A 71,651-nucleotide genomic window follows, 5' to 3' on the forward strand; every position below is an offset into this window, starting at 1 on the left:
TTTTAATTTTTGAAGGGAGAAAAGGGGCCGGATATTGGTAGCCTCAGGCAGTAAACTCTCATATGAACTTGGACTTGGCATTAGGTACTGAAACACAGACGTGCTCCATGCAGGGCATAATGTACTTGCTGGAAAAGTCACTAAATATCTTACCAGATTATTTCCTCTGAGACTCAACTATAAAACTTGGCCCTTTTTAATGATGCTTAAAATATATTTCGTCCATACTGTTCTTTTTCCATCTCTCTCTCTCTTTCTTTCCTAAAACAGCTCAGCTTCCTGAGGTAGCGTGATGTCTCTATGGCAATAAGGTGAAAATGTCTAGCTTATTTTGTTGTAGTTACACCAATCCAGACATTCAAGACCTCTGTCTCTGTCCCAATCCGTCATTTTACTTGACTGTTCCAAAAATATGGCTTCTAGGAAAAAAGTTAACATTGTAAAGGGGTCTACCTGAATGACATAAAGAGTCCTAGTTAACTTCTGGCTGTCAGGTAAAACCTGCTCTTCAGGATGGCAGAATATATAACACATGAAACCTATGTTCACCCAATGAGTATTTTAACTAGCTAAAAAAAATTTAAATGTCCGTTTTAGTGTCAAATACAGGAACTCTGAAAGAATGGGTATTATATCTCTGCCCTCCCTTCCCCACCCCCTTCTACTGATATGGGAGGTTTCTAATTTCTGGAAATCCTGAAAAATTCTAAGACTCATTGGTATCGGATCTTCACAGCCTGATCCCGCACTTTCCCTGGGAGAAGCTGGTCTCCTCCTGCTTCATCAGATGTATGATCTCATTGTACATACGGTGAGGAGCATCCAAGCCCCAGATGAAATCCACATGTGCCCACTCAGGAATGTTCTTATGGTAGATGAGATTGGTCACCTCAGAGAGCAGTGTCTTCACGTCCTCTGGATTTGAAAGCCAGTCCTGACCCCCAGTCCACACTGCGGTGGGGACCATCATATCTCCGACTTTGTACCTTATGGGAGTTGGCTAGAAAAAAGGAATCGTTTTTAACTGTCGGTAACATATGGATTTCCAAACTCACGATTTATATTTCAAGTCAACAGAGTCAAAATATGTCATGTGTTGCGAAGAAAGGTGCACGGGCACCGCAGCCAAACAGGACCCCATCCAGAGTTGTCTGTTCAGCCCCTACTTGAAGGTATAGTCGGTTAGCTTCAGTTTCTTCATCTAGGAAATGGGGATGACGCTTGTAAAAACTTACAAGGTTAAGTGACAAACCATGTAAGTGGCTTTCCACCTTAAGCATGAATTTTCAATTATTTTCTCCTTATTTATAAATATTTAACACATACGTTGCCTTTGGAAGATAATGTTCCTGTCCTTTTAAAGGCTGATTTCACAAATTTCATGAGGCCAGAGGGAGAGAGATTCTCGAGAGAAAGGCAAGAGATTGGAGTCCCCTGAGAAGGTAGCTGGGTCTTCACAGAGACTTTCTGGGAGAACAGAAAGGCCTTGAGGCAGTCCAAGCTCAAAACCTGGGGAAGTCAGAGGCCCCAGAACTCGGGTCATTTGAGCGGGGGGGGGGGGGGGGGGGGGGGGGCGGGGAGGGGTAATGATTAGACCCCTGCTCCAGTCCCCCATCACCTGAAGAAAGTCATCTAGGATTCCGAACTGACGATCTCCCTTATTCATGCAATGCTTCTAGATCAGACTGGCTGGCTGAGCCCTGAGGTTAATCAAGCACCCAGAACTTTCCACAGTAATGTTGAGCCCCGATTCTTCTCAGAAAATCCACCATGGAGCCAAGGCTTCAACCCAGGAGTCTTGGTTGATTCTGTGGCTTTCTAAGAATTTAGAGTTCTAGCCTGAGACTGTGATTTACAATAACGAGTATATATTTGGTCTTCTGGCACAGACCTCCTCTTTACCCTTGGAATTTACTCAATGACCAGAGCCAATAAAGTGTCTTTTGTTAAGTTAAAGAGGTGACTTTTGGACTTGACTTAAGGATGGGGGCTGGTTGAAATAAGTCAATCAGAGAAAGACATGTATCATATGACCTCATTGATATGAGGAATTCTTAATCTCAGGAAACAAACTGAGGGTTGCTGGAGCGGGGGTGGCGTGGGAGGGATGGGGAGGCTGGGTGATAGACACTGGGGAGGGTATGTGCTATGGTGAGCACTGTGAATTGTGCAAGACTGTTGAATCACAGATCTGTACCTCTGAAACAAATAATGAAATATATGTTAAGAAAAAAAAAAGAAGAAGATAGCAGGAGGGGAAGAATGAAGGGGTGGAAATCGGAGGGGGGACGAACCATGAGAGATGATGGACTCTGAAAAACAAACTGAGGGTTCTAGAGGGGAGGGGGGTGGGAGGATGGGTTAGCCTGGTGATGGGTATTAAAGAGGGCACATTCTGCATGGAGCACTGGGTGTTATACGCAAACAATGAACCATGGAACACTACCTCAAAAACTAATGATGTAATGTATGGTGATTAACATAACAATAAAAAATTAAAAAAAGAAGGATGGGGGCTGGTCGCCAGTGGAGCCAAGCCTGTGATTAGAGGGTTGGAACTTTCAGCGCTGCCCCCCACCTCCAGGGAGGGGAGGGGGCTGGAGATTGAGTTCAATTGCCGATGGCCAACAATTGAATCAATAATGCCTATGTGATGAAGCCTCCATAAAAACCCTAAACAAGGTTGGAGAGCTTCCAGGCTGCTGAACAAGTGGAGATTTGGGGAAAGAGGCCGGCTAGGAGAGAGCTGGAAACTCCTTGACCTTCACCCATACACTTTCCTCTGCATCTCTTCCTTCTGGCTGTTCCTGAGTTACAGTCTTTTGTAATAATGGATGATCTAGTAAGTAAAATGTCTCTCTGAGCTCTGTGAGCCAATCTGGCAAATTAATAGAACCCAAGGAGAGGGCTGTTCGAATCTTTGAGTATAGCCCCTGGGTCCAGAAGCATAGGAAAAACCTGGGCTTGAGATTGGCATATGAACTAGAGGGCAGTCTTAGCGAACCGAACCCTTACTCTGATGCTATCTACAGATAGTGTCAGAATTGAGTTAGATCATAGGACACCCAGCTGGGGTCTGGAGACCTGCCTGTTGGTGGTGGGGAATCTCCCTGTGCCCATACACACATAGGAAGTTGGTGATCAGAGTTACCTTTCATGGTCTAACTTAGATAGGAAAGGTTGGAATATTCTACGGCGCCAGTCATGTATTTTTCTCATTTTACAGGTGAACTGAATTCAGGTCTAACTCTAAGGAGCTGTGATTCTAGAATGCCTTTTTTGCCTGCGTGTTTTCTTTTTCTTTCCTGGGGCCTCCGTTGCCTGAGCTGCTTTCTCTAGAATTTAAAACATTAATGCTGATAAATTAAAACCATCTCGGAGCTGGAATGCATTCTCCAAAGACATGTATTAGGAAACATTGAAGAAGGACCTAATAAAAAGTAGCTGATGCCCGTGATGTAGAGTTTGCTGGTCAGGGCACTCCCCAGTCTGTCTGATTTCCTAGGCTTTTATATCTAGACTGATGTACGGGAGTGGATGTTACGTATGATCCAAGACTCTCAGGGGTTGGCCTCTGTCCATTGGGCTCCCTCTGGCTTTATGTTTGTATGGTCAGCATTTGTTTGTATTCATACACAAGCTAACCAATAATCTTCAGTGGGGATGTTATGCTCAGAAGAGTATAGCACCCACTTCTGACTCTCCACAGCTGTTCATTTTATTCTAGGGCATTGGCTGTGCATTTTCCTAGATAATGTAATACCTTTTCACATTTTTCCCTTGCAAATGACAGATGCATTAAAAGTGTGACCAGCAGAACTCTTAAGGATTATCTAGTCTAATAATAATAATTATTATTATTATTTTAAATAGGCTCCACACCCAGCTTGGAGCCCAATGCTGGGCTTGCACTCATGACCCTGAGATCAAGACCTGAGCTGAGATCAAGAGTCGGACGCTTAACCGACTGAGCCACCCAGGCACCCCAGTCCAATAATTTTTAAAGATAAAGACATTGGGGTCTGCAGAATGAAAGCAGCCTATCCATGACCCCACAGGTGGTAGGATGGAGGCAGGACTCCCAAGCAACCCTCACTTGCCACTGAAGGCCCTTTTATGTGCTATGAAGCAAACTCGTTCCTGCCATCTTCATCCCTGGTTTTGTTTTTTATTTTTATCTTTTGACCCTAAGAGGATCCTTCTAGTGACCACCAGAGTCTACACTTTTCCCTTCACCATATCTACCCCAACTTGCTCCTTAGAAGCCCAAGTGCCTTGTTCATGGCGGCCGACTCATCAGGAAAGTTCTCCTACTCTGTTATGAAAGCAGGAAGCCTCTTGGCGAAGCTGTGAACTTCTCTCTCTTCAAATGGAGTCAAGCCCGAACTCAGATTTGATCCCCGCCTCTACAAAAAACTGTCATTATAACTTCCCTCCCATTTATTTCAAAAGGATGTGTTTGATTTTCTTACCTGATTGCCTTTCTCCAGATTTTTGGTCTCGTTCCCCCAGTCAAATGCCCGGAATTCCCCGGAACTCAGTGCCTAAAAGGAAACAAATTGACATGGCCTTCAAATGCATCCCTGGATAAGGGTGGGATGAGCAGGTGCTACCAAGTCTGCAGTCGTAAGCCAATTGGAGGGCAAAAGCTGAGGAGGCTCTTCCACTCGGTGTTAGGATAATCTTCGAGAGAGCGTAAGGGCGAGTAAAGCCCCTTCGGGGAGGAAAATGCACTGGAGACGCACTTGCCACCTTGTCCTACAACTCCAGGAAGTGCATCCCTGATGTAGTCTGTGTGTAGGTGGCTGTCTCCGCAGGCTGCCACGGGAGAGCGCCCCCTAGCGCCGCGCCGTGTGGTGATTCAGGGAGAAGGTGACCAAAATTTCATCCAATTCAGAATTCTTTCCTTTTGATTGTAAAGTCTCGCTCCCCGTACACACGCACACACACTCACACACACGCAAATAGAGCCATGACCTTAGAGGAACAATTTAGGCTCTAAATCGTTAGAGAAACAGATAGGACCAATATTTATGATTTTTAAAGTTCACCCTCAGTATGCTTAAAACTTTCTGCTTGAATTAGGAGCCCTCCATTTTTTTTTTTCAACGAGGCTGTGGTTGTAGTAGTTGAGAATCTAAGGTTAACTACGCTCTAGCTCTCTGTCTTTATCTCCATCCTTCTTTCCAGAGCAAATCAACCACTCTTCAGTATCATCTATAATGAGCAATATTAGGCACAGTGCTTCTTTATAGGTGAAGCAATAATTAGCACCCACACTGTCCTGGAGTGAGTTCCAGATGATCCGAGATCTGCCCCACTGCCCCCAGAGACAGTTCCTGTGACTGGTGATCAGGACCCTCCCTTCTGTGATTGCGGGTGAAATCTGCAGCCCAAGGACTCCTGTGAATTAGGTCCTGCCTTCTTCGCATTTTTATTACCACTCGACCATTGTGCTGGAGAAGCCGAAAAGGAGAATGGAAACGTGATCTCCAGCTTCACGTGAAGTCACACTCTTAAGGTCCACTAAAGATTTCTTGGGCCAACCCTCCCCCCCACCATCTCCTGAAAAGATTCAGTGTTCTGGATCAAATTCACGGTCAAAACAGCATTGCCAAGATCATTGCCCATTTTGGAATAAATGTGAAATAACACCTGGGCTGTCAAAAGGACATCCTTTGACTGCTCCAGAGAAAATACACAGAGACCCTTGGCAAAGACAACAGAGTTAGCATTCCTACCTGGCTCCAGTGTAGGATATTTTGCACAGACGTTCCGGCCAGAGTGTGAGCGACATACACATTTGCTCGGCTCTGTAACAAAACACGAGTGGTTTGTGGGGCATGGAAAACTCACAAAACATGCATCTTGTCAAGACCACGTCTCCAGGGTGTCAGATTGAGAAATAGGAATATCATCAAGTTATCAGCAATTATTCACGAATCAGTAATATACACACACGCAATAAATAAAAAATGCCACCAGGTGTATCCCCGGGCACCTGTATTTTTTCATCTGAGAAGAGCTTCTCTTTAGACATCTGACTTCTTCTTTTAAAAAACTTTACCAGAATAATTAAGGATGAGGGCTCTAGAATTGGGTCTGTATTCAAATCCTACCTCTGCCATTCAATTTTTAGGTCGATTTGGGAGTTATTGAATGCCTTAAATCTCAGGACACTAGTCTGTAAAAGGAGGCTATTGATCATACCTGTCTTATAGGATTGTTACAGGGAATCACTTAGCCTGGTACATAATAAGTGCGTATCGAATGGTAGCGATTAATCATATTGTTAAGAAAAAAGGAAAAAAATCTTCAGAAGTGAAAGATATAGTCCTCCAGCTTCTAGAGGTGCTGCTGGCAGACAGCACCCCACTATCAGGCTTCCTTGGGAGGCCACCCCAGGTGCAGACAGCTGCCCTGCCCAGCGTCTCCCCTGGCGACATCTGTAGCAAGTGACAGGTTGAGCTGTGAGTATAAAGACCTACCCTCTCACTGTAACTTAGGACAGCTTAGAAGGGTCTCCCCATCTTCACATCAATTGAGATTCCCACAGAGACTCATAACAGCTTGATGTTTTCAATCTACTAAATCCTGCTTCCTTCCCTTCCCTGGTGTCATCCTAAGGGTATAACCCCAAATCGTTGTGCATACTCTTCTCCGCCTCCAAATCTATGACATCAATGTCTAGCGATGCCCTTATGTCAACCTTGACTCAGCCTGTGTTGAAGTGTTTTCTGCATGTTAGTATGGCTTGAAGAAAATGGAATAAGTCTCCCCTGGCATTAGCTCACTCTCAGGAGGTGAGACTCACTCCTCGCTTTGCTTTGGAAAACTAAGAATTGACTAGGCTCCCACTTACCATGTTCATATTGTTTGTATTAAATCCTCCCATAAGAAACAAGAAGTTGCTACAAATCTGATCAATAATCATCTGACCACACAGGTAAATAGCAAACTGTCTGAAGAATCTGGTCTGGTACAGAAATTCTTTTCTGCCAAACAGTCCCTGTAAAAATATGACATGGAATCGTAGTCATTACATCAGAGTCGAAAAGAAGTGAGTCTAATTTAAAAGCATACAGATCTTCCAAAACTTATAATGGAGCCCATCATAAGTTGAAAATATTGTAAATCAAAACCTGGGAGCTCTGGCTGCTGCCCAGCATCACGAGAGAGGTTTGTCTCAAATATCACTAGGTCAGGAAAAGATCAACATTTAAAATTCAAAGTATGGTTTCTACTGATTGCATATCGCTTGTGTACCATCATAAAGTCAAAAGATCATGAGGTCGAGCTATTGTATGTCGGGGCTGTCTGTATGTCTTAGCAAATTGGGTTGGAGGACAAAGGAGGACTACGCAGACAAAGAATTATCTGAGGAGTCACATACCTTGATCATCATATCCGGCAGCAACAGAAATTTGGCACCAGGGCTTTTTGTATGTTTAATAGTGGCTATGGGTGCTAAAGCAAAATACATTTTGATTTTCTGAGCCAGTTCTGGCATGGTGGAAAAAGCAACAAAGCCTACAAGAGAAGAGATATGTCAGTGTGGATATTGCCTATTCCAGAACCCATAGATGCTGACTGTACTTTTATCAAGTTATTTCAGTAACTATGTGTAATTGGGTCTTAACTGTCCTGGGAAAGTATAAGCTCCTTGAAGGGGAAAACACCAGTAGCCAACACCTGGCATATCTTTTCCAGCTAGTAGGTTCTCACTGCATTATTGAATTAAACTATCGAGTCCAATAGTATGGACTTTGAGAAAATATATATACAGAGAAGTAACTATGTGCCAGACACTTTTCAGGGCACTTTTGTTGTTCTTATCTCATTGAATTCTCAGACTCTTATGAGGTGTTTTTAACAAATCTCTACTTTACAGTGAACAGAACTGAGAATTAGAGAAATCGTCTGTTGATCAGTAACAAGCAGGTTCTGTAATAAAATGGGTGTTGGGATAGCAGGGTTTCTGCTGGTCTCATTGATTCCTACCTTTTCTGGAACCCAAACTGTAACATGATCTCAAAAACCAGTTGTTTACGGAACTGGATCCTAACTCTTACTTTTGTCATAGATCAGGTCTGGGGTCTTGGCTAAATCAGTCTGTGCCCCAGTTTCTAAGCCTATGAAAGTCTCTGAATTATCACCAGGTAGGGACCATTCCTGTGGAGCCTTGGCGAGAAAAAAGGCTATCATTTAAAGCCAGGGCGTGGTCACTGTATTTGAAATACTCTACATCTCTGCACTCCCTAGCTTGGCTGATATTTGCAGCTTGAGTGGGAGGGGAGCGGGGCAGAAGAAGACTAGTATCATGTGACTCCCTCCCCCCAACCCACCCCGGGTTCCTGGGGGTGAGTGAGTATTCATGAAGAATGCATCCTTCTCAACTTTTCCCTCCACATGATTAAGCTTGCTAGCCCCATGCAAAGGCAGGCCCAAGAGTGACTTGTTCCTCTTGCTCTCCCAGGTGTACCATCAGTAGGATTGGGTGGGAACTCCATTAAACTCTATTCCAACTGGATTGTGACCCTATTAGAACTCCTCTCAAATGTCAAGTTTGAGAACTCTCACTAACTTCTCCCAGCGATACTTTCTCTTTATGCAAAGTTAGTACAGGTTCTCCATCTAAAGAGCTCCATGGTTGACAGCTAGAAGAATCCCATGCTTTTTTGCCCCCTTTTGCTTCTCAAAATGGCATTTGGCTTCATCATCAGCACCTTTATCTTAATGTCAAGCTGGACAATTTGAGTGTAGAGCAAAGAAACTCTCAGAGGCCTCTAGCCATTAGAGCAAGAGCGGGGGATTAACACCTCATCTTGCTTTCTGTCAAGTGTGTGGTGAGACGTGGCATCCCCAGAGCCATTTAATGTTGTTGGAAAATCCAGAGAGGAAAATGCGAAAGTCAGACTCTTTTCATTCGCCAGAAAGCACCAAATAAAAATAAGCCCACTGAACTCCTGCCCTGAGTTCCAGGGGGGGTGTGTTCACCTGTCTCTTCAGCATCCCATACCCTGGCCTTCCCCTATGGGTTTGGCTCAGGGTGAAGGTAAAGAGTGCTCTCAGCCTTCCCAGGGAGAACCTTCTCCCCATGACATACACTGCGCCCTTCCTTGTCCTGGTCTAAGCCAAGCACTTTTCCTACTGCCTTTGGTCTGAGAGAGAGCCAGAGGACACAGCCTCCACTCCCGTTCTCCCCATTGATGACCTGTATCCTACAGGGGCCGTGAGTTAAGGTTTCTCATAAATTCACCAAAAGCAAAAGGACAACAGCACGAAATTCCAGACATTGGCCTTAGAAGGGAAGGAACAAGACTTGAATGAAATCCGCCAGCCGTCCTGTCTGTAATGTGACCACCATGCTTACTGTTTATGTTTATTTATTTGAGTGCACACTCTGTGCCAGAAACTTCTCTTAGACTTGTGTCTTAGACGAAACCCCTGCCTTCACAGAGCTGATCCACATTGTCCCTGAATAGTTCGAACACCTCTAACTCCCCTACGAGGGAGTTACTATCTTCATTTTGTAGACGAGGAAACTGAGAACACAGGGGTTGGACAATTCACTCAAAGACATTCACCTAGGAGGTGGTAGAGCCAGATGTGATCTAATCCCACATCTGTCTGCCTCCAGAGCCCTTGCTCCTTCTGCTACTTTCGTCCCTGACTTCCATAGCCCTCAGAGTCACCGAAGAGGTCAGGGCCAGAGCTGAGAGAAGGTCGGGTGCCAGACCCCAGGCACCGCTGTGCACCATATGCCCACATCCCTGACTGTACAAACCTGCTCCCATCGAACCTACCCATGGTGGTGCCCTGTGAATAGCCGACATAATAGATCTTTTCCTGGCCGGTTTTCTGCAAAATAAAGTTTATGACTGCAGGAAGGTCAAACTTAGCCATCTCATCATAACTATAAGGGGGGGAAAGACAAAGTTACATGAAAAATTAGAATCAGAAACAATGAAAGCAGCCCCTGGGGTTTACAAACAAGCACCCGAGTCATCAGCCCCACCAGCTTGTGACCGTGCCCCTCGAGACTCTCAGGATGGACTTGTTTCCCACCCGTGACACATGGGAGCCTCTGGGCTCACAGACTATTTGCACTATTTGTACCCTGCTGTTTCTCCAGATAGTACCACAGAGCGATAATCATCTTTAAGGAATATTTACTGAGCACATGATCTACCGCCTAGTGAAGGTGTCCTGCTATACAGTTAGCAAAGCAACACCTGGCTGAACAAATTCATTTGTACAGAAAGGATTAAAAATGCTGCAGGGGCCCTTCTCCGATGACATGGATGAAGAGCAGGTTGAATGCCAATAGGTAATTTACATAAAAACCTTAAAAATCTTTTGTAAGACCCTGAGATATGTATTAGCCAAATTGATGGTCCCTAAGGCTTAATAGTTTCCCCGATACCTCTAATGTTGTCTGATCTCATCTCTTTCTGGGGGTGCCAGTTCTTGTCATTACTCAGGGGGGAGTTAGTCCCAGGGTACGCATCTGCAAGGACGTGGACCTACACCTTCTCTCAACCACCTGACACCAACCACCATCTCACCCTATTAGCCAGACCCATTCTTCTATTAGGGAAACCCAGTCCCTCCCTCTACTTCCCCCAAATTAAAACAATTGGGTCTATCTTGGTAGGATGTTGATGACCCAACCAAAGTAAATCATCCAAATGCTAGGAGCCATATTCTTTACTGGGTTCTCCCAAAGACATCTGTGTCTGCCTCCACTCAGTATACCTGAAAGCCCAGAACTCATCTTGGTCTATGGAGAGGGTCTTGTGTTTCCGAGACCAGGTGTTCCCCCTGCTATTCCCCAGCCACACGTCAAAACCAGCATCTGCCAGAATGAAGCCCAGGCTGCTGTTGGGCAGGTTGAAGATCCAGTGGCTGGCGTCCCCATTCAGGCCATGCTGCAGTAACACCACTGGCCTCGGACCTACGTGCAAGAGCATTTCAGCCATGAGACATGTTCTCCACCTTCCTTGTTACCCTCTAGTGTGCAAGCACTTTCAAGTTCAACAGACCCGTGTTCAAATTTTGATTTAGCTGCTTGTTAGATCAGTTATATTAGTTGGCCACTTAACCTGTCTGTGTCTTGATTTCCTCATCAGAAAAACAGGATTTTTGTTACAACTAAATAAAATAGTGCACAGGGAACAGATGTGACAACTCCTGGCATAGAGAAAGAATCAGTAGAGTTTGGCTTCCATTGTTGTCTTCCTGTAGTTCTTACTCTCACTCAGTGTGTCTGGGCACCACTGAGAATATTGGAAGTGCCCAGGACATAGTATAGTCTAATTATTAAGGTAATTATATGATTATAAATATAATTAAATATTACATAATTATAAATGTATATATAATGCATATATATATATTTATACCATAATGTATAATGGTTTAATGATTACGGGCCCTTCATGTCAAAAAGATTCACAAGCCAGCTTGAAGGAGCTCCCACTGACCAAATATGGGAAAATCTGAGACTCAAAATAAATAATGATAGCTATAAATCGTATCCCAGTGAATAAATTAAGAATGAGTGAGTCTAGGGGCGCCTGGGTGGCTCAGTTGGTTAAGCATCTGACTCTTGATTGCGGCTCAGGTCGTGATCTCAGGTCAGGGTCTCAGGGACCCATGATCGCTCGTGACCCTGAGATCATGACCGGAGATGAAATCAAGAGTCAGACACTTAACCAACTGAGCCATCCAGGTGCCCCACATTGTACACTTCAAATATATGCTATTTTATTTGCCAATTATATATCCATAAAGCTGAGATGAAGAGAATTTTTTTAAATAAAGTGAATATCACCAATATTGGAATAAGCCATTATCACGTGCTTCATGATATGACATGCTGAGGACACAACTTCACTTCTGCCATATTCGGACCAAAATGTATAACCTGAATCATATCATGAAGAAACATTGGACAAACCAAACTGAAGAGCGTTCTATAAAATAACTGCCCAAAAACTCTTTAAAAATGTAGAGGTCAAAAGAGACAAAACTTGAGAAATTGTTTCAGTTCATAAAGGAGACAAAAAGTCATGAAGAGTAAATGTGGCATATGACCGTGGATGAGACTACTGACCAGGAAGAAAAGCAAACACAAAGGACTGGTATCACTGAAAACATTTGAATATGGGATGTGCAGTAGATACTAATATCAATCAATGTTAATTTCTACTCTTGCTGAATGTATTGTGATGATAGAAGAGAACATCCTTCTTTATAGAGAAGGGGATCAGGATACAACCCAACCTACTGGGTCCTTGAAGAGGCCAACAGGAGCTGCAGGAACAACACTGGCCACTAGAGGGGAGTATTCTGCACCAACTGGACCAAAAGGGCAGATGGATGGATACCTTGAACTCCCAAACTCTGGGGCAGTAAGTGAACAGTGTAAGTAAACAGGATGTGAGAATAGAAACTCCATCCATGAATAGGGGTGCAGGTGACCTGTGAGCTCGGGCACCACCACAGTCATTCGATTGCTTGGGAGAGCTGTGCCTTGCTTACCTCCTAGGATTTGTGGGGCTCACTGAAAAGTTCTCTCTGCATCTCCAGGCTCTCTGTTTATTTGTATAAAATTCATTCATTCATTCATTCGTTCATTCCACACATATTTATTGGCACCTAGAATGTGCGTGGCGTTTTTTTAGGCACTGGCTGTATAGCCTGCAACAAAATCAAGTCCCAGCTCCCAGTGAGTTTACATTCTGGTTGGGGGAGACAGATAATAAACCAGCAAATTATCTATCCTGCCAGGTGGTAAGTGCTGTAGGGAATGTAGCAGGATAAGGGGCCGGACTCTACTAGGTGGCAAGGGGCTACTTCAAATGCACTGAGGTTGGAGCATGCTGGACATACAGAAGGCACAGCTATGCCGCTGATATAAAAAAAAAAGCTGGTTTTCAAAAAGCTGCACACGTGTAAACTGGAATAAAACAGAGCCCTGAAGCTCGTTTATGCCAAAGATGATAGCGTTTGCCCGGCAGTCTCTGGTCCTAGTTGAGAATATGGGCTAGAGTGGCAGACAGGTCTTGATTTGACTGCGGGTTTTACAATATTCTAGCAAGTGCTAGCAGAGACCTTCTGGACAAGTTACTTAACCTCTGTGAGTGGCAGTTTCTTCAGATTATTGTGGAAGTTAAGAGAAACTAATGCAAATAAAGCACAAGCCATCAGAGCTGGCTTTTAGAAAGAACATAGTATGAAATTGTGTTATCTGTACTCATGACAAATACTGTAGTTGCTGCTATAAATGTAGAGCTAGAGTATTCAAAGGAATACAGAACACTTTCATTGGTAATGAATGTGAATATTTTTTTAAAAACCAGCAATAGCTGAAAATCCCATATACAAAAAATGGGACTATATGAATTGAAGAAATGTATCAGAAAATTAAAAATGTACATCTATTGCCTGATGCTTAAAAAACTTCAGTGAAAAGCTGAGCAACATCTCAAATACTTAAAGTGCTATTTGGATGGGGAATACAGAGTATGCAGGGGTGGGCACCGGGTGCCATGTTGGAGTTTGCATTCTTCATGAGTAGGGGTTGATATGGTCTGTTCGAGAGACCATCAGTGGATATTCTAGAATATCTATATAAGAGGGGTTTGGGGAATGGGTTAAGTGCTAGAAAGGGTCAAGAAATGGACCTTTCTTGAAGGTCTTTTTTTGTTTTAAAGCAAACGTTACATTTCTTTGAAATCATTCAGGATATTTGGGATAAATGGGGTGGTGTTGATGGGGAGGATGGGGGAGTGAAGCTATCTTTGGCTCAAACAATGGGCCCCAGTCTATAACAAGAACCCAGACTCCCCTGTACACACACAAACCACAAGGAAATCATTACTATAGAGAAGGCTGCCATGTTGGGGCGGCATGGGGGTGAACCATACCTGTCTTCTTACGTTGCGCTGGGCCTTGAGGAATTCTGTTAACTGAAAGGATGTACCCATCTTCTGTCACAACTTCATACTCCTCACAAGGGTAGCCTTGATATTGGATGATTTCGCTCTAAGGAAAAGGTAGTGTCTTTTGAGTTCAGTTCTGTATGGCTATAGTCTCAGTGATCCAAAAATAACAAGTAGCTTCCTTGACTCTGGAAGATATATAAAGGGGTCCCATCTCTTCCCTCGTTACTCATGTTATCTTAGAAAAACTAGCCAGCCCTCTCTAGCACTCACTTTCTTTGCCTTTAATGTAGAGACTGGACTAGAACAATGGTTCTCAAAGTGTGGGCCCTTGACCAAAAGGCTCAGCATCACTTGGGCCCTTGCTAGAGATACAAATGATCAGTTTCCACCCAAACTGATTGAATTGGGAACTCTGAGGATGGGGCCCAGCAATTTGTGTTTTAATAAGCTCCTTTGGAAATTCTGATTCACTGTAATGTTTAAAAACCACTAGACCAGAAGACTGATTCCAAAGCCTGTGTGCATGCCAAAATTATCTGGGGGCACTTAAACCTACAGATTCCCGGGCTCACTTCAGGTTAGGGACCAGGTAATTATAATGCACCCATTGAGGCATTCTTCCTAGGACAGCTTATGAGAACCTTTAGACCACGCGTTCCCCACAGTTCTTTTCATCTCTGAGAATCATAGATTCAAGAGCGGTAGCTCTTAACATTTTTAGGTCAGGGATCCCTCAGGGAATTTGAGGAGAACTATAAAAATGAATATGCACATGGACACACAGACACATTTTTTCTATTTACTCTCAGGGGTTCCTGATTCCTGGTTGCCTATATATGGATCCCTGTTTAAGGACCTCTACTCTACCCAGTCATTACATGTGGAAACTCTTTGTAAAATATGAAGCTTCAGAAATCTCTTCAGTAACCTCCCTATTCCCACCCACCCTCATCACCCCGAGGAAGGAATCATTTCTCGCAGCTTTAACAGGACCAAGAGAGGAGAAAGCCAGGGGTGAAATGCCTAGTGTAGTGCAAGGGAAAAGGGGCATAGTAGTTAAGAGAAAGGCCCTGAGGTCTCCCTGCTTGAGTTTTAATCCTGGTTCTAACACAAACTAGTTATGTGATCTTGGCAAAATAGTTAACCTGTCCCTGTTCCTCAACTTACTCATCTGCAAGTCAGGTATAGCAATAGTCTTTACTCCATGGGGTTCTGGCAAGGAATGTGAAGAGACAGTGCACATAGATAATACTCACTAGGTTACCTGGAATGTAGTAGGCATTCAATGAGCATCAGTGACTACTAGAATTAAAAATCACCCTCCCCTTCTCAAGTAACTCCTATTTATTTGCAGACTTCAGCTTAAGAAATCTTTTTCCAGAAAAACTTTCCTGAATTCCCTGGATTACGTCCCCCTCATCTACATTTTCTTCCTCGATTTCACTGCTCTTGTAATTAGTAACTGGGGGTCTATTTTCCCTGTTGGATCCTAAGTTCCATGAACTGGGGTCTTCTGGCATTCGTAGATCTCTCTGGAATCTCACAGACTAGCGCAGTATCACAGGCCTGTTAGGTGCTCAGTTAACACTAGCTAGAAAGAAACAAGCAAGAAGCCAGTTGTCTCCCAAAATACAGGATAGATTATATCCATAGAAATCCATCTACAGAATCAAACCCATTCAGGCTCTGAACCACTCGTATTCTATTTCATCGAATGTATCCCAGTAATTATATGGATTTCCTATTTTACTTTGCTTCTCCAGGCATAAACACTCAATGGCAGAGTCTGATTTAATGGGTTTTGGTATTAGGGCTCCTGAAGACCCAACAGCGCCCAGTGCTGGGCACACCCAGTAGGTGAGGTTCGGGGAGACCGGCTCTGCCTATAGCTGAAGACATTGCCTCCATACAATAACTCAGAGGAATGTGTGTGGGATCTTCCCAGGGCCAGTGAGCTGGCGGGAGCCTCTCCTCACCTGGGAGGGTTGATTGCACGTTGGTTACAATTATGAGCTTTGTGTCCAGGCAGGCCCGGCTCTAAATTGCGGCTCTGCTACCTGCCAGTGGCGTAGCCTAACTTAAGTTGCTTATAGCCCCTTATTCTCAGGTCCTTGATTTGAAAAATGGGGATGATACCATCCACTGACCGGGCCGTACCTTGACAGCTTTTGATCACCGTGTCTGCCAGGGGGTAAGTATAACTATATGGTGGGCATTCCTAAACTCAACCCAGAACTTGAAAGTAAGCCCAGCACACTGGGATACCTAAAAAGATGTCACATCGTTCATGAGCCTTACGTACATGAGGCCCTCTAGATTTTACCAAGGCCAGTCGACTGAGGTCCCAGTCCAAAAGAGGGTATGGAGGACAGATGCTACTAGAAGCCGGCGTCCTGACAGTAGGAAGGGAGGACTGAGCAAGTAGAAAAGGAATAAAAATCACAGATAAAGTGGAATTGCCAAGGACCTGGGTGTGGCTCAAGATGCCATGATGATTTCTCTGCTCGTAGAACGAACCCAAGAATCCAAGAAAGATTACCTTGCGCTTGGGGCAAAGGGATTAAGTCATTCACCTGAGTTTACTGAATTTGTTCAAGGAGGATGAAGGTTGACACATACCCAGGTTAGCATTCTTCCCAGTACAACATGCTTAATTATAACTATGCTCTGCTAGCAAAAATCACCACCACATAGAAATATAATATATAATGCAGATAATACACAGATGCACAAGTTAGCATGTGAACGACTTCATTTCCCCCCAAACACAGAAAAATCCCAACTTACAATATTCATGAAAGCTTCTGGATCCACGGCTTTAGTTGGCATACATCCTGAATTCACATTTCTTTGGAACAAATACGCCACCAGAATCAGAAGCCACATCTCCGTTCTGTGTGAGACAATCCACACTCTTGACAAGATTTTTGGCAAGATCCAACATCAGCATTTATTTTTTTTTTTCTGGCAGTATCACCACTAATCCTAATGTCAGAAGGATCTACAGCTTTAAAAGCTGTTTCCTATATGTTCCGTCCAGGATTCCTCCCCTAAATTCAGAAACAAATTCAACAATCTTGGTTGACAGGAAGAAAAGAGCTTGAAGCAGAATGGAAACGTGGTGCAGGTTGTCTCAGTGCCACCAGGCCCCTCCCAGTCCTCCCAGAACTCACAGTCACCAACCCTCAACTCCTGGCTGTGTAGAACTTTCTTTGATGCCACTTGGAGTTATGTGCCTATGATACAGCCCATAAAACCCCTGTTCTTCATCCTCAGGAAATAGGAACCACAGGGAAGATCTTTTTTCTTTTTTTCCTAGTTTTGGTCTTTCTTTGGAGGGTGGAAAGATACCGAGTCTGCAGCAAATATTGTAAGTTTCTATAGCCACATTCCAAGGCTTCAGTGATCAGTCCTTTTTGTTTTTTTGTTTTTTTTAAGATTGTACTGATTTATTTGAGGACGGGGAGACAAAAAGTAGGAGAGCACACAGAGGGAGAGGGAGAAGCAGGATCCCCCCTGAGCAGAGAGCTCAATGCAGGGTTCGATCCCAGGACCCCGGGATCATGACCTGAGCCCAAGGCAGGTGCTTCACCCACTGAGCCACCCAAGTGCCCCCCCCCCACCCCGATCAGTCCTTTTATTGCAGATCAGTGTACTGATAAGTAGTTTTCTTTAACATGTCAAGAAATGATAGGACATTTTCTCTTTTTAGCGATGGGTGAGATCATTGATTGGAAGAAAACAAATCTTCCGCATTTAGGCCATTTCTATGTCCCTCAACTAAACAGACACATGCAAAAAGTTTTATTTTGGGTTATAATCACCAGCTAATGCCAAGAGATTAATGAGACAAATACCTGGCAATTAAATCATCTGCAATAACTAAAGTGAGTTGCCGCCTAGTTATTTTCACAAACGAAATGTCCCAATTGGCTCAACTGTGTGCCAATGTGAGCACTTCCTTACCCTACTATTGTTTAAGCAGGCCAGGAGGATAGACTTCTTGTCATTTTAAGTAAAGAATGTGTTAGAATTTAAGACAAAAAAAGCATTCTTTGAAGTATTATATTTCTTTGCTTTTACATCAGCTCTTCAGAACTGAGCTATCAGCAACCACACTAACTTAGAGACGTCTGGAATGTGGTTGGTGAAGGAACCGAAGCTGGAACAGGACAGGTGAGTCTGTGAGAAGGTACTGCCCACGGTCTCAGCCTCACCTCTGCTAAGCTGCAGAGGTGTAATGAGGAAAGCCTGAAGCTCTTAATCTGGACTGATCTCAACATTCCCACCACATTGATCTGCTGCTTGCTAAGGAGGGGCCCTCTGACCTAGTTCAGAAGAGCAGGGACGTCTGTCTAACACTGCAGAGAGCCCCATGTCCTTAGTACCGGCTGAGCTCACTCTGACGGTCTGCGAAGTGAGACTTTCAAAAGGAACCTTGGCTCCCACCACTGACATTTTAGGAGTTTTAAAAGTCAGATAGCTAGAAAAAAACAGGAAATCACATTCGGTTCTTTCGTTTTTAGAAATGTGAAGACGTGCCCAGTATTACCTGGGTAGATTGTGGCAACGCCAATCCTAAAAATTCAGGTGTTTTAATTCGTTGGTTAGTATTATTACCGCATGGAAAAAAATGTAACATTTCAGTGTCCTCTTCCCCATTCGAGGACAAAACCACGTAAACCATCAGAAGAAATGACATCAATCTCTGGGAATTGTCTCTTTAAAATGTCTCTCCTGGATTTGAGATTCACAATTATTCTCAGTGATTTCATTATAAATCTGGGAAACATAATCTACTCACATTTGCTCTAATACATTCAGGTAAGATCAACTCCCACATTGGATTAATAAACTTGTGAATATTGTACAGATTTATTAATAAAAGAATCGATGCCAATTAAACTGATCAGTTCAGAAAGAATCCCATGTTTTGGGTGGTTTGGTTTTCAGCCTTTATGAGCTGTGCCCTCCTTGGGTGCAAGCATAATGCAGAGAAAATACAGTTCAATTGGCTACCAAATTCTTGGGTGATTTTATGAGCTCACAACTGTCATTTTGGAAGCCAGAAAGTGACATTCTAAGTCCAGCTCAAGGAGCTACATTTGAACAAACTGACATAAATTCAGTTCTTCCACACTCCAGAATTTTGACCACCTTAGCAACTCTCAAGCCATGGGAAGCATCAGAAACATTATAAACAGAGATGGGGGTTCAGATGTGCCAACGAACGTGACGTCCAACTTGGAAGTGTTTCTCTCCAGAGATTTATCTGTAGAGGTTTCTATCACGGAACTCTGTCATCTCTTAAAATGGCTTTTTGTCATGTCCATACCTAAAGACGGAGATCTGAAAGACCCTGATATCTTGAAACCAAGAAAATGGGTCTCCCCCTGATGTACATTATGTATAAATCAATTCAATATCAAAATTACATAAAAGCAACAGGTCTAATAGGACAGAAGTTAAAGAAAAGCTTTCTAGGAACAAAGTGAATAATCAACATGTAGCCTTACTCAAAGTTGTACTGTGTGTAAAAACTACACAAAAGGAAACTGTTAAAACAAACAAAACACTTCTCTCTCTCGCTATCTCTCTGTCTCTCAAATAAGTAAATAAAATCTTAAAAAAAAAAAACCAAAAAACAAAAATAGGAGAAAAACCCCCAAACAGAAAACAAACAGTAAAAAAAAAAAAAAGAAAAGAAAACAAACAGTAACACAAAAGTAAGAAAAAAAAAGCAAAACGAAAAAGCCCCTCAAGCTGGGACAGAAGTCCTCTTTTCTGTTTGAGTTGTGAGTGAAAGGGCTCTCGACTTGGTATTATACTATCCTAATGCTGAACTGAGTTGTATTAAAACGGTTCCTTCAGGTTGTGTAAGCTGAAGCCCAGAGTCCAGTGGGGCCTGAGCCCCGGAATCTAACCAAAGTCCCAGTCAGTGCTCTGGGCAGACTCCCTCTGCCATCAAATGACTGGAACTTCTGGGCTGACTCAGACTTGGGCCTGACCCCTTCCTTTCTCACCAAGAGGTATCTCGAAGGACACCCCAGGCCTCCAGGCAAATGGCCTTTTGGTTTACCCTTCCAGCTTGTCAGACGTGCCTGAAAATATAGGACTCTCATTTTGAGACCAATCAATACCTCTCAGCTCTATCAATCAACACAAGATGCTTCTTCTTCTTCTTTTTTTAAAAGACAATAGAAATTGTTTTATGTTAAAATAAAGGTATTAAATTCTAAAATAAAGTGTAGTTAAATTTTAAAATGTAGGGTTTGGAGAAAATATTTAAAACATGATTATGGGGCACCTGAATGGCTCAGTCAGTTGGGCATCTGCCTTCGGCTCAGGTCATGATCTCAGGGTCCTGGGATCGAGCCCCATGTCAGGCTCCCTGCTCAGCCAGGAGCCTGCTTCTCCCTCTGCCCCTCCCCCCAGCTCATGTGCTCACTCTGTCTCAAATAAATAAATAAAATCTTAAAAAAAAAAACATGATTGCAAAATAAGACAACAAAATGTACTTAGGTGTATGTTAGGCGTAAGGAAAACTACAGGGTTTTAAAATAAAAATTGCACGATACCACGGTAGCTGGGTTGAAAGAAGCTGTAGCCTAAAACGGGTTCATTTCTTTTTTTTTTTTAAATTAATTTATTTATTTGAGAGAGAGAGAGAGTGGGTAGCGAAGCAGAGGGGGAGAGAATCTCAAGCAGACTCTCCACTGATCTTGGAGCTCTAGGCGGGTCTCGATCTCGACCCTGAGATCATGACCTGAGCCGAAATAGAGTGGGATACTCAACCAACTGAGCCACCCAGGTACCTCAATGTGGGTTAACTTCTAAAACCAAATAGTCATACCCTAAAAAATTTTCCCTCACCTTTTTTTTTTCTTTTTTATAATTCAAAGCAGGATCCCATTTTTAACTTTCAGAACATACGAACATTTACCTTGAACATTCACTGACGTGTTAGGTTTTCCCTTTGACAGGTAACTACTTGTAAGCAGATTTTGTCTGTTCTGCCAGCACCATCCCTTCTGCTTGGATGAACACATTCTAAAGCTATGTTTTATATATGGCAACACAGAGGATATGCAATGATAGACATTCTAACAATATCAACAGAAGAACCCAAGAAGAAGAGCAGCTGGGATTATAAAAGTCATTTCGCTGGGGTGCCTGGGTGGCTCAGTCGTTAAGCATCTTTCTTCGGCTCAGGTCATGATCCCGGGGTCCTGGGATCAAGCCCCGCATTGGGCTCCCTGCTCCTTGGGAAGCCTGCTTCTCCATCTCCCACTCCCCCTGCTTGTGTTCCCTCTCTCTCTGTGTCTCTCTCTCTGTCAAATAAATAATGAAAATAAATGATGCCGCTATCCCTCAGCTTTTGTCTGTCTGAAGGACGACTTTGCTGAGAAAGTATTCTTGGTTGGCAGCATCTTTTCTAAGCGCTTTGAATATCTCATCCCACTCTCTCTTGGGCCGCAAAGTCCCTGCTAAGACCTCCGCTGACGACATTGTGGGGGTTCCTTTATATCAGAATTGTTTTCCTCTTGCTGTTTTTAAAATTCTCTTTTTTCTCTAATTTTAGACAGTTTTATGACAATGTATCTTGGGGAAGATCCTGACTTGAAATTTTGGAGTGACCTCTGAGCTTCGTGTACCTGGATATCCATCTCTCTTCCTGGCTTTGGGAAATTCTCCACCAGTATTTCTTTAAATAAGCATTCTGCTCCTTCCCTTCTCCTTCCCGGACTCCAGTGGCACAGGTGCTGTTTCTATCAGTCCCATAAGCTTTCTTCATTCCTTTTTATTCTTTTTTGTTGATGTGGTTGTTTTAGCTTTTGCTCTTCTGATTGGATAATTTCACTTGATCTGTTTGCAAGCTCACTGCTTCGTTCTTTTATTTGTTTAAGTCTTTGTTCAAATTCTCTTCTGAATTCTTCAGTTCAGCCATTGTATTCTTTAGTCCCCAAATTTCTTTTTTTTTTTTAAAGATTTTATTTATTTATTTGAGACAGAGAGAATGAGAGACAGAGAGCATGAGAGGGAGGAGGGTCAGAGGGAGAAGCAGACTCCCTGCCGAGCAGGGAGCCCGATGCGGGACTCGATCCCGGGACTCCAGGATCATGACCTGGGCTGAAGGCAGTCGCTTAACCAACTGAGCCACCCAGGCGCCCCTAGTCCCCAAATTTCTGTTGTTGTTTTTTTTTTTTTATATATATTTTCTATGTCTTTGCTGAACTTTCCATTGTGTTCTTGTATGGTTTTCCTGATACCATTAAATTGTTACCTGTGTTCTCTTTTAGCCCTCTGAGTATCTTTAGAAGAATTATTTTGAACTCTTTGTCAGACAATTCTTGGATCTCTATTTCTTTGGGGCCAGTTCTGGAGGTGTGCCTTATGCCTTTGCAAGAGCCATGTTTCCCTCATTCTTCATGATCACTGTAGCCTTGTACAGGCGTCTGTTCATTTGAAGGTGCAGTCACCTTGTTCAGACTTTATGAGCCGATTTTGGTGACGGAAACCTTTTGTCCGTGGGCAGGAGCATGCTGCAGCATGCTGTGATGTTATGTCTAATGGCGCAGGGTGCTAAGTGTGCGGATAGGTGTCAGTAGAAGCTCCAGCAGGGAGTGATGTCTTTTTGGCTCAGGCTGCTGAGGTCCATCTCATCGACAACTGTGTGGTCCTTGGTGAGGGCTGTGGGGGTGTGCGGTGGAGGCAAGGGCTGTTGGGGTCCTCAGTGGGTCCAGTGGCTAGGGATCAGGTAGGCAGCAGTGGTGGCTGGAGCTGGTGTTACGCACGTACTTGGCTGTAGGTGCCAGTTGCAGGGGCCAACTGCAGACACACACATAGTGGTGGGGGTAGGTGGGTGCTGTGGGCTCACTGGCAGCTGTGGGGGCCTTGGCCTTCAGCGTGTGCCCCCATGACTGCAGTCTCCCCTTGGCCATGCACATGGCGGTGGAGGTCAGTGACCTGCGTCATGCTGGTGGTGTGCAAATACACAGCTGAGGGACTAGCCCTGAGTGTGTGCCTGGCAGTAAGGGTCAGCCATGGGAGTCTAATCTGGTGTCTTGCACTCATGCAGCTGCAGTATCTGAGATGCAGATGCAGCAGAGGCGGGGGGTGGGGATGGCGGAGGGGAGCAGGGACTCAGGAGGCTTGTATCAGGGGATGTAAATACCTATGGAGCAAACCTGGTGAAATCTGCAGGGGTCTGTGGTGGGCTCTGCTGGCCACTGGTTTATTTGTTTGTTTGTTTCTTTTAAATTTTTATTTATTTGGGGGGAGGGAGAGAGCAGGAGCAGGGGGAGGGCAGAGGGAGAGGGAGAAGCAGGCTCCCCGCTGAGCAGGGAGCCCAACACGGGGCTCTATCCCGGAACCCTGGGACCGTGACCTGAGCCCAAGGCAGACGCTTCACCAACTGAGCCCCCAGGTGCCCCTGGCCACTGGTCTCTCGAGTGGGAAAAGTTGCTGGGTTGGTCTGCAGAGCAGGTGGCCCCTGCTATGTGGCTGTTATTGGTGGCCCCTGTTTTTTTCTTCGTTCCTAGCTGTCTCTAAATATCCCAGCTTTGCCAAATGGGTGGGGTGAAACCCAAGCAGGCCTTTGATGTGGTGCCCTGAAAGGCTGGGGAAGCTCCCCACTTACCTCCTTCTTCCTTTCTCAGCAAGGAGCATTCTCTCAGCTGGGGAGCTCCCTCCTGACCCGGGGCAACGCTGGCTCAGGGGCTGGAGTGATGCAGGCAAAATGAGGCTGTCTTCCTTTATCCTTGGGTGTGGTTATTCTCAGGTTATTTGTTACACTGCATTGCTGAGTTTCCTTAGGTGGACTCCAGAACTCTCCTGAAGCTGGTTTTATTTGTGGGTAGTTATCTAATGGCTGATCTTTGTGGGTGGGGTTGGAGGCTGGCATGTCCTACATTTACTGTATGTGTGACTCTCTGCAACTTTCTTACCCTTGCTGAGCCTCAGTGTCATCCCTTGTAACTTTTTTTTTTTTTAAGAGAGAGAGCACAAGGGGAGGGGCCGAGGGATAGAGAGACTCTCAAGCAGATTCCATGCCCCGCGCGGAGCCCGACTTGGGGATCGATCTCAGGACCCGGATATCATGACCTGAGCCGAAATCAAGAGTGAGACACTCAACTATCTGTGCCACCCAGGCGTCCCCCGCCTTGTAACACATGAACAGGAACGGCACCTTCTTCCCAGCCTGCCGTGTGGGTGAGGTGGGTATGAAGAGGGAGCACCGAGCACGCCTCAGCAAGTTGCTTTGTGTGGGTCATGGAAGCTGTGATGCTGGCTGGCTGCTCCTCACCGTGGCCTCCTGCCGGCTGACTTGATGTTTAGAAGATAAACCAGTTTCTCCATCAACCAGAGAAACTAGGAGTCATCCAGTGTGGAGAGCTGTGGTCATATCCCTTGCAGACTGGTCCACGTCTGACTCCCGAGCCTGTCCCTTCCTGGCCCAGTGATCTTTGTCGAGCCCCTTCACCTCTCAGTGCCTCAAAAGAACTGTGACACCACCACGATAAATGGGAAAATGCATACAGGTGGGGTAAGCACATGTGGGTGCTTAAGGCATAGTACTTTCTTTCCCTGGTTTTTTTTTCCTTCTTGAAGGATCCCATGATATAGATGCAAGCTTGGTGGCTTAAGTTTCCAGATTTATTTCTAACCCAAGATTAATTGAGCCCTAGTTTGTTAGAGCTGAAATCACAGACTTCTGACATCATGGAGTTCAACGTCCTGGCTTTTATTTCAGAATTATATAATATGCAAACTGCATATTTGTGGTAAAACTTCAAAACACTATGAAGCACATAGAATGAGATGTACATCCTACTTTTCTTCCTGGAGTTAACGTGTTAATGCGTAACCTTCAAGATACTTTTTACATGTTTACATATACGTGTAATTATACATTCACAGTCAAATGCATGTAACTTTGTAGACATGAAAAAATAAATTTATTTATATAAATATGTGTATGCTTGCATATTTCTTTATAGCTTTGAAACTTTCTGTCAGGGGCACGTGGGTGGCTCAGTGCGTTAAGGTACCCACTCTTGGTTTCAGCCCAGGTCATGATCTCAGGGTCATGGGATCAAGCCCTGTGTGGAGCTCCACACTGAGCCCAGCCCAGAGCCTGCTTAGGATTCTCTCTCTCTTTCTCTCTCTCTCCCCCTCTCCCCACCCTTGCTTGCAGGTGCGCTCTCTCTCTTTCTTAAATTTGTCTCATTCGATTTCACTACTGCAAAAAACAACGTTGTATGTACCAAGATATAACAATGCACCAACCATTCTTTACTGATGGCTAACTTTCTTCTGTTTGCAATATTTATTTATTACAAACAATACCATACCCTCATATCTACATATTGTGTGCACATATGAGAGTATTTTTATAGGGTAGATTTAAGATGGGGAATATTAGATCAAAGGTTATACAGTTTCTACATCTTCAGAGCTACCGCGAAATTGTCCCCAAAAGATTGACCCAGGGTAAGTTCTGCTAATAGGGCATGAGCATGATTGTTTCTCCACATCCTCCTTCATTGCTTCTGCATTTTATAAATCTTTTTAATGTTGCCAGTCTGATGGGATCAAGATGATATGGTAATTTTTGTTTGTGTTCTACTGAGTTATAACGAACTTGGAAAATTTTCCTGTGCTCTGGCTCCTTGATTTTTCTTTATGAATTGCTCTTTCAAATTATTAGCCTATTTTCCCTACATTTTTAAAATGATTTGTTGGGCTTTTCATTTTTTTATGAATATCGATCTTTAGTTTGTTACATGTATTACACATATTTTCTCTTTTTCCTCTTTTAAAGTTTTGATTATGGTGCTTTTCTTTAGTTCCTTGTTCATCTTACAGGAATGTTAACATGTTACAGAGTTAAGTCTCTTGAGGCCTTTGTTTTGGGCTTCTAGGTTTTCTGATTTTTTCCAAGACAAATTTTCTTTATCCCAAGTTTACATAAATATATTTTCCAATATTTTCGCAATGCTTTTCATTTAGAACTCTGGACCATTTGAAATTTATTTTTCGGGGTGCCTGGGTGGCTCAGTGGTTAAGCGTCTGCCTTCGGCTCAGGTCATGATCCCAGGGTCCTGGGACTGAGCCCTGGGTCAGGCTCCCTGCTCCGCGGGAAGCCTCCTTCTCCCTCTGCTCCTCACCCTGCTCTTGTGCTCGCTCTCTCTCTCAAATAAATAAATAAAATTTAAAAAAAGAAATTTATTTTTCAATATGGGTGGGTATTGAATCTGGATTTTTTTTAAATATAAGTAGCTATTCAATTTTATAAGTATAATTGATCCTTTAGTCTTGTCGGATTCTACTGCGATGACTGACCTTTACTTTTTCATCTTCTGTTATAAGTTCCAGAAGCCCCAGAGAGCTTACATGATTTTCCGGAGCAACGCTTCTCAGCTGGGAACAATTTTGTTTCCCGGGAGCTTTAGGCAACATCTGGAGACATTTTCGGGTTGTCACTACTAGGGGAGGTGCTCCTGACATCTAGTGGTAGAGGCCGGGGATGCCGCTAACCATCCTGCAAGGCAGGAGGCAGTCCCCTGCGCACAATGTCCCCATTCAAAACGCCAGTTGTACTGAGGTTGTGAAATCTTGTCCTAGAGTCACTGCAGTGTAGGAATATAGGTCTGAGAAAAAAATTCTACTTGGAAAAGGCATATGAACATGTTTTACAATCAGTATTTAAAATTGCTGGCTTTTGGGGGCGCCTGGGTGGCTCAGTGGGTAAGCGTCTGCCTTCGGATCAGGTCGTGATCCCAGGGTCCTGGGATCGAGCCCCCGTCTCGGGCTCCCTGCTCAGCGGAGAGGCTGCTTCTCCCTCTCCCACTCCTCCTGCTTGTGTTCCCTCTCTCACTCTCCCTGTCTCAAATAAATAAATTAAAATCTTTTAAAAAATAAAATAAGATTGCTGGCTTTTTTGTAACTGTTGATAAATCCTCCAACAGGCGTTTTGCTTCCAAGCTAATAATTATCATGATTTAGTGGCTGGCTGTTTTCCAGGTGAGAAAGAATGTCACTCTTCACACTGACGTTCTCTGAGATGTTCCCTTATCTCCACAAATGAAGTATTTTATTCTCACCCACTCTAGAACACATCATTTGTTCCCCTGGATGACATATGCATAGACTAATTGTGTGCTCTTTCCAAAGCACTGGCTTTGATCAGACCAGGTGGGGCTGAAGTTTTCACAGCTGACTTTACCTCCCATACGCACAGAAATCAGACTGAGAATCATCCGATTGCTGATGCTGATTTCAGTTTCCACCCTAGACTTGCTGAAGCAGGATCTCTGGGCTTGGGACCCAGGGATTTGTATTTTTATCAGGTGAACCAGATGGTTCTAAGGGTGAGCTGGGTTTGGGGGTCGCTGCCGTGTTGCACCCACAGACCTTCTGCCCCAGGGAGAGAATCACCCCTCGCTGTGGGGCAAATTCTTCCAGAGTGACTGGTCTCAGAAGGCAATTTAATCCTGGGGGTAAAGTACAACTTGAGCTTTTAGGGTTAAAGTTTTCCCTGTGTTCACCAGCATCAAAAAATGTAGTAAAAAGAGGATTCATAATAACCACGACCTCTTTGAGATTTTAAAATGTATCAGGGAAAACCACAAGAGTTGAAGAAACAAACATGCGCGTTACTCGTTTTTATGGCTGCTAATGATAGTTTGTGTTGGTTCGGTTGCTCTCATCTCAAAGTGGATTTAAACATTAATTATCATAAATCTGGGTTGCATTTAACAAACAAATATAGCTAAGCCTAGAGAATCAGATCACATGGATGTGGTCTGCATGATGCTAAGAAAGTGCTGGGAGTCACCTCAGGCCATCCCTGGAGGCATTTTACAAATACTGTGATAAATGGACCTTTCCATGTTTATTGAGATATTTAGCTTCCAGGGCCACTCAATCCCAGAGATAAAAGAGCTATGAGAATAGCAGCAAAGGGCCTGAACTTCCAAAATGGCTTCAATGAGAGTAAAATAATTTTCTTAAGTACACTTAACCATTAGACAGCAACTAGAGCAAATGGTTATTTTGAAGTCTTTAGATTTTAGCATTCCCAGTTTTTCAACTTTTAAGGGATTCATTATATATATCATTAAAGTGGTGTCCTGGAGAGTTTGCCAAGGAAGGAAGAGAAATTTGAAGTGAATTGACAAAAATTCAGTATATGTTTGCAAATCATGAAGGAAGATATTTGTGATGAAAGAATTCATTAAAAAAAAAAAAAATCCAAGAGCTAGCTAAACATAGTTCCCCGGGGGAGACCATCTTGGCAAAAGAAAGTGAAGGCCAGGGGATGCCTGGGTGGCTCAGATGGTTAAGTGTCTGCCTTTGGCTCAGGTCATGATCTTCAGGTCCTGGGATCGAGCCCCATGTCTGGCTCCCAGCTCAGCAGGGAGTCTGCTTCTCCCTCTCCCTTGTGCTCTATCTCTGTCTCTCTCTTAAATGAATAAATAAAATCTTAAAAAAAAAAAAAAAAAGAAAGAAAATGAAGGGCAGAATCCAGAGCATGTCTGAGGACCCTGCTAAACCTAGGGGCTTGGTAATATTGATGTCCATTGATATCCACCTGGCATCCAGGTGATACGAAGTCTGGCTGAAGATGGGATAGTGCAGCAAAGGAGGGATATTTTTTCCCATGCACATTACCCATGGGGAAAATTAGGGGACCCGAGTAGCCCTGGTCTGAGTACTGACTGTCGTTCTGAAGCCACATCCAGAGTGCACGGATTCTGGGGTAAGGGGTCTGGGCTAGCGATTGCAGGTTTATGGCCATTCAAGAATAGCATCAGGAAAAAGGAGGATCTTAGGACTTTCACACCTGTTATAAGTCAGCAGGTGAAGAAGTGTGAGTGTTGAACTTACAACTACCTAAGACGTGTGAGTACATTTATACAGATTAATAAACTCAGTAGTCATCAGATGTAGGATTCAATCACTCACAAAGGCAGGTAAGTAATTTAGGAGCTATCCAAATCAGTGCCTTTGCCCCCAGACGTCTTTTTTCCCCTAATTAGGAGAAATCTCTACTTTGTTTTGTCAGAAAGCCTGAAGTTCCACTAATAAAAAAGAACTTGGTTAGTGAGGCATTCCAGGGAAGTGGCAGGAGCACTGGAATGGGAGTCAGGGTCTGGGGTCCCCAGGGAAGCTAGTTGTGTGACCCTGGGGAATTCACTTCTCCCATCCAGGCCCTGGAAGCTATACAATTTGGTTGAAACCAGATTGGTAGTTTTCAAACTGTTTTGTTGAAGTCTGGGTTCTGTAGAAGGGCTGCAAGAAGTCGGCCAAGGGAAGCATTCAATTTTGTTTAAAAAAAAAATGTAATTTTACTCATTTAAATAACTTTGCTTCACAGGTAATTGCAAATGTCTATTTGTATATCAAGGTTCACATCAGTAGCCACATATTCATTAACTTATGCTAGAATCTCCTTTGCTATCTTACATAATTGAAGAGAATTGAGGTTGTTTAAAACCTCTTAACTGAAAAAAAAAAAAAAAACCTCTTAACTGTTTAAAAACAACTATGACTTCAACTACTTTTGTGTGCAGATTTTATCGTATCATTTAGCTCAACAAAATAGAGTACTGAAGTGTAAGCCAAGATTGAGTCCCTGGAGTACCGTTCCTTCCAATAATTCCTAATTCTGAGGATTATCGAGGTAACTTCATCCTTATCACTTCATAATGGCTGAAGGTTATAAATGTGAATTTTATATGATAAACTTAGACTAACCATCTAGTACTCATTGATTTTACATGTGTTGGAGCCTTATGTCCTATTTTTTGTTTGAAAAGATTTTTTTGTTCTAAAACTGTTTTGAAATCACTGGGTGAGATGGTTTCTATAATCTCTTCTCTGACGTTATATCTAGGTCCTTCTTAAAAACATTAGAAATATCTACTCATGTTGTCACGCTTTGAGATTTTGGAAATTTTGATAAGAGGCAGCCGAGGGATGGCTGGGGAATAGTTTAGTCCAAGAGCACTTGGGAGAATCAGGCTTGGGTGGATCCAAATTTAGAGCGTGGGCTCAATCTCCAAACCTAGATCATGACCCGAGTCGAAATCAAGAGTCAGATGCTCAACTGACTGAGCCACCCAGGCGCCCCCAACACTGCTTTTTTAAAAGTGATCACCTTTGGGATTCAACAGTCTTGCACAATTCACATTTGGGGCGCCTGGGTGGCTTAGTCGTTAAGCGTCTGCCTTTCGGCTCAGGTCACGATCCCAGGGTCCTGGGATCAAGTCCTGCGTCGGGCTCCCTGCTCAGCGGGGACTCTGCTTCTCCCTCACCCACTCCCCCTGCTTGTGTTCCCTCTTTCACTATCTCTGTCTGTCAAATAAATAAATAAAATCTTAAAAAAAATAAATTAATTAAAAAAATAAAAGTGATCACATTTATAGGAATACAACATATTGAGGCTGACGAAGACTTGGCAGATCAGCTGGTTTATTTTATAGATAAAAAGGCCCAGAAGAGGGAAACAACTCGCCCAAATGTTTAAGATCAGCTTCTGCATGATGAAGGCTAAGGCAGGCAAAAGAACACTGGGGAATGAAAAGTGAGAGGAGGAGGAGAGAGGAAGTAAGGTAGAGACAGCCTCCTTCTATCACTTCACTGCTTTCAGGGGACATCCTAGCAACATGAACTGGCACGCTTTAAAAGAATTAAATAGGAAGTGTCTCTGTATTCAGAAGTTGCTTCTCCTCTCTATGTATTCTTGCTTGGGGATTCTATTTCCAGAACGTAGGGCCTATCTGGTCCTGTTGCTGATGTTGACATAGATCATTTCTGGAAGGTTCTCCCCAAGGGTTCCTGCCTTGAGATGTTTATTTGATTGTCTATAATACTTGCCTGGTATATCTTATCAATAGGGAATATGCAGCCTATTCTTAATCAAATCAAGAAACACCAAACAAGTAAATCAAAACAAACAACAAAAAAAATCCAGAAACTGTACAGTTTTAAAACAATGTCCTTAAAAATATAGAAAAAAATTTCATTCCTGCCTTTTCAAACCTGCAATATACCTAATGAAGGATGGAACAATTGAGGAACATGAAAGACTCTAAGTATCATTGAGTTTTTTGAAAAATTTTTTCCTAGGGCTATTAAAAGGGTAAGCAGGGGGTTGTGTGGGTTCAATTATGGACCTGGAAATCCCAACTGAAACCTCAAGCCACAGGAACACCAAGCATGGAGTCCCCCCTACCAGAAGCATTGGGAATGGTGGAATCTGACAGACTTGGGTTCAAATCCCAGCTCTGCTCTTACCAGCTGTGGGCCCTTGGACCATTTTCTGATTCTCCCTTTTCTTACCTATAAATGAATAATAACACCTTCCTTGCAGCATTGTTGTAAAGCCTAAAACAAAAACACACGCGTGAGGAGCACAGCAATGTGCCTGGCATCTAGAAGCTACTTAATATGTCATTGGTATTTATGGTTGCCATTCTTATCATTAGAATGAATACCAATTTGTAGGCTTGAGGTTGAGAAAACTGAAAAGAAATCAGATTACTTGGACATTTCCTGCCTCACATTTCAGTTAAAATATATAAGGAGCTTGAAGCAGGCGATCCTGATTGCAGACATACTCTTTAGCAGCTCGGATTTGCAAGGCTGGTTGTGGGCAGAATTGCCTACCCCCCCCACCCCCCCACCCCCGTCCTGGGCTGCAATGGTCACCCCGGCTTTGCCATGACAACATTTGGCAAGGTGGAAATCTGGAAGTCCTGCCTCTCACAACCTGTGTAGACAGCTGAGGCAGAAATTTACTTTGAAGCTCTGCAATCTGATCATCAGTGTTGATTAAATCCACAGGTCTATTTCTGGCCGAGGGTGTAGCATGCAACTTTTCTGATAAAGGCAAAGACTTTAGAAAGACCTTGGAAGGACCTTCCCAATGTGCCACAGTGAGGGTTGTCCACCTGCTACACCTTTCTGCAAACAGAAAGCACTGACCCAAGAAGTAGGTACAAATTCATCAAAATACCATAGGAAAAATATCCTCACCTATTTTCTCTCCTCTTTAAGAAATTACTCCATTTCCAGAGCATCTCTTTCTGCCCTTTTTCTTTCTCTAACACAAGATAAAGAGGAAGGCAAGCATGTTTTCTCGTTTAACACATATAATAGGAAGTATAAAGACTCTTCTCACTCTTTTCCCCAAAAAGGTCACTACTTATTTTCCTCTCTTTTATTCACTCAAACTTGCAATTAATTCCAAAATTATTTTTTTAAAGATTTATTTATTTGAGAGAGAGAGAGAAAGAGAGCACAAGCAAGGGGAGGGGCAGAGGGAGAGGGGCAGAACCCCAAGCAGACTCTGTGCCAAGCGCGGAGCCAGACACGGGGCTCCATCTCAAGACCCAGAGATCACGACCTGAGCCAAACCAAGAGTTGGATAGATGCTCAACTGACTGAGCCACCCAGGTGCTCCCAAAATCAAATATTCTTAATTCAGAAATTTATTTCTAGGACCCATCTGTGACAAGCAAAAATAGCATAAGTAGCCACGTGAGGGAAATGGTTAGAGAAAATCTAATTCAATCTCACAACAGAGTGCTATTCAGTCATTACAGATCTACTGTAGCAGGATAGTAACATGTTCATAATATGTTTCAATGGGGAAGATAAAGGCTACTAAATAATATTTACTGACTAGAAATAAGACTAGAAAGAAATCTATCAAAATATGAACCAGGTAGTTTTTGGTGGTGAGAACTTTGGTTATTTATTATTTTCTTTGTTAGTGTGGTGAGGATTTTGGTTATTATTTTCTTTGTTAATGTCTATTTTCTAAAATGTCTATAAGAAACAGATTTTACTTTTGCAATTGAGCAAAAACAAAATAATTTTTTTTAATTTAAGAGAATATCCCCAAATTTATTTTAATCCAGTTAAAGGCAGTGCAGTTTAGGAGCAGAAAGAACCGTAGGGATGGCCTACCTCAGGGCAGCATTCATTTGCTGAAGGAGGGCTGATTCAGGAATGCTGTCACCCAGCTCGAGGACTGAAGTAGGAGAGGAAGGAGGACACTGGCCACACACAGCTTCCCCTGTAATCAGCCATCACTCTAGCAACCAGCTTCACTGCCTCAGGCCCCAACTCTTCTGCAGTTGCTTTAATCTATGGCTACCATTAGTTCCTTAGGCACTGGTCCCCCAAGTGTGGGCTAGACTCCCCTGGGACTATGGGAGTTTTAGCTGCTGCACAGGCTACTAAATCATGCAGAGGTGTTAAATAATACAGAATCACAGGATGGGAGAGTAACAAAGGACCACAAACATTGCGGTTTAAAGTCACATAAGTTTATTCTCTTATGGTTCCAAAAGCCAAGATCGAGGTCAGGAAGCTGCAATCAAGATGCTGATCAGGCTGCATTCTTTCTGAAGACTTCAGGGGAGAAACTGCTTCCTTATGTTTTCCAGCTTCAAGGGGTTGCCCGCATTTCTTGGCTCTCTCACACCACTTCTAGTTGTTCCAAGGTCATATTTCCTTTCTCTGACTTTGACCTTCTGGCCTCCTTGTCATAAGAACTCTTGCACTTCCATTGGGTCTACCCAGATAACCCAGAATAAAATTCTCACCTCCAGTTTCCTATCACAGTGACAGGTGCAAAGTCTCTTTTGCCATAGAAGGTAACACGTTTGCAGGCTTCTGGGATTAGGACGGGGACATCTTTGGGGGGGGGCATTATTCTTCCTACCATGTCTCCCTATCAAATTTCTTTCAACCTTCTGGGGCACCTGGATGGCTCAGTGGGTAGAGCATGCAGCTCTTGGTCTCAGGGTTGTAAGTTCAAGCCCCACACTGGGTGTTGACATTGCTTAAAAATAAAATCTTAAAAAATTTTCTTTTCTTTCAACCTTCTGAATGTCACAAGGAGAGAGTCTAACTTTGGTTTATGTCTTTGTTTCTAGCAATTGCTCATCTCCCTGGCAAATAAAGAGCACATTTAACAAAAGAAAGGCAGTTCTAAAACGCTAGTGCCCTGACTAGTCATGCTATCTATTTTATCATCAATTATGTTTTGTATTGTTAGTCTGTTTATGGCGACTTTCAAGTTTTGGCAAATAATACCTTTCCTTCCATTTATAGTAGCTGCAGCAAGTTTCTTTCTTTCCTTTTTTTTTTTTTAAGGATTTTATTTATTTGGGGGGCCTAGAGAGAGAGAGAGCACGAGCGGGGGCAGGCACAGAGGGAGAAGCAGGCTCCCCGCTGAGCAGGGAGCCCAATGCCAGACTCGATCCCAGGACCCCGGGATCATGGCCTGAGCCGAAGGCAGATGCTTAACGACTAGCCACCCAGGTGCCCCAGCAGGAGGTTTCTTTTAAAAAGCAGTTTAAGTTAAATAGAAGAACTGATTTTGAGACTTTTGAATAAGCAGTATTATGTTTGGCATGCAGGTACAACCAGCATTGTGAATGAGAAATGTGAATGACTAAAGCTTGAGAAATATTACCTTAGTAGAACACCACCCTACTTAAAATTAGGGAAGAGTCAGGACAGTCAGGGACGACTCTTCTCCTTGCTTAGCTCTGCATGAGGCCTCCCTTGAGGAATGTGACCCTTCTGCGTCCCTGCGTCTGGCTGGCTTAGTCTATGGAGCATGCGACTCTTGATCTTGGGGTTGTGAGTTCAAGAGTTCAAGCCCTACCTTGGGTGTGGAGATTACTTAAATAAAAATATTAATAAAAAAAAAAAACCCAATTTCCCTTTTGCGTCTTTGACAGTATGTTCTCTGCATGGATAGAGGATGGGTCAACAAGATTGGGAGAGAGACCTTCCTCTTCATTCAGGAAGAATGCAAACCAACAATGGAAAATTGGTGGGGTATTGTTTATTGGGCGTGGGTTAAGGGTGAATCTCTTTGCAAGTCTTGCTGAGAGGTAAAGGTAAGTTCCTGTGCTCATGTGGTCTCTCTCTCTCTGGTGGCTGATGACCAATCAGACAATCTAAGCAGGAAAGAGCTAGGTCCATAGGAAAAGGACCCAGGAGGTGCTTTAGAGCTCAAATATTCCAATCCTTTCAGCTTGGAGGTAGAGGGGAGAGGGTAAGGATGAAGTAGATGGCAATGGGGACAGGGGTCAAGGAACTTTTTATGGTGAAGATAGTTTTCCCTCAGGGACTTTACCAGGGATTTCCCCAAGAAGCTTTTGGGGTGGGAGCTTCATCATTATCAACTCTTTAGATTTTCCCTGACAGCACCCCCAGTACCACGAGCATCTCCTGAGTACCAACCACTTGCTAGATTGTCTCAGTGGTGGGCTTATATAAAACTAGACTTTAATTTTCTCTCTGTTAAAATCACAACATGTCTTAGATTATTGGTCTTCTCTTAATGAAAGATTATAAAATGTTTTTTTGTTTATCTTTTATGTAATCTGCCTCAGAAGCAAATATTTCCTATACTTCAGATTGTCTTTATCAGATCTTTGATTACTTAGAACATCTGAGTTTTTTCAATATGAAAGAGCTAAGGGTTTTTTTGCAACTAGGTAACTTCTTCCTATATTTGCCTTTTGAAACCTTAAACTATTGGAAATACGGGTATGTGGTACACCAATGCCTAAAATCCCATTTAAAGAACCGACTTAATATTAAACAATTTTTATAATATTTGCATTTTAAAATTTTCTACCATACACATGTACTTTTTAGTAATATAAATTGTATTATTTTATTATGATATAGAAACCTATGTAGTTTCCATATACCCCTGTGGCAAATCTTGCAGAGTAGGTGGTTAGCAGATTTTCCTTTTTCCATCCCAGTGCTGACTTTTTGGCCTCTGTCTCCTGTGTTTGGAGCTTCGCCACCTCACATGGCTGATGAGATGCTTTGATAGAGTCTAGGACCAGGTGTTTTTACCTATAGCAGAGTTTCCAGTGATCTTTCTTTGGAGAGGGGTGATGGTGGTAGGGCACGGAGGTCATTTTTAAGTGTTTGTCATTAAAAAAAAAATAGGACTGCTTCACGAATTCGCGAGGCATTCTCGAGTAGGGACCATGATAATCTTCTCTGTCTGGTTCCGACTTTAGTCTCTGTGCTGCCCAAGCGAACACTTAACAGTGCTTATTTTGATGAAGCCTATGAAGGGCACATAGTATTCCGAAATAGTTAATTTTCCCAGCTCAGTTGACTGGTCAGGTTAAGAAAGCAATTTGCACACAGATTAAAAGTGACAAAAACAAAACAAAACAACAAAAACTAACAAATAAACGGAAACAGAAACAGACCTATAAATACAGAGAATAAGCTGAGAGGTTGTCAGAGGGGAAGGGTGGGAAGATGGGCAAAATGCTTGAAGGGGAGTGGGAGATGCAGGCTTCCAGGAATGGAATGAATAGGTCCTGGGAGGAAAAGACACAGCACAGGGAATATAGTCAATGGTATGGAAACAGATGGGAGCTACATTTGTGAGCATAGAGCCGTCGAGTCACTACGTTGATACCTCATGCTAGTGAAGCACTGTGTGTCAACCATGCTTCGATCAAAATGGCACACAAAGGTAGGGGTTACTGAAAAAATATACTGGTGCCTTTATATTTCACAGAAAATTTTATTTTTTTTATAAATTTTTTTTAAGATTTTATTTATTTATTTGAGACAGAATGAGAGACAGAGAGCATGAGAGGGAGGAGGGTCAGAGGGAGAAGCAGGCTCCCTGCCGAGCAGGGAGCCCGATGCGGGACTCGATCCCGGGACTCCAGGATCATGACCTGAGCCGAAAGCAGTCGCTTAACCAACTGAGCCACCCAGGCGCCCCTCACAGAAAATTTTAATGATGGCACAATATTAGTGTCATTCTTCTTTTCATGTGGACTGGCTCTGTGGGGGCTGTGATAATGCTGATGGAGATTTTGATGAGCTAAGAGCCCCTGTCACCCTGATAACAGGCTGGGGGAGAATTTCATAACCGTCAAGGTGCGAATACCAGGAATCCGTTCTCTCTGGACCCCAAAGCACTTCTTAAATCACATCTGAACTCTAAAATGGAATAAGAACCGCACAGACGTTTTGCAATCTCTCAGTATCAGGTGAAGGTAAGAGTGAAGTCAATGGAAACATGGAGAAGCTGACATTTCCCCTCAGGGCAAATATGTACATCAGGTGTCAGCACAGAATTCAGCTTCGGGTGGGACTAGCAATTAATTCAAATTAACGAACCCGAATTGAGTGTTTTTTACCTTCAAGTCACCTTGCTGAGCACTGGAAAGTTAAAAGGTAAAGCCAAAACTTGGAAACAACCCAGAAGTCCTTCAGTGGGTAGATAATTAAATAAACCGTAGTGGGCCCATACCACGGATATTTCTCAGCAATAAAAAGGAGCAAATGTGATACACTTTAATAGTTAACAGTTTGGATGGCTCTCAAGTGAGTGAAACAAGCAACTATCAAAAGGTCACACAACTTTTACACAAAGCTGCCGAGATGACAGATTAGTGGTTACAAGGGTTAGGTTTCAGGAGGGCTGGGGAGTGGTGGGAGTGGTTGTTAACTACGCAGGGAAAGCTCGAGGGAAGTTTTTGTGGTGATGGGCAGTTCTGTATCTTAGTTGTGGTGGTGGTTACACAATCTACACACATGATAACATTGCATTGAACTACACACACACACACACACACACACACAGGAGGGCATAGTGAAATCTGGTTAAGCTCTGTGGATTATACCAAGGTCAACTTCATGGCTTTGAGAGCATACTATAGTCATGTAAGATATTACTTTTGGGGGGAGACTGAGGGACGAGCATGTGGGAACTTTCTGCACTATTTTTACAATTTCACAGCAATCTATATTATTTCAAAACAAAGATTTTAAGAAGTGAAAAGGTAAGAAACACAAAGCTCCTATTCTCAAGCTACTTAAAATTGATTAGGGAGATAGACTAAAGAGATAATGCAGGAGCATAATAAAAAGTGATTTAGAAGAAGAAGTATTAATTTGGGGGCGTCAAGTTCAAGGAAATCTTTTCAGAAATGGGGGTGCTTGAGCCAGACCTTGGAAGGTGTGGATGAGCTTCGCATAGGAGGACAACGGGGAAGTGGTCAGAGCTGACCAAGGCCCTGCATGGCCAGATAACTTCCTTGCTCTTGGATTAATAAGTCTCAAAAAGCCATTATTTTAGTCCAGTTTCACCTCTCTGAAACTAAATATACTTCCTGAAAGAAACTCACCAAAGACTTTACATTTGACCTGGATTTGTATTAGAAATTAATGTCATGATTTACCTTGTTCTATACAAAATATTAATGGGATATTCAGGCTTGAGAAACTATAGTTCCCTAGTGAGTCTGTTTATGGGGTCTATGAGTTTCTTGCTTTGTGTAAATGTAACGGTAAGAAAAAAAGGAGAAATGTTGTCAAATTTTCAATAACTTTATATTACTAAGTCTATAACCAAGTTCCGCATCAGTGGATTGCTAGATTCTATGCTTACTTGGAAGTGATCCTGGTATTTCAGACAAAGTGATGAAAAATGTGTTACAATTGACCTGACTAGTCATCTACTCATCTAAATTTTTTATCCAACTTTATTGAGATATAACTGACAGATAACACTGTGTAAGTTTACAATATACAATGTGATGATTTGATACACTTATATATTGTGAAGTGTTTACCACAGTAAGATTAGTTAACACATCCTTTGCCTCACTTAATTACTCTTTTTTTGTTATGGTGGGAACATTAAAGCTCTCCCAGCAACTTTTAAATACACACTACAGTATTGTTAACTACAGTCACCATGCTGTAAGAGAGCTTCAGAACTTACTCATCTTAGCTAAAAGTTGCGCCCTTCGACCACATTTCCCCATTTCCCCCCACCCTCCCCCTCAACCACCATTCTACTGTTTCTGAGTTTGATGTTTTTAGATTCCACAAATAATTGAGACTATGCAATGTTTGTCTTTCTCTGTGTGACTTACCTCACTTAACATAATGCCCTCAAGGTCCATCCATGTTGTCACAGGATTTCCTTCTTTCTTTATGGTTGAATAATATTTTACTCGTGTGTGTGTGTGTGTGTGTGTACCACATTTTGTTCATCCATTCATCTGTTGATGGACACTTAGGTTTCTATGTCTTGGCTGTTGTGAATAATGCAGCAATGAACATGGTAGCGCAGATATCTTTTTGAGATAGGGAATTGCGTTGCTTTGGATATATACCCAAAAGTAGGATTGCTGGGTCATAGGGTAGTTCTATCTTCTCATCTCAATTTGATGAGATTTTGATGAGCTTATAAAAAACACAACAAACCCCCTCTCCCAAAAAACTCCAAAACATTTTCTCATCTCTTGCCTTTATTTTTCAAGTAATTCTGGTCTAGGGTAAACAAACATGACTTTCTGAATGGTGTCCCAATGATATTTATATACCATTTGAACACATTTATACAGATATATACTGTCAGACATCCTGGATTAAAATCATGACTCCTTCACTTGTGCAATCTTAGGAAAATTTGGCTTTTATATCTCATTTTTCTCTGTGCCTCATGTGACCATAGTTTTATCCCATAGGCTTATAAGTTTTAAATGAGATATTTCCTGTAAAACTCCTAGCAAAAAATAAACTCTTACTCAGACTTATCATAGTCCATATATTTGCTACAATATGCAGAGCAAAAAATAAAAAAAGTAGAGGTATTGGTAAAAAGTGTTCTCTTCTTCTGCACTTCATAGCTTGTTGATTTTAAGCAGAAAAGCTTAGTGTATTTAAAACGTACTTTTTATTGAAATATACCATATATAATAGAAAAAGTGCACACATTGCAAAAGCATAGCTTGAGAATTTTTTAAAAGATTTTATTTATTTATTTGTTGGAGAGAGAGAGCACAAGCAGAGGGAGCGGCAGAGGGAGAAGCAGACTCCCTGCTGAGCAAGGAGCCCGATGCGGGGCTCAACCCCAGGACCCTGGGATCACAACCCGAGCCGAAGGCAGAAGCTTAACCCACTGAGCCACCCAGGCGCCCTGTCTGTATGATATTCTTTACAACAATGTGTATAATTACAAAAGATCCTAATCCATCTGAATCTCTGTTGATAATGAAATTCCATGTAGTCTATCATAATGTTCCATATGAACTGATAGAGAAAAATCTCCAAGATATATTAAGTGATCAAAGCAAAATGTGAAAAAGTACATATAGTATGGTACAGTTAGGTGAAAAGAAAACCCCAATGAGTATCTATGGAGCTACTGGAATATGCATGGTATAATCCCTAGGAGGATACTCAAAAACACTGGTGAGAATGAATTGTCTTTGAAGGGGAGACCATGGGACCAGGAGCCAAGGCAGGGAGAGAGACTTACTTTTTATTGTATTCCCTATTTTTATCTTTTGAGTTTTGTACCTGTGTGTGGTAGAACGGATTCTTCCCCACTTCTGCACTCCCACATCACAGCATGATGTATGTGCATTCTTGGTCGTGTGGTTTACAGCCTCCCCCAGTAGGGAAGGCAGACTACCCCACCCCCTGGGGCAGGCTTGGCTGGGTCATCTGCAGCAGAGACATGTGTAGGAGCGGCTGTGAACCCAGCAGAGCTGTAAACATGCTGCTATGATTGAGCTAGTCCTCTTTGTGCTCTTGGGATCTACCTTGTGAAGAACAAGGTCCTCTTAGCTGCTAGCTCCAGAATGAACTGGCATGTGGAGCAGACCAGGACCCAACCCACCGGGTTGAGCCAGGCCCTGGTGATCCCAGCCCAAGGCAGAGCCACCCCCAGTCAAGCTGCAGGGCTGTGAGCATGAAAAAGGAATGTTCACTGTTGGGAGCCCCTGAGCTACTCACGATTGCTTGTTACACAGCATTATAGCCATAGCCGAATAAGACAAATCCTGCAGGAGCTCTCTCAACTGATGTCCACTTAACTAGATTCCTATAGTAACCAATGCCTCTTTTCTCTCTGTAGGTATCTTAACTGATGTCCAATGCCTCTTAAATACTCATAACGAATAAGCTAATCTATTACGGCCACATCTTTCCACTCGTTCCAGTTGAACTGTAAGCTTACCAAGAGTTAGATATTTGTTCTCAGACTTACTTATGCCTGTTCTATCTGTTATAATGGTTATATTATTTAATGCATTTTGATTAATTTGGTTAAATGTGACTGTTTGCATGAAAACTACACTTTCACTCGGTGTTATACACAACTGATAAATTACTGAGCGCTACATCTTAAACTAATGATATACTATATGTTGGCTAATTGAATTTAAATTAAAAAAAGAAAAAAGAAAACTACATTCTACTCTTCGAAGAGCTCTCTAAAAGTCACTAAAAACAAACTTAGACAGTCCAATCTTGATAAATAAAAATTAGACAAATATGGAAGGATTTGTACTTAAAATGGCTTCCCAAGTGTTTTAGAATTGTTATTCATTTGAAAGACATTAAAACTAAGGTGAAAAATGATGAAGTATGAATTATTTATTAAAGAATGATTATGTGGTATTTGACATCCAAAAGACCCTAGTCCTCCATGCAAATATTAGGGAGCTAATTTACATTTACTTGTTTAAAATTAACTGTGGGAGGTATGTATGTGTACCATTTATTTATGATTCCTTGAGGATCGTAAAGAGTTTTCCGTTAATGAAATCTTCATAGAAGGTAAAGAACTTTTGCAAGTTTCCACCACTCAGGAATCCAGAAACGGACACAAAACTTCACGTTCCTCTTGGAACTCTGTACTAAATGCTAAAATCAAGGTCTGGCATCAGTTAGAGAATGAAACAGAACAAGACTTGGAATATTCCTAGAGCCTCCCTTGCTGCTTCTAAAATAGGCTTTCTGGAAGCTGCTTTAAATGTCACTTGGGTGCAAGCAATAGTATAAATTCCCCTTTGACCATGAAAACACTGCTGGTGATCAGTTTAACTTATCTTTAGAGCAAGACGGGACAGAATTATTTCTCATGTGTTGTAATTTCAGAATAATCAGTAATTCAGCATATCCTATGTAGTCATTCCCAGTTTTGTCTGTCTGTCTCTCTCTCTTTTTTTTTCCTAGCTTATAACAGTAAAGTGGGCTCCTGGAATACTTAAATTTTATTAGTTTTTCCAGTGGGCTGTTCTTTTTCATGCTGGATGTGGGCCGGAGCTTATTTTCATGGCCTGTTTATGGATGATCATAGATGACCATGGCCTGTTTATAGATGACCATAGATGACCATGGCTTGTTTATAGATGACCACCTAACTGTGATTTCTAGTAGGCCATATGATCACAGCCACCCAAAATATATTCCCAAATGAAGTCTTTCCTTCTAAGAAATTGACTTTAACTAGGAAAGGAAAAGGCCTCTTTGAACTACTCTCCCAAGTGCATATTTCGCAGAGATGAAAAATTGGGCCTACCCCTGACTGAGGGGAAGAGACTGGAGATTTCAGGTGTGTGCAGTTCTTAGCTAAGAGCAACACAGTTGAAATAATTCCTAGCCGGGATGCCAGGTAAGGGAGCCCCTCAGCAACAGCAAACAAGGTGAAGGATGCCGGAGAAGGCCTCCTTGCTGATCAGTCTCTTTCCCAAAGCCTCCCATGGGCTGGCAAGCAACTTTGAACCAAGATGGAGATGTGCTGCAGTCAGGAGTATGACTTCATCAAGGCTATGATTTTACTATACATCCGCTGAGGAGCGTCCATGCCCCAGATGAAATCGAAGTGATTCCAGTCAGGCAAGAGGTCGAAGTACTGGAGATTCCCGATTTGGGGGATTACCCTGGCCACATCCTGGAGCGTCACAAGGACATCATGGCCACCAGCCCACATAGCAGTAGGCACCTTCATGGTGGTCAAGTCATAGAGCGGGGGACGGCTCTACGGAAAAGAGAGAAAGAACATTCATGAGAGAAAGCTCCTCACTACAACAACTGGGTTCAGGTACGCAGAGAGGCTGCTAAATGAGCATTGACTAGGAACACAGTTCTGTCAGGCACCGAGGGAAGTAGAAAGAATGCCTGCAATGGTCTGTATCTTCAAGGAGTATGAAGGAACAAGGCAAGATAAGTCCACAAACATTTGCCTACAAAGTAGGGTATGTCAAATGCCACAAAACATTCCCCAAATAAATGGCAGTGAAGGCAAAGAAGAAACAACTTCTGACCGGGGGCTTTCTAGAAAGAGGAGTTATTTGAAATGACTCTTGAGGGACAGTTGGATTTTGCCAGATAGGGATGAGGGTGGGAGGGCTTCCTGGCAGGTAGCCAGAACATGTACACCATGGTCAGGATGGCAAGCTCTCCAGTGAACCCAGGGAAGAAACTGTGTGAGACAATGCAGTAGGATATAAGATTGGAGACAGACAGTCAAGGTCTAGGCTAAGGTATTTTGACATCTTTTGGAAGTTTGGGGGGGATGAAGCAGGGTCATTTCTCAGAGCTCAGTCTTAGGGTGAATGTAGGGCCATCAGTCTGGGATGCCTTGAGGAAGGAATAGGCTGGTGGTAGATCCTGGAACAATCTAGACACACAGTAGGGATGGTCCAGAGAAGGGATAATTGAAGCTATGGGGATGACTACATTCTCCAAGAGAGAAAGGGAGAGAGGTGTGAAGAATCTTGGAGGAAGGCTGACAATTTGTGAGTGGAAGAGATAGAAAGTAGACAGTGTCAATGGAGGACGAAGGAAGCAATCAAAAAGGGAAGGGAAAATTTGAGATCACAGCATCGTGGAAGTCCGGGTTGAGTGAGTGAATGGTACAGGGGCTGTGTGACCTCACAGAACATACATCTGAAGGCGAAAACAGGCCACTGGATTTGGCAATCAAAAACCACCCGCGACTTTAAATAAAGTAGCTGTAATAGAAAGATGAAGACCCAAACTACATTTTCCGGGGTTCAGGAGTGAGTGGAGGAAGGAAAGAAGTGGAGAACTCAGCCCTTTTAAATATTAAAAAATGTTGATTGAAATCAGAGGATGGAATGATGAATGATAGAATCTGTAGGTTGATGGAAGGTTTTTGTTTGTTTGTTTGTTTCATAAGGAACAGCAATTCATTTAAGAGGTAAGAGGAGCCAGAAGGAAGAGGAGATGAGAAGAGATGGGGCCAAGGGCACAGATGCACAAACTTGGGAAATAAGTGGGCATTCATTTTCTGAGAGGAAGGAAGAAGAGAACCAAGGGGACAGAGTCATTGTAAGATGGATAAAAGGGACATTAAGAAATTTCATTCATGCAACAAGTAAGTATTAAGGACCCAGGAAGTGCCAGGTCCTCTGCCCCGTGAGAAAACACTGGTGAAGAAAACAGAGGGAAATCTCTACCCTCATGGAGCTGACAGGGGTTAGTCTCCTTATTCTCAATAAAATGCAGTGGGCACAAAGATTGTGCTGGGAACTTAAGAAGACGGCAAAGTAATGATGCCGGAATATAATAAAAATTGACTTCAAGTGACCTAAAATCATACTCAAAGCAGACAGGATCAGCCTGAACTCAGATTGGACCAGCTAACCATTGAGAAATTCTAAGGACACTGACACTCCCATATATTTAAGTCAGCACGTTGTATCCTTCAATCTTACAATTTTATTTGTCAATTTTGCCTCAATAAAGCTGAAAAAGAAAGAATTTGACTAACAATGGTCTTAAGTGTATGGGTGACATTTTTGTTTCATTTTCTTATAAATGGAAACAATATGTAAATTAAATATGCTCATTAAAAATAATGGAAGAAAAGAGAAGTATGTCAAATCCAAATTGAGAGCCTCCTTAATTCCTTCACATTCCTGTAATTCCTTCAGGTTCCCCTAGTTCAGTCTGCCTTTCCTTGGCTCTCTGAAGACAATTCTTTTAAGTTTTGTTGTTGCTGTGTTTTGTTTTGTTTTTTTTTTCCTGGCCCTACTCTAAGCATTTGCAAATAAATGCATCTGTGAATATATATGGTCTGAGGGGCAGGGGAAAACTTTGGGGGGTAGTGGAAACTTCTATATCTTGATTGTGGCATGGTTACAGGAATAAGTGTACTTGCCAAAACTCATTGAATTGGAAAATGTGTGAATTTTATTGTATGTAAATTATACCTTAATCAAGCTTAAAAAATAATAAAAATATACATAGCTCTCTTAGTTGTCCTAAGAGCTAGTAGAATCATTTGTCTAACAATTCAATCCATTAGTGAGAAATTGACTGGTCTGATTGACTGTTTTGATGCTCAGAAACAACTTCATTGATCTATAAATAGCCTTAAATATATCAGTCTGGGAAAATATTGGAAAAATTTAATTTAATGTGTTTGGTTCATATTGAGAAGCCCAGCTCCTGAATTTGAGGAACGAAATGGTGGCAACAGGATTATCACAGGCATAGAGGGCTAAATGAATCTCCAAATTTTAGTGTGAAAACTCAGAGGGCAAAAAGATGCTAAAGGCTCAACTCTTCATGGGTGGATAATATTCTTTTTTATTTTTTTAATTTTTAAAAAAATTTTTAAAATTTTATTATGTTAATCACCATACATTACATCATTAGTTTTTGATGTAGTGATTCTTTTAATTTTCATGTGGGATCCTATATTTTTTCTGTTGACATCCAGAACTGGGTATTCATTTTCTCTGTACATTTTTATAGATTTTTATGAAACAATTTTCATTATTATACTGTCAACAAAATTATGTTAAAAACCACCTCAGTAGCATTGGCTAGGTCTTGTGTAACTGTAAATGAAAAAGCAAGATTAAAAATTGTGTGAAAGCAGTGATACTGAGAAGATTGGAATAAATGCAGTAAAATATTGATACATATAGTGTTCTCTGGGTGGAGGGATTATAAATTATTAGAATTCCTTAAGATATCCTTCTTTTATTTCTATTCTATTTATTTTTAGATTTTCTGCAATGAATGCTTATTTAAATTAGTCATTTTCTAAAAAGCGTTATCAATGAGAATGCCACTAATTGTCAGGCAGGATTCTTTTCACTCTCCAATAATTTCTTTCTTTCTTTTTTTTAAGATTCTATTTATTTATTTGCCAGAGAGAGTGTGAGAGCACGAGAGAGAGAGCACAGGCAGGGAGAGGAGCAGACTCCCCACTCAGCAGGGAGCCCGATGCGGGACTCGATCCCAGGACCCTGAGATCATGACCTGAGCCAAAGGCAGATGCTTAACCAACTGAGCCACCTAGTCATCCCAATTTCTTATTATAATGTCTCAAAGCCACCCTTCTGGGGCCATTCCAAGCAGCTCACCTGATTATAGTGATGCATGTTCTCAGCTTCGCTTCCCCAATCATAAGCTCTGAATTCATCAGATCTGTAAAGCTGAAATACATGTTTTTTGGAAAAATAATCAGAGTAAGAATCACAATTTTTACAGTAAATCTTAGAAAACCACTATGCACTGGGAAGAAAATAAAGCTTTCTGGATCCCCAGAAGGATATAAATACATTTTTACCACTAGAAGCACCAGGCCAACAGAGAGGGAAGCAATGGTCTCCCTTGGTTTGAAGGGACAGCTAATGGGAAATCACGACTCCTTAGGGGAAAGTCAAACCTCAGATAGTACTCTCTCCCGGGAAGGCTCTATCACCTGAGGCTTTCCCCGGTTACCTCGTGCTTCAGCTCAGGCTCTGTTTTACAAGCTCCGATCTAAGATTGGGTTCATTTATGTCACCTCTTTGGTCTGTACCATACCTTGTCCTTTCCCTTCAAATCTGGGGAAATCAAACCAAAGATGGTGACAGACAAAATAGAAGCCAGCTTCGAACCTTCTTAGGGTAGACCTGCTAACTCTCTCCTTTCAGATGTACCAAAATAAGATTGGAAGAGTCTTCCATGACAAAGACACTACCTGTTTTATATGCAGGATGTTCTGCATTGATGATCCAGTGGGAGCATGTGACATATACACATCCATTCGACTCTGAAGGGAAATAAAACATACTATAGCAAAAATCACCCAGTGAAAGAAAGTATACCTCCCAGAAGCAGAGAACAAGTGTGCTAAAAAGTAGCAAACCAAAGCTGGGGTTTGGGAAATGACAAGGCCGAATCATCTAGGTAAATAAGAGCTCATGTCAGTTCATGGATTGCTTGAGAGCCAACGTGCACCAGCTCTGAAGTCGTGGGATAATTTGCAAGGAGGGGGATGCTGTGCGCATGCACGTGGGTGTGCCCTGTCTCAGATCCGGGCGTCAAAACACCTGGGCTTCAGAACTTAACTCTTTTTTTTTTTTAAAGATTTTATTTATTTATTTGACAGAGAGAGACACAGTGAGAGAGGGGACACAAGCAGGGGGGAGTGGGAGAGGGAGAAGCAGGCTTCCCGCAGAGCAGGGAGCCCGACGTGGGGCTTGATCCCAGGACCCTGGGATCATGACCTGAGCCGAAGGCAGACGCTTAACGACTGAGCCACCCAGGCGCCCCCAGAACTTAACTCTGTTAATTATAAGCTTTGTGACTTTGTGTAACTTGTGAGTTTCTGTATTTTCACCTATTAAATGAACACACTAAAAGTCATACTGTGCCAGGCTTTTGTGAGGATAAGATAAAATATTGCAGAAGAAAAGCTAAACATAATCACTTCCTATGCGCTGTGCTTTGGTCTTTGTAAACAACATAGAGATGAATATTATAGAGATGTACTAGCAATCGGAATCCTATGTCTTAGAACACTGTAGAACGAAAGTAATCAAGGGAACTATTAAAAATGTTTACTTTTGAATAAGCAGGCTTTGAACAATGGTTCCTCTTGTATTTCGATCTGGCACTACACCTCTTGAATAGGGTGGGCTGGCGGAGAAAGCTATTTGGGGACTAGCTTCACTGTACCAGCCTCATTGGCTGCCATATGGAATGTGACAGAACTAGCTGTTCAACCACATTAGCCTGCACATGCACACTCTTCCTCCTCCTTGAATTCTCCATAACAGGAAGCAAAGAGTTGATGAAACAGGATTGCTCCTCTTTTGTGGGAAAGGGGTTCTATCTCTGTTCCATTCTGTCTGTGCCTTCCAAGTTAAGTGGGGAGTTTTATCTGAGGCCAAAGTCGCCCAACAAATGAAGGCACACAGGAAATAAGTTCAATGCTTGTCTGGACTTCTTTTCTGGGATTTTTTTTTTTTTTAAAAAATGCATGGTATTCGTTGTAAAATCAAATTGACTATAGGGAACGTGTGACACTCCTACCCATGATGGACATCTGTTTTCCTAAATATGACCAGGGATGGAAAGATGAACCTACCTATTCTTTCCCCCTGTTTTCACATTCATGGTCCATTGAATACTCAATCTATGCATAGCAAATCTCCTCCTTTACGGTTTAGAATACCACATTAGTTTATACAGTGTAATAGATACATCAAGGTGAGTCAAAGAAAAGCTGGAATCTCTCTTTTTTTTTTTAAAGATTTTATTTATTTGACAGATAGAGACACAACGAGAGAGGGAACACAAGCAGGGGGAGTGGGAGAGGGAGAAGCAGGCTTCCCGCAGAGCAGGGAGCCCGATGCGGGACTCTATCCCAGGACCCTGGGATCATGACCTGAGCTACAGGCAGTCGCTTAACCAACTGAGCCACCCAGGCGCCCCGAAAAGCTGGAATCTCTTAAAGCATCAAATGGTCCCATAATCATTATACGTACCGTATTCATATTTTTCTTGTTGGATCCAGCCCATAAGGACATGAATTCACTACATATCACCCATAATATTTTATTGTTGCAGAGTTTGAGGGAATGTTCCCTTCCCGTCTGTAAAAATATACCTTTGGTACCAAAAATACCCTGTAAAAATAAACAATAATTATCCTTTCAAGAATTATTTTCAGGCTTTTTGACATTCCCTTCATCCCAGGAATAAGGATTCTTGGAGATCTATTTCCATTTGTATTTGCTGTTTCTGCCAAGGAGACTAAGTCATTTGGGAAAAGGAACTATTTATGAACCCATCTCTATCCAGGGAAGATCAACAAACATAATTTAAAAAGAGATTGCAATAAGGCTCTTCAACCCCAAATTTGCTTCTCCATGGTGAAGCTCCCCTATTCTGTCCAATTGTTGACTGCCTATGTTTCTTATTTCTCATTAATTGGCAAGAAAGGCAGAGCAGTTTCTCCTTAAGGCCAAATATTGCCTTGACTAGGAAGGAAAAGCAAGGTTTCCCCTACTACGCATGTGCACATCATCTTTTTAGCCGCGTCCCAGAGGAGCCAGCTCTTGGGCTGGAAAGCAGACCATGGAGTACTTAGAGGAGGGGGCCACTGGACAGAAAATACTTGATATAATGGGACACAGCACAGCTAAAACTTCTAGGGCTTGAGAGAATAAGCTTAGGTGAGGCTCTCTGAGGGGAGGACTGAAGCTTCTGGGGACCACAGACAGGAAGTGGTGGGAAGGGTCAGGGAATGGGACTGAAAGTGGCAGGAAATCTGACAGGAGGTAATATGAAACTGAGATAAGCCTCAGACCCACCTATGCCCACAAAGCCACATATATGTAAAATATAAAATGCAAAAATGATGTATTTAGAGATAGATGTGTCTACCTCCGAATGTAATGTAACTTATCCGCTCAACTCTGCCCAAATGTAGAAAACACCCCAAACTAACGGGTGTCAACACACTTTGGCAACAGAACTATCAACCACACAAAAGAGAAATTGCATCACTTGAGCTTACAGTAAACAATACAATAAAACCGTGGAACCAATCATTAGGCTCTATGGGAATTCATCCTTGTGTTAGCTCACAAATAATTTTTTTTTCCATTCCCACCCATTCACCCTAAGCCAGGGCCTCATTTTACGTATGAATTACTGTGAAACCCTTATCAGTCTCCTTGATTTCATTTTGGCCAAAATTCATCTTAGCCGACACCCCAAATCAAAAAGGCGATTTTGCCAAAATACTATGTTTATCATGGCAATGACCTTTTTAGAGAAACAAAAAGCAAACAGAAAAAAAAAAAAAAGACTTTTGATGGATAAATTCCCAAATCCATAATTGGCAACCAAACTACTTTTTCAACCCCTGGAAAATAACCAATAAATGTCTGAACGAATAACTGAGCTGTAATACATTTAGGTTTTGGAATCATAGCTTTGGTAAATTAAAGCAAGCTCCCCTACGGGAAGGGATGTATTATTCAGGCTTATCTAACATCATGTCTTGCATCTGGGCATCGTGAATTTATTGACCTGTCCAGTGGAACAAGATGGAATGAGAAAATTGTGAGTGGATTTTAAACTACATCACAGTCACCTAACTAGAAATTCTGATATACACTCAGGTCTGTTAATGACTGAGTACAGTAAATTGTATATGGGAATTGTAGATACGCACGTGGGTACAGACACGCACATACATGGACACACATACATGCACACCCACACACACACAAAGCACACGGTCACAGAATCTGGTTTCTACAGATTTCATGTAAATTTCCTTCTTTCGCTTCATAATAGATTTTGCAATAATAAGGATCTACGGTCCAAAATGGGATCCTCAGAGACATTTTGGCGAAAATGAGAAGCCTACCTTGATTACAGAATTTGGAAGTAGAAAAAAACTGGTAAAAGTGCCCGTGGGATATTTGAATGAGACCACAGGACCCAAGGCAAAATTCATTTTGATTCTCTGTGCCAGTTCGGGCATGGTGGCAAAGGCTACAAACCCTAAGAGAACAGGAGACAAGACAGTTTTGTAAAAATTAGAAATGCTGAGGCAATGTCCCTACTAACAAGAGTAGGACTCTGCTTTGACAGCTTATCCCTCTATTGCGATGATCCTGCGGCTGAACTGGGAAACTCTCCTGAGTTGTTCAGCAAAGATAATCTGCCTTCAGTCCTCTCTGCTCTCAAGTGTCCATTTTCCTCATATTCTGGACAATTTGACTTGGTTGGGGGGAGTGAGGGATAAGCTGCTCGAGCCGCCAACTGCCGAGGGGTCCCGGGGACAGCTTTACCCCCCCAACCTGCTCCCCGCCACCTCCCCGCATGGGCTAAGCGCTAGCAATTCTGTCATTTTCCCGCCAACCCTGAGATGCCAGGATGAGTGACAGAGCTTCCAGAAGTAAACGATTGGTTCACGGGAGGTGAACCAATCAGTTCTTTATGCAGTATTATCCAGTGATCCCACAGTTGTTTTTTCTCACAGTGCAAAGAAATTTCATCCCTCCCAGTGCTTCACTGGATGCTGACCAACCTCCAGAATGTTCCCTGATTTCCCTCAGTCCTCTGTGGTCTTGATAACGACCAGCTGTCTCCATTCGCTCTGACTTTTCAGCAACAGCATAGCATGCATTTCTAGCCCTATGAGGAGGAGGATGGCAAGCAGCACTGCACAGGGAAGTATGTGGAGTGTCTGTGTATTTTGGTTCCCTGAGATGCCTTCCAGGGACCCTGCCACTGTGCGTGTGTGTGTGTGTGCACGCTCCTGCTTTTTTTCCTGAAATTCTCGTTGAAACATTGAAACCATTTTGGCCAGAAAAAGAACAGACTTTGTATTAATTGGCTGAGCCAACGAAGACTGAAACTGGTATACTGGTATAATACTTCCCCTGGGAAGATCTCTGGTAGTGTGTGGAGGTGAGTTGTTCTGCGCTCACACTGACTTGTAGTGTAAGCTGGAGCATGGGTTTGCTAAATGTCTAGAGTGGGTCCTTCCCACATAACCAAAATTGCTCTGTCCCAAATGTGGAGGATGTTCACTGAAAAATTCATGCCCTAAATGCAAGGCAGAGCAATGCTGATCAGATATTTTCTGTTTTCTTTGCAGATCAGATGTAAGAGCATGTCTACTCCTGCCCACTTTTCTAGACCCCACTCAAGTCATACCTTAACCATCCGGTTCCTCCACATGCCCAACACCCTCACTGCGGGGAGGCAGACTGACCTGATTTGAATCTGTGTTCTTAAAATTAGAAATTTTGGTGGAAGATCACTAACAAATTCACAATATTCGTAGTATGGATTCCTCTAAATTTTTATTTGGAGCTGGATTTTTGATTTCTTTCTAAAAGATCTAGTAAATCACTAAGAAGTACATTTTCAGAGAGCTGGATCTTGAACTTTTAAAAATTTTCTGTATAGTGCTTGAATTTAATTGCTATTCCATAAATATTAAATTGCATGCTAAATAGATAAGCCCAGTTGATGTATGCTTTTGCATTTCAACTTTAAAAAAGTGACTGTAGGGGCGCCTGGGTGGCTCAGTCGGTTAAGCGTCTGCCTTCGGTTCAGGTCATGATCCCAGGGTCCTGGGATCAAGCTCCGCATCGGGCTTCCTGCTCATCGGGGAACCTGCTTCTCCCTCTCCCTCTGTCCCTGCCCCTTCTCATGTGCTCTCTCTCTCTCTCAAATAAATAAATAAAATCTTTTAAAAAAGTGGTCATGTATTTTCAATTCATTCAAATGTAAGTATAAGCTCACCCTTTGACTATTTTTTAAAATCCCAAATGGATTGTGAGGAAGGCATGATTGACACGTACTTATCATCCTTCAGGGATATTTCATGTCATTAGGCTTTACTGTTTTAGCTCAGAGGGGACCTAGAAACTTACTTTGGAAATACTTCAGTTTGGAGGCACATGGAAATTACATCACCATTACAAAAGTGCTGTTGCAACCAGAGATGGAGGAAAGACTTGCCTGACACACAGTCTCTGAAATTCCCGTTCACAGCCACTTGCTGTGGCTACTAGGTCACTAGCACGTGTCTAGCACAAGATGGGAAATTAAGGGCACGGTAAATGGCAGTGATTCCGTTCCAGTTGAAAGGCGAACCTTGGGAGGCTCTGACTCTTGTAAAACACTGACGTTTGTAGACCTACCTATTGTAGTGCCAAGTGAATGCCCAATGAAATACAGCTTCTCCTGACCAGTTTTATTTACAATGAAGTCTATGATTCCTGGGAGGTCGTATTTGGCCATCTCATCGAAACTGCAAAATAAAACGGGGGCTCATAAACACTCGCCACTAAGTTTAAGCTCAGAGCACCTGCTCACTTACTTTTTATACACAGAATTCTGTGGCGGTCGCTCCTTTGGAGTGCATCTCATTATTTACCCAATCACGTGTTGGCTAGTGTAGCTTTTGTTTGCTGCATTTATGTGCGTTACAGTCTAATAACAGGACTGATTTCAAAACCTGTGTGTACTGTCTGAAGGCCAGTCCTACCTTTTCTCCTCTTCTTGTCCTTCCGTTTCCCCTGCTTTGCCTGCCTCTTCTTCAAACACCCACAGGGCACTTCCAGACCTTCGGGCCATTTCATACTCAGCTTTGGAAACAGAACTGGTTGCAAATCATGCTTCTAGCTGAGAAACTCTTGATAAGTTACTTAAATGCTCTGAGCTTCAGTTTGCTCATCTGTGAAATGGACATAATACCTGCTCTCGAGCAGGGCTGTTAAGGGGATTGGATGACAGTCAAGTCATGACTCAGGTGCACCTGTTATTATTGTTTCTTTCCGCATTAGAGATATGTTCGATATCTACCAACATGCCATAGCCCCAGTTCTACTGGAATTAACACAGGAGAACCAAAAGACTTACGTAATATTTAGTGGAGCCAGGTAGCCCATGGGCCCAAGGCTTGCTTATCAAAAGGACATGTGAGGAAATAGGAAATCTGTAGGCTGACACTCCGAGTATAAGAGAATTCTTGTGATGTCTTATAGTAAACAAGCTTCAAGCTCCCAGCCAAGGGCCAGTGACACAAAATACTTCCTGATATTTGCTCCTGCCCCAAAGCTCTGGCCCTAACAATTTATTCTACCCTTCTTTCATTCTCAACCTGTCAGTGGGTGCTGAATATTTCATTAATATGGTAGGAATGCACACTCTGTTCTCGCTTAGCCTTGCAAAGGGAAGTCTCTTGCAGGCATCAGCCTGTCCTCTGGTGACAGCAGAAAATACTTTCAGTCAAAGAGGCAGCACATGAGAACATTGTTCTCCATTGCCCATTCACAAGGTTTTAAAGACCTCATATTGGAGTTCTCTTGAAAAATGGTACGCAATACAGTCTCAACCAGAATTTCTCCAAATAAAATAGAGTACTGGTATACATCACCTCTGCAAAATTGATTGGCCTGTCCAAGAGAAAAGACCTGGATTAGCAGCACTAGAATGAATAGAAGCTTCGTGAGGGCAGGTACTTTGCTCACTCTTGAGTGCTCAGGGCCTGGAACTGTACATACAGTAGACACTCAGCAAACATTGGTTAAGTGAGTGTGTGCACCGATCATAGGAATTCCCTGAGCTGTCCCTTGGGACAGACTTATAATGTATATTATTGGATAGAATTGCATGTTAAAATCATCATGTTAAAATGATATAATGTGCTTGTGGGAGAATCAGTGGAAATCTAACTTCTTGTTATTTCTCTGCTTTGAAATATTAGTAGAAACTACAAGGAACTATGTGACTTCCAATGTTACAGATTATTATTAACATCATCCACACTATTATATTCAAAGAAATTGCCTCGAACTTTCTTCATGATTTTTCTTAGATACAATTTACCTAAAGGCCCAGAATTTTTCTTCAGTCACTGAGAGTGTTGTGTGTCTTCTTGACCAAGTGTTCCCCCGGCTGTTTCCCATCCAGACATCATAACCTGCATCTGCTAGAAGGAATCCAAGGCTGCCATTGGCAAAATTCTCCAGCCAAGAGGCATTGTCTGCAAATAAGGCATGTTGCATATATACCACTGGCCGGGGCCCTGGAAGGAGAGAGGAAGAGAGAGGAGAGAGAGAATAATTTATGATAAATAGAGCATCTCAGGAACATGATAGAACCCCCCCCCACACACACACACCCCACACCAGAAGAAGCAAAAACCAAAATCAGCATTCACCTTCTCCCTGGTCATTTGTGTAGAGCGTGAGAATCACGTAAGTTTCTTGAGCACGTGCATTATACCTGGTGCTATGCTGACAGATGAACAGATGAACACACATGAGCTTCTTACATTCTCATAATACCTCTATTATGATAGCTACTATTTTAAGGATCTTCATTTTATAGATGCAGAAACTGAGCTTTAAGGTAGTGAAGTAACTTTCCCAAGGGGCCACCCAGTTAACAAGATGCAAAGCCAGGACGAAAGCCCAGTTCTGTTTCACACCGAAGTGGGTGCTCGTAACTGAGCTCGCTGCTCTATGAATTCTCATTTGCCTATCTCTGGGGTCTGACTTGCAAAGACAGGAAAATGATCATGTTTGATGGAATCCCATGCCTCTTCCAGGGAGGAGGAGGATGAGAGTGTAAATGGACAATGACTGGTTCCTCGCCAAGCTTCCAGCCAAATCCCCAGCCTCTGCCCACCAGAGAGCATTTGAAAACCCCAAATATAATAGAATCGGCTCAACATCCCTCTGACAACTGTCAAATTCCTGAGGGAGAGGCTATTCAGGGAGATGAGGAGAACCAATGCAGAAGGTTCCAAAAAGGCACCATAATTTAGTGGGTAAGACCATGGGCTCTGGAGCCAGGCTGGGTTTGAATCCTGATTCCATCACTTGCTATGTGTGTGACTTTGAGCATTTTACAGAGCCTGCTCAGGTTCATCATCTGTAAAATGATAACTATTCATAGTACCGACCTCCTAGGGATGAGAGGTTTATTGGATATAAATTAATGTAAAGCTTTGAGAATAATACATTTAATCAATGGTTCTTAATTCCAAACCTTCCCCAAATTCTCCCTTCTTAAGTAAAACTTTTCCTGGAAAAATGCTCTCCTTTTAGAGTTCCTAGCCCCCTCCCCCCAAGGCTGGTGTTGCCAGATGTTGCAAAAAAAATGAAAATGAAGATTAAGAGAAGACTCAGGATGTCCTGTTGATTTGAATTTCAGATACAGGATGAACAATTTCTGTATAAGTACATTCTAAGTGGAACTTGTCCAAGAAACTGATTTGTTAGTAATCTGAAATTCAACTTCAACTGGTGTCTTCCATTTGTCTCTTACAGGTCATGATCCTGGAGTCCCTGGATCGAGTCCTGCATCGGGCTCCCTGCTCGGCAGGGAGTCTGCTTTGCCCTCTGACCCTATCCCCTCTCATGTGTTCTCTCTCATTCTCTCTCTCTCAAAATAAATAAATAAAATCTTTAAAAAAAAAAAAAAAGAAAGTCAAACAGGGTGATTTTAGCTGCCTCTGAATATGAATGGCAGGAGGGATGGTGAGTGACAGGTAAAGGATTTGCCCCCTAAACTTCCCAGATACTTTGCTTATGCTTCTCTCTTCCTCACTCATCTTGAGCTTTGCAGTGACATGTCCCTATTTAAAGAGTCATTTCTCTGCTTTTGCATGGCTGGCTCTTCATGCTAGAATTCAGGCCTTATTAACACCATGCTCTTTCCTCCCACAAAACTTCTGTCCCTCTGATCAAAACATAGGAAGAATGATCCAGTTTTCCTTCTCGGAAAAAGTTTCGGAAATGTCAGGGTCATTTAATTTGATTTTTTTAATCCTGCAGAGGGAGGCCTATTGATTCTAGAGGGGGCAGGAGAGACTTCATGCAACCCAGCCGATCTCTTTGCAAGTGAGGAAATCCACTTTCCTGGGATGCAGCAATTTTCCACATGAGAAATCAGTCATGAATGAAAGAAATGTCGGCCCCGCCTTTGCATTTACACCCTGACCAAGCAGGCCTGCTTGCTGTCAACAAGATCTGTCTTGCCTTTTGTATTTTTAGGTTCTTGACTGTCTTCAGAGAATTGGAAAAGAATGAGACTCCCTGTTAACTATTTATTTATTTATTTTTATTTTATTTTATTTTTTTAAGATTTTTATTTATTTATTTGACGGAGAGAGACACAGTGAGAGAGGGAACACAAGCAGGGGGAGTGGGAGAGGGAGAAGCAGGCTTCCCGCGGAGCAGGGAGCCCGATGCGGGACTCGATCCCAGGACCCTGGGATCATGACCTGAGCCGAAGGCAGACGCGTAACGACTGAGCCACCCAGGCGCCCCTCCCTGTTAACTATTTAAAGACTAATCCAAGAGTCCATCGATTTTGATAAACTAGTCATTCTCTTAATGGAAAGCCAGCACCAAATTGGAGCCATTTGCTGTCCTCCTTTGCAGGAGAGAACATCTTTTACCTGGGCTCCTGGCATCTTTTCGTCCATGAGGAATTCTGTTGACGCTGAGGATGTACCCATCCTGAGTGATGACTTCATACTCTTCACTGGGGTAGCCATTATAGGTGATGATCTCACTCTGCCAGGTAAAAACCCAGACGTTAGCTCAACATCTTCTCCAGAGGTGATCGGAAGGAACTAGAACAAAGCATCTGGTGTGTGCTTATTGGGGTGAATTATCTGAAATCTGTAGCCCCAGGAAACTGTAAAATCAATTTACTGTGTAAAGTCTTGATAAAAAATTAGCAGAATATTTAAAAAATGTCTGCTATTGGCAAATTTGGGGGTGGGTAGTTGGGTAGAGATAATATTTAGTATTTTCTGACACAACTATGTTCTCCAGCTGATTCTCGAGACCCTTATGGTTTGGTAGAAGGAAGTTATATATATTATCCAAATAGCTTAAAATAGAAATTTTAATATTTTTAAAATATAAATTCAGAAGAGGAGGTGGCCTATAAATTCTTTTTTGCTTTACATTACTAGAAAATATTATTTACTCAGTCAAAAGGGGAGATCTTCCTAGCTTTACTCTTAGAGAAATGTTAAATATCACCTACGTTTTATCTGTTCCCTTATCTGAGACTCTCTGCTATCACAAGACTGTTCATCTGCCTTATGTGATGTCCTTTGGGACTTGGCATGACTTACAATATTCATCCACACTTCAGGATTCGCTTCTTCTTCCAAATTAAAGAATCTACCAGCACTTAAAGTTCCACAGATCAAACAACAGGTTGTTGTTAAAACCAGCCACATCGTGGGAATGCCTGACCTAAGACATTTAATAATCACAGATTAATTTTATACATCAACTTTGCTTTAAGAAATGAAAATAGTGCCCTACTGAAAACCGGACGGACATCCTAGGAGCACTGAGAAAGTGTGGAAGGAAGCAAACGCAGTGAGCTAACTCTGAGCATGAGAATCCTTTCCTCACATAGAAACTGCTTTGACCCAATCCACTTCTGCAAGACATTTCATCCAGTACCAAGCCTTATTATTTTGGTCGTCCTTTCGTCAAAGGTTTTCAATTATGTTTTTTTTTTAAGATTTTATTTATTGAGAGAGAGAATGAGATAGAGAGAGTATGGGGGGGGAGGGTCAGAGGGAGAAGCAGACTCCCTGCCGAGCAGGGAGCCCAATGCGGGACTCGATCCCGGGACTCCAGGATCATGACCTGAGCCGAAGGCAGCTGCCCAACCAACTGAGCCACCCAGGCGCCCAGTTTTCATTTATGTTAAGTCTTTGCTCACCTGCAAATTGCCAGGGTACCCGAAGACTCAGAGGACAGGTGTCCAAAGCCACAGTAAAGGGAAAAGGGGTGCTATCCTCTACTCTAACCAGCTTCCCACAAAACAAACAAGAACAGTGAGCAGAGAAGCTGACGATCGGTTTCCAGTGACAGGATTCTTTCTCTTGTGGACACCCAGTGGGGAAGGCTGCACATTTGAATGTGCAATCTCTTCCTTGGCATGGCTTAAAAGCACTTCTTCCGAGGCAGACCACAGTGCCCCTCTTGTGACCCCCAGTCATGACCTGACGTTGAGGTCCAGCCTCACCACCAACAAGATCTCTGACCTTGGGCAAGTTATTTAGCAGCTTTGTCTCTTGGTTTCTTTGTGGGTGAAATTAGAATAATGTTACCTACCTTACGGGACTATAGGAAGGATTAAAGGACCTGTAAAGCAGTAGACACAGTTAGTCCTTTCTCGCTATTTTTCCCAATCAGAGAATGAGCCAGAAAGTAACATCAGAGAGCTGTAACAAATTAATGACTGACTTCTAGAAATTTAGAGCTTTACTTCTGAAGATTTTAAATAGCTTTCCATGCATTTGCTGTCTGGTTGAAGATGATTTTATATCTGCAAATGTCATATAATTGAAAACATTGTTAAAACTAGTAACAGCTAGTATCTACTGAGTGCTAAGCTTGCCCAGAGAATGTTTCTAAATGCCTCAGACGTGTTATTTCAATCTCAAAGAAACTCCATGAAGTAGGTCCTATTATCCTCAATTTATTGATGAAAAAACCCAAGGCTTAGAGAGATTTCAGATCTGCCCAGGTCACAGAGCCCACGGGTGCCAGAAGTGGGTCCGGAAGGCAGGCAGCCTCCCAGCAGTGCCCTTGCACCTGACACCCCTCCCGCTTGTGATAGATCTTGACCTTACCTAGTTCAGTGAGCATCCTCTGCTCCTGAAGAGTCTGCACCGATTAGGAACCTCTAAACTTTTGCATGTGACTTCAGGCTGAAGAATGAGATGTGGTTGCAGTGACAGTTAGAAGCTAGAGAGAGCAGAGACAGGAAGCCCATGGAAATGAGGAAACCCCAGGCTGTGGCGCCTCCCAGGGCATCTTCCTGACGCACCAAATGCCCTGATGCGCTTGCAGATTGGGAAACAGTGGTCTGCAGGATGCCAAGTAACCAGTTTGACTGAATCCTTCATGTTTCCTTGGAGTTTCCTTGGGCCACTGTTGGGAGGGTTCCGCTACATTTTCAAAGCCTGGCATAAAATGGGGAAGTCGGACAGACTCAGGAGCCTAATGGACAGAAGCAGACAGAGCAATATCTACCTTCTCAATGCCAGGGCATTTCTGTCAGGGTCAGATGAAGCAATGTCTGGGAAATGCACTGATGTCAACTGTGTCATGTGGAGGGAGGGGACTGATTGTGGCTAAATGGTGAGGATGAGGCCATCCTGACTCCTGGCTCCCGAGGCCAGGCAGGACCTGGAAGCAGCGGAGCGTTGGAGGACACCGACCCATATGCCCAAGGGATGCAGCCCTGGGTCAGCTTTGGCAGCAACCGTTGTAAGCACCGAAACACGGAGCAGTTGACCTCTACTTAAAGCAAAGTAGAAGCAGGGGCGCCTGGGGGGCTCAGTTGATTGAGTGCCCCACTCTTGATTTCGGCTCAGCTCATGATCTCAGGGTCTTGGGATCAAGCCCTGCGTCGAGCTCTGCGCTCAGCGGGGCGTCTGCTTGAGATTTTCTCTCCCTCTCCCTCTGCCCCTCCCCACTCCTGCATTCTCTGTCTCTCTAAAATAGATAAATAAAATCTTAAAAAAACAAAACAAAACAAAACCCACACACAAAGCAAAATAGAAGCAGAGGCCAGAGGAGAATGAAGACAACTTAGCTCCAACCTCCCCCCCAAAATAGTGGAGGCACATATGCATCGTTTCTGTTTCACTCTGTATTCTGTACACCTCTAGGGCCCCAGCAGCGACTGAATCTCTTGGGGACAAGAAGCGGGAAGACAGTGAAGTCCTACCTAGCAGATTCAATAGCTTCTGTTCTCTGAGTCTGGACTTATCCTGCACCCCTTTCAAAAACAAAGCTCTTACTCGCATGTGTCCAAACCTTAAGATCAGTTCCACTTGAACGGGGAATTTCATGCCAATTACACCAACATGGACTGAGAGGAAGGACTCTGCTTGTTGGACTAAGTGGGAAGATAATGGATTATTCCACCTTTTTTTTTTTAATATTTTAGTTATTTGAGAGAGCGAGATAGCACAAGCAGGGCACAGGGAGAGGGAGAAGCAGGATCTCTGCTGAGCAGGGAGCCCAATGCAGGGCTCCATCCCAGGACCCCGGGATCATGACCTGAGCTAAAGGCAGATGCTTCACCTACTGAGCCACCCAGGCCCCCGGATTATTCCACCTTTGAGGCAAGACTCCACCGTTCTTGACCCTGATGACCCAATGACAGAGGGATGAGGACCTGCTGGGAAACACACATGGCTTCTGATTTTCAAAATCACTTCAGGGGCGCCTGGGTGGTTCAACAGTTAAGCGTTTGCCTTCGGCTCAGGTCATGATCCCGGGGTCCTGGGATCGAGCCCCACATTGGGCTCCCTGCTCAGCGGGAAGCCTGCTTCTCCCTCTCCCACTACCCCCGCTTGTGTTCCCTCTCTCGCTGTGTCTCTGTTTGTCAAATAAATAAATAAAATCTTAAAAAAAAAAAAAACTTTAAAAAAATTACTTCAAACAGAACTTCAACAGACTCTGGGGAGTTCTAAGAGGCACAATGTTATTAGTATTAATGTAGATTTGTGGCCATACTCCGCGTGGAACTAGCATGAATGGAGCTAAATGTCTCCAGCCTTGACAGGTTTTAGAACAGCTCGAATCTCAAAAGTCTGTATCATCGTGCTCTCAGACCCCTCTTGGAAGCATTCAATATGTTGAAAGGAGTTAAAATGAAACACATTGCAACTTCTTCCTTGGCCCTGTGAAATACAAAACTATAGCTCCTACTCTCTAGAAGCTCAATTTTTCCCTACTTTTTCCCCCCATAAAATTAGATCGTATTAGAGCTGGAACATGATCTTGGGGGCAGCCTTTCTGAAACCCGGTGGTGTTTCTGATACCTTGACCCAAAGTTCATACTGCAGTCTGAGCAAATTTTTTAATGATGGCTGCCCGTTCAAGTATCAAGGTGGCTAAAAATACATGCTTGAACAGAGAATATAGATCCTTGAACTTGATGTCTGTCAGCGACAATGATTATTATTTTCCTTCCAATGTTCTAATTCAAAATACATTTGCTATCACATCTCCTCTTTTTTTGTTTGCTTGCTTCTTTCTCCCCAAACACTGATATTTTTGGTAGCACATAACTTTGTATCAAAGGGGGAATCGTTTTCCCTTGAAGGCAACTCAAGGTTAAAAATAGAAATTAATGAGAATTTTGGAGAAACAAATAATTAAACCTTACCCCCTTTAGACAAATTTTGCCCTAGAATAAAAGGCTTTGCATGAACAGGAGCACAGAATCTGTTGCTTGCTCACCAATTCAAACAGGGTGGTAAGCATGTGTGCGTGTGTGCGTGCATGCACACAGTGATTGATTAGCCCAATTTGGCTTTAGGAAAGGCACTTTAAATTACATTGAACAATTTTATTTCTCTACCCATAAAGCAGAATTGGCCATGCTCGTGACATCTATAAGAAACAATGCTGTTTCTGAAATTATCTATCAGAATGGAGCATGTTCTCTTTAATGCTGGCTGGTGTCTGTGAATCTCCCCATCAACCCCACTAAAGCGCACCCACCTTCAAACACCGTATGGCTATAGGATGGAGAGGTGGGAGAGAGAAAAGGCAAGTAAAAAGTTCCATCATAAATAACTGCAATATTAAAGGTTTTTGAAAAGAGGTCATAAAAAGCTAATTGAATGTACGCTCATCCCGATCCAAAATGCGCAAAGGAAATATCACTTCCATTTAAAGAGAAGTTATTACCAAGAGTGCAGGTGGTTGCCCTTGATGACTTCCACGTCCTGGGGTGGCAGGATCAAGACTGTATTTGTGGCAAAGGTCAAAGCTTCTGGGGAATGAAGAGGAGGGACCATATTATCAAGTAGGAGGAGATTTATAGCATCCAATCCTCCAAGCCTGTTTACCTGCCTAACTGCCTACTTAATGTGCAGAATTTATGTATGGTATTCTTTACAGCTCATTTTGTATTTGAATTCCTGTAGGAGGTATGTTCAAATGGAAATGGTTTTTTTTAAACATGCACAGACAACGCACAGACAGATACACACACACACACACACAGAACACCTGGCCAGAAATTTAAGTTGTATCTAGTTTTAGATACAGTCTTATCAATTTGTGTGGGTAAATGAAAGGCAATTGGAAAGAACAACAAGATAACACTGGCTATTTTGACACATGCTTTTGTTTCTTTTCTGAATTAATTTTCTACTGTGTTAAATTGCTGTTAAATCACCTTCAAATCTCCCCAACATCCCTGTAAATGGGTCGATGGCTTTGATTTCATCCCTCTCCTAATCACCACCAACATCTAACATATCTGCTGGGTGAGTGAATTAAATGAATGAACAGATGAATCAAGAAGTCCAGAAAACATTGCTTAATTACTGAGGAATAATAATATTATTCATAAAAATAGTGATTCTTAACTATTTATTATTTACTTTGTGTCAGGTATTTTACCTCGTTACTCTATAAATTCTACTGGATCTCTTTGCTCTTAAGTATGCTTCAAAGGACATTTTTCTTAGCATTGTTATATATTAAATTTAATAAGAGAGTAAATTTAATAAGAGAGGAAAAGTCAATCTTGTTTTGTTTTTGTACTACTTGGAATAATTCCACCATTAGTCATAGATTGCATTACATACTAATGCAATAACAAAAATTGCTACTGGATAGTCATTTTCTGCTATCATTCAGCCTCCAATATGTCCTTAAATCTATCTATTATGGCACAACCTGATATCTTTCACACAATCTCTCTTCTCTAACTTCTCCATACATTAAAAAAAAAACTCATAAATGCAGAATCATTCAAGTTTTTTTTCCTACAAATAACCAGATTTCTTAGGAAATAATAACCTAAACCTTTTCTCTATGCCAGCATTGTCCAATAGAAATGTGATTTGAACTACACATGTCATTTAACTTATAACCACATTTTTCAAAGCGTAAGGAAATTGGTGAAATTAATTTTTATATTATACTTCATTTAAACCAATAAACCCCAAATATTATCATTTCAATATGTAATCAATATTATTAACAAGAGACTTTCCTTTATTTATATTATTATTATTATTATTATTTTTTTGCACTAAGTCTTTGAAATCTGATGATTACGTGACATTCACAGCACATCTCTGTTAGGACTAACCCCATTATTAATTCTATTAATGTTACTCAGGTAAATATGTCCAAGTCCCAAGAGGTCAAGGAAACAGGTCTTGTGATTAAATATGACTTCATACGTGCCATTTAACATCTCGGCATACCTAATTCCTATGTGAATTAAGAATTCTCTTTTTCCATATGGGATATAGGTCATGAATGGAAATATGAAGCCATTATGTGTACCCAGCACTTTATAAACAATAATATCTACCAACCCTTTTCTATGGAACTGGCATTGTGTTAAATTCTTTTGCACTATTACCTCACAACAACTCAATAATAGAGACACTTAAACATATTTCCATTATACAGGTAGGAAAAATGTGGGCTAGGGTGATTAATTAACTGGTCTATGATATAAAGATAACAGTGGAGTAGGAACCAAACCTAATGACTTCAGGGCCCACGATGAGGTGCTGTACTCTACAAATATTCTTCATAAACAGCTTCAGTCTTCATGATGGCAGAATATGGATGAGGCAGGAATGAAAGTCTCCATTTTGTTAAAAAAAAAAAAAAAAAGGTTTGTCTACCCCTCCGATTTCCCCCGCTTCATTCTTCCCCTCCCGCTACCTTCTTCTTCTTTTTTTTTTTTTCTTAACATATATCACATTATTTGCTTCAGAGGTACAGCCTGGTGGTGGGTATTGAGGAGGGCACATTCTGCATGGAGCACTGGGTATTGTGCACAAACAATGAATCATGGAACACTTCATCTAAAACTAATGATGTAATGTATGGGGATTAACATAAGAATAAAAATTAAAAAAAAAAAAAGGAAATAGCTAGAATCAATGAGAAATGACTTTCCCAGGGTCACACAGCTCATAAATGGTGGCACTAACTCTGAACTTCCGTTGTCTAACACTACCATGAGGATCGTTTCCATAGCAAATCCACGTTTCTGCTCAGTCAAGCGAAAAGGTGATTATGCTGTGAAAATACTTTAAAATTTATTTTATTTTACTGTTTCCTTATTTTTGAAGTCTAACTGCCATGCAATGTTATATGAGTTTCAGGGGTACAACATACTGATTCAATAACCCTATACATTGCTCAATGCTCACAAGATCAGGCTACTCTGAAAAGAGCATGAGGTGTCATAGAAAGAAGGGCAATTTTTTGTTACGATGATCTTTATAACTACTGGCCATACCCACGATGTCCTTGAACAGTCCTTTCACTAAACGGAGTGCATCCATCCGACACCATCCTGGTGGGCAGGACGCACAGGTGCCATCATCCCTGAAAGAGGGGGCCTGGAAGATGGAAGCCCGAAGGTGGGAAAACGTTCAGCCTCAGGTACGAAAGCTCAGGTGAAGAAAAAAGAAAGGCGTGTTCTTGCAGAGGATGGCAACCTCTCAAAATTTCCAGTCCTCCTAACTACAGAGGGAGCAGTGTTTTGTTGAGGGTTGGGTAATTCTCCAGTGGGGCAGGGTGGGGCTTCCCTGATGGGAATCAGGTTGCGTGGGGCCAAGTGGATGACTGCTGGCTGTTACCTCGATGTGTTGTGGCTCTGACAAGCCACCACAGCACACCTGTCAACAGATTTGTCAGACGAATACCAACCCGCCTGGTGAACCTGGCCCTCCTCTCTGCCGGGCTGGTTTTGACTCAGAACTTGGGTGTCCTGTTTTACATACTCACAGACCCACCTGCTCTGTCCTGATCCTGCCTCCCGTTGCTGACTCGTCCTCTCCCTCTCTGCAGTTCTGGTAACAATGATTTTGCTTTAGTTTCTGTGTTTTCTTTAAATCTGTATGAAATTCTGGCCTTGCCCACTGTGCAAAGCCCCGGGAATCCCCTAACAAACAGGAGCCTCCCCGACCAGACGGTCTCGCCTGGGCTTCCTCATCTGTGTCTTTAAGGAGACAACACAAGGAAGCGCTGAGAGTTGGAATCTGGATTCTAATAACTCTGGGCTTAAGACCCAGATTTGCTTCTAAGTCTTCTAGCATCTGTGGTCTTTAAAATAGCCTAGTCCCAAAAACTAATGATGTAATGTATGGTGATTAACATAACAATAAAAAATTTTTAAAAATAGCCTAGTCCCTTTGTCACAGAGATAAGGGCAGGGATAAATGGCTCAGGCCATGCCTTTGATAAATGCCCAAGAAGTTAGTAAGTGCTAAATAAAGTTAGCTATTTTTATTGCTACCCTCATTGGGTTGAAATTCCCCAGCATATTTTAAACTATGTATAAGTCATAAGATGAGGACCACATTTTCCTTATTTAATGCCCTATTTCCAGCCTCTAACACATAGGAGGTGCAGAGTAAATTTTTTTAAATATTTTATTTATTTATTTATTTATTTATTTATTTATTTATTTATTTAGAGTGTGAGCAGGGGGAGGGGCAAAGGGAGATGGAGAATTTCAAGCACACTCTACCCTTAGTGCAGAGCCTGGCGCAGGGTTCGTCACGACCCTGAGATCATGACAAGAGCTGAAACCAAGAGTTGGATGCTAAACCGACTGAGCCACCCAGGCTCCCTACAGAGTAAATTTATTTAAATGAATGACTTGTAACTCTGAGGAGTTGTTTGAAAATTTCTTTGTCAGGGATCAGAAAGACACCTCTAGAAGGAGACCTCTGAGCCCCCCAGTCCTGCACAAAGTAGGCTTATGGTGGAACTGAAAAGTGGTTCCATGTTAAAAGTTTCTCCCCTCTGGAAGCTGCCAATGTTCAGATTCCTGAACACGTAATACAAAATCAAACTAAAAATATGACATTTACATGATTGATGAGAGTGATAGTGATGTACCTTGAGGCTTCTACTAAGAATATAAATTTAAAGAGTATTTTTAAGAGACAGCCTTAAAGGCAAGAAAATACAACCTGATTAGGAAAGACAATGTTGTGACTTAATTTTAATTGAATTCCATTCAGTTTAAGGCAAGCAGCGTGGGCAGATCGTGTCGAGGAGAATGAGGAAGATGTGTGGGAAGACTTAGGTATATAAACCTTGTTTGAAGATGAGCATCTGATTAGGGAAGCAGAGGCAGATGTATCTAGAAAAGCAAGTGAAGTCAGGTTATGGGGAACTTTGAAATATAGCTAGGGAAGTTAGGGCTTCATAGAAGAAAATAAAAAGCAGCAGAGTCATGGTAAGTTCTGGTACAATGGTGTTTCATGGTGAAAACACCCTTGGAAGGAGGAATAAGGAAGATGAATCAGTGGAAAAACTCATAATTAAAGATACTAAGGAGGAAGCAATAAAGCTTTTTAAAAAAGATTTTATTTATTTATATGAAAGAGAAAGAGAGAGAGCACGAGCAGGGGGAGGGGCAGAGGGAGAAGGAGACTCCCTGCTGAGCTGAGACCCAGGATGCAGGGCTCTATTCTAGGACCTGGAGATCATGACCTGAGCCAAAGGCAGATGCTTCATGGACTGAGCCACCCAGGCGCCCCAAGAATAAAGCTTTTGTAGAGAAAAACTGATGCGGTAGAAATACTATATTGGCTCAGCATTCTGAAAATACAGTTCCAATGTTAGTGTGCTCACTACCTCATACACCTTGGGCATACCACTTAAACATATGCCTCGTAAGAGACAATTTTAGGTAGAACGTAGAGGGACTTTAAAATTGTTAATAGTTATGCTTATTTTAGTTACTTTCTTTATGTCGAGTCACACTAGCTCTGCATTAGCACAATGATACAATCTTTAAGAAGGATTTCGACTTCTGCTTCTAGCCATGAGACAACAACAGGGTCTGGAGTTACCACCTACCATCAAAACTAGACCATTGGAGCCAAAGTAATAAGCAACAGTTTTCGGACATTGGAAATCAGGCCACACAGGAGGGTGATCACTGAGAGGAAGGAAACGTTTGAGGGGTTCTCTAGGAAAACCTAAATGCTCTGCCTACTGATCCTTTCTATATCACAGCAAAGGTAGGGCAACCCAAAGAAAGCTCGGTGGGAGTGGGGTCAAACCCTGGATGCCAGGGAAGCCACTGGTTCTGGAGAAGAACATGAACCAGGCTCTTTTGGATCTGCGTGCCGTGGGTTCTGCTCACACAGACCCCTATCGCTGGCACTTCTTGGAGAACCATTTCCCAGGTGAGGAGGTAAAAGTCATCAAGAAGATGGATACACCTGACTCACTGCCATAGGTTGGCAGCCACCGGGGCCGGCTGGGTGAGGATCTCTTCAAAAGGCTCACCCTGAAGCACAATTAGGAGCCTCCAGAGCCCATCAGCCATTGACGGGTCCCTTTGGCATCCCCCCGGTGCCGGGGTTCTGCCTGAGCCTCTCCCTGCAGCCACTAGGCAACTTGTTAGCTGCTCTGGAACCCTCTCCCAGGCCGTGGAACAAGTGGAAACAGAACAAGCTTTTTGCAGGAAAAAAAAGAAAGAAAGAAAAAGAAAAAAGAAAAAAAAGAAAGAGAGAGAAAGAAAGAAAGAAGGAAAGAAAGAAAGAAAGGGAAAGGAAAGAAAAGAAAAGAAAAGAGAAAAGAAAAGAAAAAAGGTAAAGAAAAGAAAGGAAAAGAAAAGAAAAGCAAGCAAGCAAGCTCAGTGGTTTATATGAGTTATGAAGGCAGAGACTGGAATTCAGGGAAGATGAGGACGATAAAATCTGTGTCAGAATACCAGAGAAAGAAGAGCAATACAGAGGAAGGGCTTCCAAAATATGGAGAGGCATCCCCTTGAGTTTTTGGCTAAATAATAATGTGCCCATGCAGAAGTTAAAATATCACCAGAGCGGACAGAGTAAAACTTTCAGAGAAAGAACAATTGCCAGGAAACTATAAGCAAAACAATTCCTAGAGTGTCCCTAGTATACATAGGGATGCATTTGAATTCCCACCAGCCAGCATGGAGAGAGCTTTCCGAGCACAGGGGGGCATTCAGTAGAGACTTAGGAAGTGCACACCTCACAGCAGGGCAGAGTTTCCTTGGAGGAGAGATTAGTCTAGACTGGCCCTTGAGGAGGTGAAAAACCCAAACCAAAACACACAAGTCTCAAAGCAATCAGACTTAGCTTCAAGCGAGTGAACTGACTGCCAAAAGAATTTCCAACCCTGTTGAAAGGAATACAGTAAAACTTAGCACTCAGCAATGCAAAATGCAAAGTCTGGCATCCAATAAAAAAAATTATTAAGCATGCAACAAAGCAGGAAAATATAACCCACAACCAGGAGAGAATCCATCTATAGAACAAACCCATAAATGAGAAAGATAATTGTATCAACAGAAAGTATGTTACGATAGGTTTTGAAAGAGGCTGACTATGCTCAAGGATTTAAAGGAAAACATACAATAAGGAGGGGAAAAAGGGAAGATATAAAAGAGGCCTAACTGGGATATCTAGAGATGAAGAATATACTTCCAAAATAGAAAATGACTAGACACCGTGTAAGAAAAAATTTGTGAATATGAACACAACAGTAGACACTAAAAGGAAGCACACAGAGGGAAAACACTGGGAAAAATGCACAGCTTCAGTGACTTGTGGGTCAATAGCAAGTGGTCTAACATATAAATTAGAGACCCAGGGAATGTGAAGGTACAAAAGATGTTTGGAGGGAAAAAAAAGATATTTGGAGAAATAATAAAATTTTTTTAATAAATTCGATGAAAACTGTAAGTCCACAGATTCAAGAAGCTCATTGAATTCCAAGCAGAATATACAACCAAACCACCCCAAGGCTCAATGAAATCAAATTGCGAAAAACCCATTGGTGAAAAGAGAATCTTAGAGCAAAGAAAAAAAATCTACAGTAAATACAAAGAAGGAATATAAGAACTCACATGTTTATCAGAAACTACATGCCAGGAGGTAATGAACAACATCTAAAAGCATCACAAGAGGGGCTCCTGGGTGGGTCAGTCATTAAGCATCTGACTCATGCGTTCAGCTCAAGTCATGATCTCAGGGTCCTGGGCTAGAGCCCCGGGTCAGGCTCCTCGCTCCTCTCTCTCTCCGTCTGCCCCTCCCCACATCTGTGCGCATGCACTATCTCTCTCTCTCTCTCTCTCTCTCATTCTCTAAAATAAATAAATATAATCTTTAAAAAAAAAAAGCCCTGTGAGAATAACAAAATAGGAAGCATATCAGTCCAAGATTCTCTTATCAGAAAAAAAATTTTAGAAATGAAGGCAAAATACCTTCTTCACTGATCAGCTGGAGATTCTGGGGGCCTCGTCTCTGTATCTTCTCCATTCATCACTGACCATCAGGGAAATGCAAATCAGAGCCACTATGAGATATTCCCTTGCACCTGCTGGGACGGCTATAACAACAATACTACTATTTTTTTTAATGTTTTATTTATTTATTCATGAGAGTCAGAGAGAGAGAGAGAGGCAGAGGCAGAGGGAGAAGCAGGCTCCCCGCCTAACAGGGAGCCCTATGCGGGACTCGATCCCAGGACCCCGGGATCATGACCTGGGCCGAAGGCAGACGCTTAACCATCTGAGCCACCCAGGCGCCCCACAACAATACTACTATTAATAAAACAGAAGACAAAAGAGAAGTGTTGGTGAGGATGCAGAGGAATTAAACCATTGGTGGGAATATAAAATGGTGCAGCTGCTGTAGACAATGGTATAGAAGTTCCTCAAAAAATTAAAAACAGATCTACTACATGATCCAGCAATCACACTTCTGGGCATACATTCAAAAGAATTAAAATTAGCATCTTGAAAAGATACGCGTACTTCCAAGCTCGTCCCGACGTTATTCGCAATGGCCAAGATATGGAAACCACCTAAATGTCCATTGATAGATGAATGGATAAAGAAGATCTACCTAATGCATACATATAATGGAATATAATTCGACCTTAAATGATGGTAAAACAAAGACTTTTTCAGACAAACACTGCGAATCGATAGCTAGCAGATCTGCAAAACAAGAAGTGTTTAAGGAAGTTCATCAAAACAAGAGAAATAAGGAAATAAAGGTAATAAGGAACAGGGTCTCTCAAGCTTTTAACCAAAGAGACAAAATAATAATAATAATAATAGTTTATTAGTACTATCAATAGTAGTTTACTATTGTTGATAAGAAATTACCACAAACGTGGTGGTTTAAAAGAATATGTTTATTTTCTCACTCTTGCTTTGGGTCAGCAGTCTGGACATGGCCCAGCTACTTCCTCTGCTCAGGGACCCCCCGGGCTGCAGACGAGTTGTGGCCAGCCTGCTTTCTCAACTGGAGGCTTCACTGGGGAATAACAGGCTTCCAAGCTCATCCAGGATCTAGATGTAATTCATCTTGAAGCTGTATGACTGAGAATCCTGTTGTTTGCTGGTTGTCGGCTGGAGCCCACCTGTAGATCCTAGAGGTCACACACAGTTCCTTGCCGTGTAGGCTTCCTGCACATATTGGTTACTTCTTCAAGCCAACAAGGGGAATCCCTTCTCCAGTCTACTTACATGGAGTTCTCATATAATATAATGCAATCAGGAAGTGACGTCCCATCACCTTTGCCATAAACATGATCTAACCAAGGGTCCAGCACCTTTGCCAATTCTGTTGGCCAGAAGCAAGTCTCAGGGCCCTCCCATAATCAAGGAGAGAGGATTGCACCAACACGTGGACACTAGGAGGTGAAGGTCACTGGAGGGATCACCTTAGGGTTTGTCTGCCACGTTGTTATTTTGAAAATCCACTTGCTTAGAGAAAGGAAAATGCATTTAATTTTGCAAACATTCATCCATCAGTCTAATAAGGTCTTGGTAAATTTCCTGGGGTGCATCCTGTCCAAGGTAAAAATCCACATGATTGTAGTGTGGAATCAACTTGTAATAAATAAGCCTGGTAATTTTAGGGAGTAAATTCTCAACGTCCCTGACATCAGCCACACGGTCATGTCCTCCGCTCCACACAGCTGTTGGCACCTCCATCTTTGTAATGTCGTATAAGGGAGGTGTAAGCTA

General features: G+C 42.4%; 3 protein-coding genes and 1 non-coding gene across 4 annotated transcripts in view; all 4 read right to left on the reverse strand.

Moving 5' to 3' along the window:
* Positions 1-730: 730 nt before the first annotated feature.
* Positions 731-16,880, reverse strand: LIPM (lipase family member M). Its single transcript, XM_035008380.1, has 9 exons — positions 16,740-16,880; positions 13,935-14,052; positions 10,759-10,957; positions 9,807-9,916; positions 7,394-7,530; positions 6,863-7,009; positions 5,742-5,813; positions 4,473-4,544; positions 731-1,000 (listed from the first exon to the last, which is right to left on the reverse strand). Exons 1-9 carry the CDS (start codon positions 16,836-16,838, stop codon positions 731-733), a joined length of 1,224 nt encoding a protein of 407 aa, XP_034864271.1. The 5' UTR covers positions 16,839-16,880.
* A 19,065-nt stretch (positions 16,881-35,945) lies between these two features.
* Positions 35,946-36,052, reverse strand: LOC118013036. Its single transcript, XR_004679910.1, has one exon. It is a non-coding gene; the product is annotated as a U6 spliceosomal RNA (small nuclear RNA).
* A 6,533-nt stretch (positions 36,053-42,585) lies between these two features.
* On the reverse strand, positions 42,586-59,268 carry LIPN (lipase family member N). The gene is made up of 10 exons (XM_035008381.1): positions 59,248-59,268; positions 57,727-57,850; positions 57,037-57,154; positions 54,456-54,654; positions 52,766-52,875; positions 50,473-50,609; positions 48,578-48,718; positions 46,786-46,857; positions 46,184-46,255; positions 42,586-42,819 (listed from the first exon to the last, which is right to left on the reverse strand). Exons 2-10 carry the CDS (start codon positions 57,832-57,834, stop codon positions 42,586-42,588), a joined length of 1,191 nt encoding a protein of 396 aa, XP_034864272.1. The 5' UTR covers positions 57,835-57,850; positions 59,248-59,268.
* A 12,140-nt stretch (positions 59,269-71,408) lies between these two features.
* LIPK (lipase family member K) overlaps positions 71,409-71,651 on the reverse strand; it is a 37,654-nt gene continuing 37,411 nt past the window's right edge. Inside the window, exon 10 of the mRNA XM_035008382.1 lies at positions 71,409-71,648. Coding sequence (XP_034864273.1) covers positions 71,409-71,648 — 240 coding nt within the window. The remainder of the gene's footprint in view (positions 71,649-71,651) is intronic.

The sequence above is a fragment of the Mirounga leonina genome, unplaced genomic scaffold (genome assembly GCF_011800145.1).
Source record: "Mirounga leonina isolate KUSES-001 unplaced genomic scaffold, KU_Mleo_1.0 Mir_152, whole genome shotgun sequence".
NCBI lineage: Eukaryota > Metazoa > Chordata > Mammalia > Carnivora > Phocidae > Mirounga > Mirounga leonina.

Excerpts from the sequence above, each read along its gene's own strand:
- LIPM (XM_035008380.1), bottom strand. The coding sequence starts at position 16,838 with ATGTGGCTTCTGATTCTGGTGGCGTATTTGTTCCAAAGAAATGTGAAT. Across the intron at positions 14,053-16,739 it reads CAGAAGCTTTCATGAATATT|AGCGAAATCATCCAATATCA; the intron begins GTAAGTTGGGAT and ends CCTTTTCCTTAG. Across the intron at positions 7,010-7,393 it reads TGCCGGATATGATGATCAAG|GGACTGTTTGGCAGAAAAGA; the intron begins GTATGTGACTCC and ends ATATTTTTACAG.
- LIPN (XM_035008381.1), bottom strand. The coding sequence starts at position 57,834 with ATGTGGCTGGTTTTAACAACAACCTGTTGTTTGATCTGTGGAACTTTA. Across the intron at positions 57,155-57,726 it reads CTGAAGTGTGGATGAATATT|AGTGAGATCATCACCTATAA; the intron begins GTAAGTCATGCC and ends TTTACCTGGCAG. Across the intron at positions 50,610-52,765 it reads TTCACTTGGCACTACAATAG|GGTTTGTAGCCTTTGCCACC; the intron begins GTAGGTCTACAA and ends CTGTTCTCTTAG.